The 71,233-nt window shown below is 51.5% G+C and overlaps 2 long non-coding RNA genes across 2 annotated transcripts; both read right to left on the bottom strand.

Moving 5' to 3' along the window:
* Positions 1-31,184: 31,184 nt before the first annotated feature.
* On the bottom strand, positions 31,185-37,227 carry LOC120887456 (uncharacterized). Its single transcript, XR_013426282.1, has 3 exons — positions 36,558-37,227; positions 32,274-32,365; positions 31,185-31,772 (listed from the first exon to the last, which is right to left on the bottom strand). It is a non-coding gene; the product is annotated as an uncharacterized LOC120887456 (long non-coding RNA).
* A 5,882-nt stretch (positions 37,228-43,109) lies between these two features.
* Positions 43,110-47,195, bottom strand: LOC144367075 (uncharacterized). Its single transcript, XR_013426281.1, has 3 exons — positions 47,106-47,195; positions 46,098-46,258; positions 43,110-45,639 (listed from the first exon to the last, which is right to left on the bottom strand). It is a non-coding gene; the product is annotated as an uncharacterized LOC144367075 (long non-coding RNA).
* Positions 47,196-71,233: the final 24,038 nt, after the last annotated feature.

Raw genomic sequence — 71,233 nt, 5'->3', positions numbered from 1 at the left:
ATTGTTTGGATGGTAGTTGTTAGGTTGGTTGGTTGTTTGGATGGTTGGGTGGATGGTGGTTGTTTGGTCGGTTGGTGGGTTGGTTATTTGGTTGGTTGGTTGGTTGGTGGTTGGTGGATGGGTGGTGGTTGGATGGTTGGTTGGTTGGTTAGTTGGTGGTTGTTTGGTTGGTTGGTAGGTTGGTTGTTAGGTTGGTTGGGTAGATGGTTGTTTGGATGATGGTTGTTTGGTTGGTAGGTTGGTTGTTTGGATGGTTGGGTAGATGGTTGTTTGGATGGTTGATTGTTTGCTTGGTTGGTTGGGTGGGTGGATGGGTGGTAGTTGGATGGTTGGTTCGTTGGGTGGGTGGATGGTGATTGGATGGTTGGTTCGTTGGTTAGTTGGTTTAGGCAGTTTTCTCCGGAAGTATTTGATTCTTCTACAAACATCCTGTGTCCCCCACTTTGACTCTGAGGGTTGGTGTCTTCCTGTCGATTGCTGGCCAGGGAACTTTGCCCTGGATCTGAGCAGGGGTCACCACTCTCAGGGACATACTACCTGGCCCAGGGCTCACACAGCTGGAGGTGGTGACTCCTGGTTTTATAGCCATCTTTTCTGACTCAGAAGTCCATGGACTCTCAGGCCCTTCGTGTCACTCTGGCTTGTCTGGGTCCTGGGCAGAGCCCTTTGTCCTCTCAGCCACAGGACTTGGTCCAGAGGGTCCCCCACCCCAGAGCAGCATTCAGGGTGTGTGTCCTCTCTATGAGCCAAGACACCCCCACAGAGCAAGCTTGGGCCTCTCGGCTTAGGCAGAGAAAATGAAAAGGGACAATAAAAAGTCCAAGTGAAACTCTGGGTCCCCGTGGCACATCATCAGACCACACAAAATCACCTGTAGAAAGGACATCCCTCCAAAACCTGCCCTCAACCCCCCAAAACATTGGCTCTGACCCCTACCACCCCTTCCGGCTCCTCCTTTCTATTGCTGTGCACACCTTCTTTTTGCAGCTTTTACAAGTTTTAAAATCTGCACAGTAAAATCCACTCTGGGAGGTGCAGTCCCCTGGGTCTGTACCAAATAGCAGAGGTGTGGAGCCGTCCACCAGCCACACCTATCCCCCCCTCCTGGATCCCACGTGTGGGAAGGAGACCCATTGCCCAGGGCAGAGGGAGGAGCTGTGGCTCCCTCCTGGAAACTGCATCTCAAGCAAGAGGTGAGAAGGCTGAGGGGGTCACATAATAAACACTCAATAAAACACAGATGGTTCTTATTGCTTCTCTCATGGCTCTTCATTAAATCCCTTTGTAAGTCAGCCAAAATAGGCTTCTGTCTGCTGGGAGCTTAAACACCTAAACACACCCCTGCCTTTCTCTTTTCAGCGGGGGGGGGGGGGGGGGGGGAGGGGGGGGGAATGTGTTTGGCCAAATGGGAATAAGATTCCCCGGGGAAGTAGCTTTCTTCCAACAGAGGAGGGTCCCACAGAATGTTAAAGGGAGCAGCCGCGAGGCCCCAGCAGGAAAGGAGGGAGCCCGCCCTCTCCTGGGGCAGGCAGTGCCCGGATCAGTGCCCTCTCCTGGGACCCAGCAGAGATTCAGAGCCCACAGGGACCTGGCTGGCTGTCTGCAGGAAGCAGGAAGGTGTCAGAGCAGCTGCTGCTGGAGTGTGGCTCCGTCCTGCCTCCACGGTCTGCAAGGACACTCAGGGCACAGCGATCCTGGAAAGCTCCCGCGGCGACTGTTCACTGGGATTTTATTTTGCATTTCTCCGATGATTAGAAATGTTGAGCATTGTTTTTATGTATGTTGGCGTTTTTACGGCTTCTTTTCAGAAATGTCTATTCAAATTTTCTGCCCATTCCTGAATTCTTTGTCTTCTTGTTACTGAGGAGTGTCGGCTCCTGGAGTGTTCTGGATGCTCACCCCTGATCCAATTGCCATGCCTCCCCAAAGGTCCGTGTGTTAAAAACACAGTCCCCCAAGGTGGTGACACCAGGATGTGGTGGAGCTTTTAAGAGATAAAACCTAGCACAAGGTCCTTGGGTAAGTGTGGGCCTTCTCTTAAAGGTTGATTGCAGAATCCTGGACTCTCAGTTTCCTTTGTTTCCTACTCATAATGGAAGCTGGTTTGCTCTACCTCGTGTTCCTGCCACCTTTACCAGAGGCTTCCAATGGCCCAGTCTTGAACTAGAACTCCAAAACCTTTTTGCTTTATATCTTCACCATCTCGGGTATTTTGTTATAGTCGTACAAACTGACTGATGCACCAGTGTGTGATTTGTAAATATTTTCTCCCCAAACTGTAGGTTGTCCCTCTATTGTTTCCTTTGTTGTGTGGAAGCTTTTTTAGTTTGATGCCACCCTTTGGGAGGTGATGGATATGCAAATCAACCTGATCTGTTCATTGTACATTGTGTGCGCCTACCTCACATATATTTAGAAGCATCACACTGTACCCAATAAATAAACACAAGTGTTATTTGTCAATTAAAAATGATTTTTTGCAAAAAGCTCTTCAGGTGATTCAAGGTGCTACCAAGGTGGAGAACCCCATCTAGAAGAAAAGAACCAAAAGACCCTCCTTCTCATATGGACCTTGTTGAACATTAATGTGCATGGAACTATGTTGTCAAAATGCCGATTCTCACCCAGGAGGTCTGGGTGGAGCCTGAGGCCCTGGGCTTCCCAGTGCCCCCAGGTGCAGCGCCTGCTGCTGGCCCAGGGTGCTTTTGGGGGAGCAGGTGTGGAAGGGCGGCTGTGGGAGCTCCTACCTCCAACCTCTGCTCCGGGCCCCTTGCCCGTCATCCACATGGCTGGACCCAGTGCAGACCCTCTGGGCCTTCCCTTGGTCACAGCTTACCCCACTTCTGCCCAACAGATGGCAGAAGGTGCCCCCAGGGCACAGGGGAAGTGACCTGTCTCTGCCCCCCACCCTTGGCTCCAAGTGGTGTCCCTTGGGGGCTCCTGAGTGAGCTGCTCCCGCTCAGCTCTTTCTTGCCCAGCGCCCAGCCCCCGTGCACTGAGCGTCCTCTCAAAATAAACTCGGGGAGCGTGCCCCCCATCCTCTGCACCTGAGGCGATTATCACTCATCAGAGACAAGGACTGCCAGCTGCAAGCGCGTTCAGTCCGCTCCCGTTGAAAGGCCTTGTCATCACTTCTGCCTGAGGAGGAATCTCTGGCCCACAGCGGTGAGCGCCAGCGCCCACCGCGCACCCCGGCCCACGTTCTGATAGGACAATCTCCCTGTCCGTGGGGGAGATCAGGGCTCTTCCTGCAGGGCAGAGAGGGAGGCGCAGGAGCGCACACTGCTCCCTCTCTGCCACGGGAGCTGACTGCCGGACGCCTCGGGAGCCTGCCCCTGGCCTGTCCCTGCAGGGGCCCTGACAAATGCCAGCAGACGGCACAGAACTCCTGCTTCGCCACCACCCGGGCCTCCCCTGCTCAGCAGCGCTCTTGTCCGCTTCTTGTTTTTATTTTTCTCTCCCTCTCTATTCAGAGAGAGAATGGGGATGTCTTTTTGGACTGAATTAAAGTTGAAGCCAAGAGGAAAAATTCAGAAGGCTTTTGGAGAAACAAGGAGGCCATCGGGGGTAGCCAGTCTTCAAGATGGCCCCAGTTAGCCACCCTTCCTGGGATGCATGTGATGTCCCCAGCCATGCCTGCTGAAGGAGGAGTCGGTGTGTGTGATGAACAGTTCTCTCTCTCTCTCTCTCTCTCTCTCTCTCCCTCCCTCCCTCCCTCCCTCCTCACTCACTCTGGGGGAAGTCAGCCGCCATGTTGTGAGGAAACTCAACCAGTTACCGTGGGAACTGACACGTACCAGCAGCCACGCGAGTGAGCTCAGAAGCAGAGCCTTCCCCAACGGAGCCTGGATATGACCACTGTCCCTATATGACAACGTCCCCATCAGCAGTTAGTTGCAAACAGACCGTAAGCTGGAACACGCCCCCCCCAGTTACACTGCTCCTGGATTCCTGACACACCCAAACTGTGAAAAACACAATTGGTATTACTTTAAACTACTAAATATTGGATAATTTGTTGTGTATCAATAGGTAACAAACACATCATCCATCTTGAATCAGTCCACAAATCTAGGGTCCCCATGAGTGTGGGGGTCCTCTGTGGTGAGATGTGGGGCCAGTAACTATGAGACCCAATCATAATAACATAACAGCTAGCATTTGTGTAAATCTTACGGAACTGAGCGTGCTCTGAGCCCTGAGTATGCATTCACTCATTTAACCCCCTAACCACCTGGTTTTGTGAGTCCTGTCTATGCCCGACACCCCACGGTTGAACAAAGATGGGTTCAGTAAATACATGACAAAATGCTCGACATCATCAGCAATTAGGGAAATGCAAATCAAAACCACACTGAGATCTCATCCCACACGGGTGGGAATGGCGGTCTTCAAGAATACAAATAATAGCAAATGTTGGAAAGGATGAGGAGAGAAAGGAACACTTTCACACTGTGGGTGGGTGTGTCAATGAGTACCACCACCGTGGGAATCAGCATGGCGTCTCCTCAGGAGACTGGGCGTGGAACTACCATTCGACCCAGCTCTGCCGCGCCTCTGTATTTATCCTAGAGAATGGACGAGCATCTTACCACCGTGACGCGGGCTCACCCAGGTTTACAGCAGCTTAATTCACAATAGAGAAAACTCTGGCACCAGCCTGGGTGTCGTTAACGGATGATGGATAAAGAAAATGTGGTGTATATACCAGTGGGGTTTTATTCAGCCCAGAAGAAAACTAAAATCATGTCATTTGCAGGAAAAACGGATGGGACTGGAGACCATCATGTTAAGCGAAATAAGCCCAACTCAGAAGGCCAAGGGTCCTGTGTCTCCTCTCGTATGTGGAGACTAGAGAGGAAAAGGGGAAACAAAGGGGGGGGGTCTCCTAAAATCACAGGAGACCAGTGGAGGAGAAGGACCTCAGGGGGGAGGGGGAGGGAGGGAGGACATTCGAGGGAAGGGTACCCCAAACTGTATTGCCACGCTGTGTGCAGGTACAAATATGGATCAGCAAACCCCACCCAAACACACAACTGTGACGCACCAATAAAAATGAGGGGAAGAGACAAAGCTGGGCTTAGTGGCTCACGGCAGAGAGGACCCCACAGCTTGGGGAGCTGGACAGGCCTTGTAGGAGGGCCCAGGAGGCCTGCACCAGGACCCTGGATCACAGGCTGTCCGAGGGGATCTTGCTGTGACTGGCGTCTGACCGTGTTTGTGTTGAAGGCAAGAGGATCTGAATGGGGTAAAGGAGCCATTGTTAAGGACGCTGCAGCGGCTCCTGCCTGGTGCTGGGAGAAGGTCGAGCTGGGAGAAGGTTGTGCAGTATCCTCTGTGCTCAGACCTGCCTCCTGCAGAGCACAGCCAGCCTGCCGTCCTCCCCTGTGGAGGTTCCCAGGAAGCTGCTTTAGTGGGGACGGTCACAGGCTAGCTGCTGGTACCCGCCAACAATGACCAGCTCCGGCTCTTCCCTTTCTCATCCCCATTTTATAGATGGAAAAGCTGAGGCCCAAATAAATGTGGTAGTGAAAATGCCAAGGCTGAACGTTAAAGGCTGGGTCCCCAGGACGGTGCTCTTGGGATATGATGGGAAGTTCAGGAGGGGGGCCTAGCAAGAGGCCTGTAGGTGATGGTGGGCGTTTCCTCAAAGGAGATTGTGGGACCGTGGGCTCTGCTTCCTCTCCATTTCCTAACTCACGATGCAAGCAGTTGCTCGACCCCTGGCTCCTCCATGATGTGCTGCCCTCACAGAGGCCCAAAGCCATGGGGCTACCTGACCTAGGACTGAACCCTCCAGAACCATGAACCAATATAATACTTTTCTCTTTATAAGCTAATTGCCTCGGGTATTCCATTATAGCAATGGAAAGCTGACGGGTACACCTTTGTAATGCTGTGCACTTTAGTTTTTACATGCAGTTATCATCCTTAGAAGGCAGTCCATAGACTCTGCCAGATGCCGAAGGGGTTTGTGGCACCCAAGAGAAGGTGACGATCCGCCATTGCATTGGCTCAGTTTCCCCAGTGTCACGGGCAACTGACTGAGCCTAAGGAAAAAAACACTTAACAAAGGTCAAGCCCATCGTTGCCACCCTTCAGGAGGCAGACACCAACTCACCATCCTAGAGAGTACTGACTCAGCTCCCTGGCCAACAGTGGTGGGCAGGAACCCCTGAAAACCACAAGAGTCGACCTTCCTAAAGTGTATGTCAGTTGCCAAGAGGAAGGTCTCGGAGAAACTCTGGAGCTTAGCAGAGACAATGAGAGTTCACACCTGTTGGCTTCAAAGCATAGACCCTGTGGCTGTGAACCCCATATGTATCCAGGCGCACCTGTTGGAATCCGTGTGATGTGGGGGAGTTAGTTCACCTGATGGTGTCTCGGTTTCCTCGTCTGTAAAACAGGCACCATGGAGCCTCACTGTGGTAGCTGGGATAACAGCCCTTCACAGATACCTAGGTCCTAAGTCCTGGAAGCGTGAACACGTTAGTTTCTAGGCGGCACGGCTGCAGGTGGAGAAAAGGCGGCTGACCTAAAGATAGGGAGGCTATCCTGGATTTTCCAGCTGGACCCAAGGTGACCACTGGGATCTTTAAATGTGGGAAAAGGGGGAAAAAGAAAGTCAGAGGAAGAATTGAAGATGCTGTGCCTCTGGCTCGGGAGATGGAGAAAGAGCCAAGGAATTCAGGAGGTCTCTAGAACTTGGAAGAGGCAAACATTCTCCTGCAGGGCCTTCAGAAAGAATGCAAGCCTGAAACACCCTGATTCCAGCCCTGAGAGGCACCGTGACAGAATTCCAGCCTCCAGAATTGTAAAAAAAATCAGTCTGTGGTTGTTTGCAGCCACTACATTTGTGGCATTTTGTTATAGCAGCAACAGGAAACTAATACCCTGTTTTAGAGAGTTTTTGAGAAGATTAATAAGTGAGTCCATTTATGCAGAGCCCTTAGAACCGTGCCTCGTACATAATTGGTGCTATACATTATTAATGCTCTACAAAGGGCAGAGGTATAGAATCAACCGCTTACAAATCAGATCTACTTAGGTCCACGCCTTGTTCTATTTTGTAATCCCTAATGAGTTCATGGATCCCGTCATTAATTATACAGCAGCTAATGTCACCAAATGAGAGCGAACCAAACATCAGGTACCTCCTGATAGGGAAAAAAAATCATATTTAAGTGAATGTAACTTCTAGTTCCAAGCACCAATGTACAGGAAATATAGAGGACGGAGGAATGGGTGGAAAATGGTACCACCGAGGTGCAATTAGCAGCACCCAGACTGTGGGAAACTCCACCACAAGGTTTCTCAAACTTGAAGGTTGACATCCAGAGACCTTGTTAAAAGGCTCTGCTAACCCCGAGGTCCTGGGCTGGGGCTTGAGAGTCTGCGTTTCTAACGAGCTCCCAGGTGACGCTGATTCTTCTGATTTCGTGAACCACGTTTTTGAGAATCAAAGCTCCACAAGATAAATAACCCATTTTTCCAAGAATTGAAAAAAAAAAAAAAAGAAAGAAAGAAAATCTGAGTCGGGCATGGGGGTGCCCACCTGTAATCCCAGCTACTCAGGAGGCTGAAGCAAGAGGATTATAAATGGGGGGGAGCTGGTGGGGGCAATTGAACATGATACTGTATCAAAAAAAAAAACTTTTTGATTCAAATAAAAAGGGCTGGGGAGGTAGCTCCGTGGTCGATCGCTTGCCTAGCGGGCACAAGGTCCCGGGTTCTGTCCCCTGTAAATACATGCACACCTACGTTAGCAAGCTGAAGGGGAAACTGATGGATTGAAGGATTCACAGACTAATCACAAGGTGTAAGACTTCAGTTGGGTCAAGATTTAAAGAAACTATTTTTAAAAATTAACTGTTTAGTAGTGAATAGTACTAATAGTGTTTAGTAGTAGGGCAGCAGCTGGGTATTTGATGTTTTAAGAAACTGTGGGTGTTACTAGTGGCATTGTGGCCATGTTTTTCACAGTCTCTCTCTCGGAGGCATGTGGTATGCATTTGTAGTGACATTTTAGTGTCTGGAATTCACTTCAGGACCACGACGAGGGTGGTGGAAAGAGGCAGAGGTCTAAAAACCTCTCGGACCCACCCCCACCACGTAAAATGGTCCCCACTCCCTCCGTTCTGTGACACAGCCCAGCTTTCCTCTGAGGCCCTCTCTGCCTGATTTCTATTATGGATTTAGTGACTCTCTTCCTTGCCAGAAGGTCATCTCCAAGAGAACAGGACTTTGCCCACTGAGTCTGAATCCCCAGCGGGGGAAGTTGTCCCCGGGGTGGGCCACTTGAAAAGATCCTGGGCAGGACTGAGATGGCTGCTCCTGGCCCGTGACCCCAGGAAACGGTGTCTGGCCAACCTCAAGGGCGGCCACTGAGGGCCACGGCCTGCTGCTTTCTGGGGTCTCGGAAGTAGAAAGTCAACGGGTTTGACGTGTGGCCCCGCTGACGGCACCTGAAACGGACATCCATGACCAGGTGGGCGCTGTCCACTCTCTGTCCACGTCTCAGCACAAGCCGTGGGCAAGGAGGAGGACCTCGTTTCCAGGAGTTAAAATGACCACATGACTCTTCGGCTCAAAACCTGGCCTGGCTTCAAACCTCTCTAGGATTCCGTTCTAAGCTCTTCCCGAGTATTTTCTTCGTTTTTTCCTCAGCACCATCCTACCTGGCACAGAACCAGCCGCGGGCTATCAGCAAATGGAGGAGCACAGCTGTGGCCATATGTCAAAAAAAAAAAAAAAGTTTACTTACAAAAATGGAAATTGGGTTTGGTGGCTCCTTAAAAGATAAAACAATGATCATAGGACCCAGCAATTTCATTCCTAAATGTATGCCCCAAAGAATTAAAAAGAAGAATCCCATCAAAAACTTGCACACAAACATTCATAGCAGCCCTGTTCATAGTAACTCAGATGTCCATCCATTGAAGAGGGGAAATACAAATTGTGGCATGTCCATACAAGGGAATAGTATTGAGCCATGAAAAGGAGTAAAGTATTGACACATGCCACAACACAGGTCAACCTCAAAAAGATCATGCTGAGCAGAAGAAGCCAGAAGCTAAGGGCCACATCATGCAGGACTCCATTTATATGAAGTGTTCAAAATAGGCAAATTCATAGTGAGGAGGGTTAAGGCCAGCTGGGGAGATAAGGGCTGTAATCTGAGAATATATGAAGAAATTTAGGCTTCACCCTGAGGGCAGAGCGAGCTCTATCAAGATTTCTCAGCAAAGAAGTTAGAAAAATAGATTTGCTTTGCGGGGGAACATGAGTCTCAGGAAATCCAGGTGACAAACTCAAGAGATTAAGACGCTAGAAGTCAGCAGAGGTTTTCCAAAAGACTTGGCTGGCTCGGTGCCCAAACAGAGCTTTAAGACAACCTCTCATGGAAAAGAAAAATGGGTCTGGTAGAGGTCAGCCTCCTCAGACAGACTCCTCTCTCCAATAAGGAGCAAACTTCTTCATTCTTCATAAAAAAAAGGCCACTAAGGACCATCCCAAGGGTCAAGCCACCAGGCTTAGGAGCTGAGCAAAGCAAAAATGGTGAAGAAAACCCAAGACGAGAACCTACTTTCCACCTGTCACGGAGGCCAGTAGATAGAAAAGTGCTGGCGGTTTTTCCCTGAATAACCACCCGAGGAGGAAACGGAGATAATTGATATCAGCAGTTATGTTAATAATGATATTAGATTGGACGGCTTAAAGCCTGCACGCCTTGGGGGACGGAGGCCGTCTAAGGAATTCCATTATCCAAATTTCATCTGTCTCCCACAGTCTCCTTGGCATCACTCATTAATATTCTCCCCATAAACAAACAAGCCACGGGGAGGTGGGAGACTCGCAGAAATGCCACTCGATGGCGGGAAACGGTGGAGGATAAACAGAGGGGCTGGGGCCACTCGGGGGGTGATTATCATCATCACACGCTCCGGAGGAACAGCCTGGCCCACCCACCCCCGCCATATGCCGGGGGATGAACAGCTTCGAGACGATTGCAAAATCAGAGCAAAATCTGTGGTGCAGACGCCGCCTGGGAAAGCCCTCGGAAAATGCGCAGTCGGCCCGGGTCGTGGGTCTGCAGCAGGTCTTGTCTGGGGTGCAGGTGAGGTCCGTGGCGGGGTGGGGTCCGCTTCGTGGGCCAGCCTTGGACTTGACAGCCTGGCCTTCGCGCTGTCTCACTCGCCCTCCACTTCAAATAGGCGCCCGAGGACACGGGGTTCCTGGTCATGCGCAGGTCACGGTGGCTCCCAAAAGCTCAGAGGGTGGACTTTGGAGTCTGACGGACGTGGGGGAAGACCCTGCTTCGGCCACTAACCAGCCACAGCCTGGAGCAAGTTAAAACCCTGGAGAGTGAAATTCTGGATCCCCTTAGGGGATCGGTAAATATTGCCCATTATTACAAAGAAGGACCATCAGAGGGGCCACCATGAATCCAAAGTTCACGAGATGCCAGACGCATGGCTTGGCCCCTTGGATATGTGATCTAATCCTCACGTCAGCACTCTCGGGTCTCAATCTCCACCGGTCTCCATTTCATTTTGAGGAAATCGGGAGTTTGGAGATGATGTCGCTTGCCCAGATCACCCAACTGAGAATCCCAGCTCCGGGTATCTGGTTCTAGAAAATTCCAGCCCCTGGTACCCACCGTGCTGCATCAGCTCCCAAGTAAACCCAGGCCGTTAAACGCATGTCACCGGCAAGTCTCCAGCTTGCATGTCCTAGGCTGCTGGAACCGAAGATCACAAAATGGGTGAGTTAAAGGACAGAAATTTATCGGCTCCCAGTTCTGGAGCCCCGAAGTCCAACACGAGAGTGTTACCAGGGCAGGTCCCTCTGAGAGCTGTTAGGGGACATCTGTTGTCTACCTGCCTCGTGGCGACTGGGGGGTCTCCGGGTTCTCTTTGGCACGTCTTGGCTTGCAGACTCCTGCCTGTGTCTTCCCCGTCACGTCCAAATTTCCCTGTGAATGACATGAGTAATGTCGGGTCAGGAGCCCACCCTGCTCCAGCGCGACCTCCTCTTGATGGATTCCGTCTGCAAGGCCCCTGTTTCCAGATGAGGTCCCGTCATGAGGAGCAGGGGGCGAGGAGTTCAACGTGTGGAACTCGCCCAGGCACAATCCAACCCATCACGTCATCCCGATCTGCGTGGTCTCGGCTGTTTCTCCCCCTTTTGACCCAGAGGCCCAGGATGCGGGGGGGGGGGGGGGGGGGGGGGGACAGGAGGGAGGACAGAGTCTGCACACATTCAAAAATCGGCTGCCAGATGGAACCTTCCCTTCCAAACCCCAAAGAGCCATTTATCCTACATGAGTGAGGAGAATGGAAAAGGGAGACCGCGCAGAAGATGTCAAACCGGATACAAATGTCCCCCCGGAGGCCACAGCTCCCAGAGATCTGGAGTCGTGAGGTTTTGAAAAATGGGCAGGTGAGGAGCAAAGGTGGAGTCTTTCGGAAATCATGGCTCACCCCCAAGACGACACCCGGCCCTCCCCCGCTCGATTATAAATGGGGGGACTGGAAAGGGAACTTCTGTTGTGTGGCTGGCAGAGCCACGGAGGCCCGGGGCAGTGAATCACTCCTAAGGTAAAGCCCTTCCTTCGAGCCCAGGGGAACGAGAAGTCGGCAGATCAAACAAATGGCCACGCAGGAGGGAGATTTATGGGCCACCTGAAACCCGAATATTGTTGTGGGTTTTTTCTTTTTTTTTTTTTTTTATTCCTTAAGATGGACCAGTCCTGGGCCCCCGTGGGAATCAGAGTCAAAGATGAAACACCAAAAATAAAATCCTTCTGCATTTTCCAAACTCATACAGGAAATGTCACACGGGCCCCTCCTCGGTGACGAATAGAGACCCTGCAAGATGCAGGCTCCTGCGTCTGGCCGTAGATGCTCAGAGGTGAGCGATTCTTCTTTCTTTGCACGATGACTTCCTGAGAGACTGTCCCTGTGGGGCGCTGTCCCTGGTGCTGAAAGGAGACTTCTCAGAAGGCCTACAGATTAGGTGGATCCCTAAATCCCAGGTCAGCAAGGGAATCCAAGTGGCCCCCTAGACTCGTGGCAGAGCAGTCAAGGAGACAGAGAAAGGCAGGGGTCCGAGTCCCTGTCACCTGTCACCAAAGGCATCCCGCAGGGCAGCGCTCCAGGAGGATGGCTTTCCTGTTCACGGGTGGGACAGATCTCCGTCTGGTTTTGTAAGACTCCAGAGTGTCTAAAGTCCCCTCGCGGCCTGGGGCTGGGGCTCAGGGACAGAGCGCTCGCTTGGCACGCGGGAGGCCCCGGGTTCGATCCTCAGCCCCACATAAAAATAAATCAATAAATTTCCTTTTATTTTGGTAGTTTGCATCTTTACCACAAGACATTGCCGTGGGCTTTTGGGCCCTGCCCATCCAGTTGACCCAGGAGGTGGTCAAGGAAGAGGAAGATATTGTCCCCTGCCTGGGGCTAAGGAATAATCTTGAAGTCACTGCCGACGCGGGGAAAGGTTATTTCCAATCTCAAATGACAGTTTATCAGAGGTTGAAAACCCAGCAGCCCTGTGTGTCGGCTCCTGACCCGACATCCCTGGGGGGGGGTCTAGGCTCCCCCCTCCCATCCTGGGCCCACACACCCCTCCACTTCTTTGTTTCAAAAACCATCAAATCTAAAGAAAAGCTCCAATTATCTTATAATTAACTCTGCAGGTATTACTCTCACGTGCAGGTGGGTGTTTTTCTTTAATTCTTTGAAAATGAGCTGCAGCTAAAAGAACACTCCCCCCGGGACACTTCAGTGGGACGTCCTAATAGGGACACTCTGTGGCTAGGGGCGTGGCTCCAGGGGCCTCACTCAGGCAGGGCCCCGGGTTCCATCCCCACCCCTGACACTGATGACGATGACCGTGACGGTCAACAATAAAGTCTCTAACGTGTCCACCAAGCAATGAGCTCACCTAAGAAAACGGACCATGCTCGACCACGTCCCTGTCCCTCTGCCCGGGCTGTTGGCCCGCTCATTTATAAAGTGTGGAGACTTCACAGACTCGGGACTTGGTTTCCCTGACGAATGGGAAGATCTCGACCACACGAGGACGGAATCCTCACCTGGAGAAGAATTTGCTAGAACTGGACCACCCGACGGCTCTTCCTCTGGCTCTTTCCACGGCTCCTGGACTAAAGGGTCTCCCTGAATTGCCACAGTCTGGCTGGGCACAATTCAGGAGCCACATGTCAAAAGAAACCAACTTTATTTTTAGAAACACACACACACACACACACCAAACAAAACAGCTCCTCAGGAAAAACCCTCAGAGCCCAACTGCCACCACTGGCTTCCACAAGCCTCTCGCCCCCACACCAGCCTCTCCCCCTCCCACAATCCTCCTGCTCTTGAGGCCGATTGGCTGGGTTGTGTGGGCGGAGCCAAAGAAGTCCCCCAATGAACATCACCGCAGAGGAGCCAATCAGCTAGATGTTGCTGGGCCGCTGTGAGCCAATCATCAGCTGGCAGTCTGAAGGGCAGGGAAACAGCCCAATGAACATCACTGCAGAGGAGCCAATCAGCTAGATGTTGCTGGGCCGCTGTGAGCCAATCATCAGCCAGCAGCTGGAAGTTTGCTGGCAGCTGGAAGTTTGTTGGGGCCCCTTTGGCTGTGGCTCTCAACACTGAATCACAGTGGAGCAAGCTGCCTCCTCTGCCTCGGGCGCCCACTGCTGAGTAACCCAGTCCTTGTCCCGACTGCCCCCCCAGTTGGCCCCCCAACCTCCTGGGTCAACAGGCCTCTGAGGATGAAGCGTCCCCAGACCCCATTCTGCCCGTGGCCTGCCCCACTGTGGGAGAAGCCCCTCCCGGCCGTCCAGGTTCTGACACCAGACTCCCGTCCCCACCCGATTCCTGAGGACACCCCGTTGGCTGTCTCTTCAGACGGGGCCCAGAATCCATCCGCTTGTCTCCGCTTTGATTCTGCAAGGACCTGCCCGCATCTTGCTCTCGGATGGTATAGCTGCCTCATTTTGAAAAGTTAATGTTGACAATCAAATCCCCCCACCCTGGGCTTCCAGTTCCACTCAGTTCCCAAGCAAAGCCCATAGGGTTCCTCGAGGTCTTCCACCTACTGCCTCCCGGACCCTCTCTTCCCCTCCCAGACCCCCTGCTCACTCTTCTCCAGACACACCAGCCTCCTCGTCCTGCCAGCTGCCTCGGGGCCTTTGCACGTCCTGTTCTCCCTGACTGCCACAGCCCACCCCAGATACCCACTTGGCTCACTCCCTGGCCTCCTTCTAGTCTTTGTCCCAGTCTCCCATTCTCAATGAGTCCTGTCACCACCTATTTAAAATGACAGTCCCCTGTCCACTCCCCCACAACCCTCCCAGTGACCTTACCCTGCTTCTCTTCTCTTCCCCAGCACGGACCACCTGCTCCGTCCTGTATAGTCATTTCTTTCTCACTTGAGGCTTCCACTGCTCACGTGCCCCAGCGGGTCCTGATGGATGGCGAATCCAAACAGATCCAGAGAGCTCAAAATGGGGCGAGCGCCTGGGTGGTTCCTACACAGAGAGTGACCAGGGGACCAGGAAGTCTCCTCCCGGGCACACACCCCGGGGAGACGCGAGGAGGTCCCTGTCTGCACACCACCTGAGGCTGGAGGGAGCCCAGCTGTGCCCCGGTGGGGGAGGGGGTAGTCTGTGCCATGACACCTGGTTCTTGAAGGCCATGTCACTCCTGGGGAATCTGTGGCCCTTCCCCAGGCTCCGTGGAGTCCCCCGGGTGGGGCCGGAGTCAGCCGTGCGGTGGGCGTTAGCCTGGGATCCGCGATGGCTCTTGGTGGCCTTGTGAGCTCTGTTGTTCTGTCCAGGGAGCAGGGGACAAGCCCGGGGTCCTCTCGGGAAGGAGAGGAGAACCCTCCCTGTTGGCTGACCCCGCTGTCCCCCTACGTAACGGGAGGCATTTCTGGGTGCCAGGAGGGAGAAGCCACAGGACCTGGTCCCATGGCCCGCAGAGAGGCAGGAGCACGTCTGTCCCGGTGCTTCTCGTCACCACGCCCAAAGCTGGGCCCTTCCCGCTGCCGGTGACCCCGCCTCAGGGCCACACCACGCAGCGGGGGCCAGGGAGGCGCAGACGGCCGCCAGGCTGGAACTAAATTAAAAATAAAGCTCCCCTTATTAAATTCATAATTCCTGGGAAGCTGTGAGATCTTATTGGAAAACTCCCGGCTCCTCTCTTTGGTCCAGGGTACCGACCGCCTGCTCCCAGATCCTTTTATATACATATGTATTTTTTTTTCATTTTTTTGCTTTATGGACGATTTCTTTTTAGCATTCTGAGCATTTAACCTTGAAAAAACAGTGTTGTTTCGCTGCCGTGTCTCCTGATTGTGAGTCTGCAGGCATCTCGGTGGCATCTTTATAAATCTGTAGGAGCTGGTAAATATTTCTTGCCGACTCGCCGCTGAAATCTGAAAATACCAGCTCACTTTTTGGCTGTCAGGCAATTAATGTAATTCAAAGGAAATGAAAGGCGCGGGCCACGGGGACTGCTTTTAATAACAGGAGGGTTCCTGGCCCCGGCCTAGAGAGGCAAGAGAGAAGAATCAATAAAGAGCAAACAGCAAGGGTAGGAGAGGCCACGGAGTTCTCCAGAAATATTTTGTCAGCATCCTGGCCACACGGCGGATCTGATAAATGCAGCTACGGATGGTCACTTCCTGGGTCAACCTTCAAGGCCCAGACCCTGGGGCCCCTCAGTTTCCTTTGTGTAAAATAGGAAAACGTGCCCCATCTAGGCAGATGAATTGGCGGAAATTTCCCCTTGAGGGTGGACACAGCCTCATGCCAGGGCATACAGCCTGGTGAACACACAGTCCTGGATTTCAGCCTTCTTCCCAACTCATTGTTCTGACCCAGGCCTTTGTGCAGTGCACGAACTGAACGACTAGCTATGACAACCCTAATCCAGTTCACTTCCTGTTTCTCATCCCTTTTATAACATTGGTTTCCCTTTCTTCCCTGATAAGTCGGGAATCAACTACATGAGCTTGGGACTCAAGAGATATGATAACTAGATATAAAGTGTAATATGAAAAGCTAGATTATGGGGAAGTAGGAGAGTAGGGCTCTCACATTTAGGGATGCTATCATTTTTTACTCCAACACAATGGGGTGGAGGAGGTGAAATCTGTCCTACCCATGAGGAATAGATGGGTCATTAAAGAGAAGCATTTTCCCATCCAGAGAAGGCTAATTCTGTGGACAGCGGCTACTTTTCACAGACTCCCACTATGGTGGTAAAGCTGTATGGGGCTCACGACCACTGTGTACAAATGGAGTCTTCTCTAACAGCATCAAATGAGATGTCATCAGTGCCCTGTGGCTTTAGCAGTGGACACACTGGACCTTCCGTGCCTGTACTTGGGAGGCCAGATGGCACCTGGGTTCATGCTTCAACCTCCCAAGAAAAAATCAGAATCAAGATAAATATAAAAGCCAGGTGCAGTGGCACAGGCCCGTCAGCCCAGCGGCTCAGGAGGCTGAGGCAGGAGGATCACGAGTTCCAAGCCAGCCTCCGAAAAAGCAGGCGCTAAGCAGCTCAATGAGACTCTAAATGAAATACAAAATAGGGCTGGGGATGGGGCTCAGGGGTCGAGTGCCCCGGAGTTCCAGCCTTGATGCCAAAAACAAAAAAAAAAAGATAACTATAGAACCATCGAGTGTGATTCTATCTCCTGGCAAGCATCTAGACAACAGGAAGTCCACCTGTGATACTATTAAAACTCAAACACCTAGGAATAAATCTAGCAAAATAGGTGTAAACCTGCTACATGAGAAAGCCTAAAGCAACAAAGATAAAAAAAAAAATTAAGCATCTAAATAAATGGAGGGTTAAGCCACGGTCATGGGTTGGGAAATTCCATACTCTAAAAAATCAACCTGCAGGTGGAACACAGCTCCAGTCAAAGCCCAGATTGTAGTTTTTGTTGTTGTTGTTTGTTTGTTTGTCTGTGAAATGGAGAAGCAGATTCTAAAATGTATACATGAATGTAAAGGGTCCAGAAACGAGGAGAGCATTCTACCCGGTAGAATTATAATATATTATATTCAGAAATATAATGGTAAACCCCAAGAGGGTGAGAGTGGCGTGGAAATAAATAGAAAAAAAAAACACAGTCTGGAAATGGACCCGTCCACTTATGAGCACTTGGTTTATTAGGAAATAGCAGAAAGGTGAGGAAATAAGACTTTTCAATAAACGGGGCTGAGCCAACTAAATTCCTACATGTAAAAAAAAAAAAAAAAAAACAGTGACCCCCTTACTGCACACACATACACACACAAAAATGAGCTCCAAAGAGTTTGCAGAGGGAGATGTTCAAAGGCAACACGGCGATCTTCCAGCAGGTAACGTGGGGGTGTGGAATCGCTGTTTCCAGGTAGGAAAAGGTCGGAGAGCCCCTTGCAAAGGAGACACTAATGATAAATCTGGACACTCATCCTATGTAAAAAATCGACTCAACAGGAGTCACCGACCTAAGTGGAAACGCTTTAAAGCTACAAAGATTCTAGGAAATGAAGCACCAAAGGAAATTTCTGTGATCAAGAGGTAGATAACGATTAGGCGTGACACCCAGAGCATCACCCGTGTGAGAAAGAATCCATACACTGCACTTCCTCGGCATCTTAAAACTTCTCATCTTCCAAAGACGCTGCTAAGATCATAAAAACGCAAGCCACCGAGTGGAATAGAGTGTTCGCATAATAAGTGAATATCTAGGAGAGACTGGCATCCGCGGTACACAAGGAATTTTCAAACCCAAGTAGGAAGAAGGCTTCTCTGACAGGATGTGATCTCTGGAGCTGTGTTCTTATACATGTTTCATGGTCTTCAAAATAGGCCCCATTATGTAGTTATCACTGTTGTTGCTTTTTACAAAACCTTGACCTTTGAGAATTCTGTCCAAGAATGGGGGTTGTCCTCAAAATAGTAAATATGGTCTGTGTGTGTGTGTGTGTGTGTGTATGTGTGTGTGTGTGTGTGTGTGTGTGTGATGCTGGGAATCAGTACCCAGGCCTCCCCTAGGCTAGGCAATTGCTCTGCCACCAAGCAATATCTCCAGCCCTAATATCAATTTTTTTAAATGAGCAAAATATTTGACAGACATTTCCCCCAAGGAAGGCCTAGAGATGAACACACGCAAACACGATCTGCATCATTACTTATTAGGAAAGTGCAAATTCGAGGCACCTTGGGGTACCACCCCACACCTCCGAGCACACCTACAAATCAGAAATAGATCCATAAAACTGACGTCACCAAGCTCTGACGAAGACGGGGAGCAGCTGGAACTTTCATTCGCTGCCAAAATAAGAATGCAAAAGGGTGGGCTGGGGTGGTGGCTCAGCGGTCCAGCGCTTGCCTAGCCCATGTGAGGCCCTGGGTTCGATCCTCAGCACCGCATAAAATAAAGATACTGTGTCCATCTGCAACTAAAAAAGACATTTTATAAATAAATAAATAAATAAGAAATGCAAAATGGTACCGCCATCTTGGAAAAACAACATGGCACTTGTAACGCTAAATATAGATTTACCGTGGAGCCAGCAATTCCACTGTTAGGTATTTATACCAGAGCGATGAAGACTTATATTCCCCTACAAAAAAAAAAAAAAATAGATGCACAAATGTTCATAGTGGTTTTATTTATGGTGGCTGAAAAGCAGTAACAAGCCAAATGTCTTTTCACTGGTTAACGGGCGAACAAAGTGTTATATATCTGTACAAGGCGCCAGAGCTGAGCGGGAAAGGCTTACGAACTCGTGCAAGGCCATGGGGGACTCTCAAAGGTATTGTTCTGAGGGTAAGAAGCTAGGCTCCAAAGGCTGCGCAGTGCCTGATTACATTGAACGACGTTTGGAAAAAGGCAGAGCTGCAGGTGTTTGAGAGACTGGCAGTTGTCAGATCTGAGGTTAACGAGGAGCTGGTGATAAATGGCCAAGAAGGAGTTGGGAGAATATGAAAATTTCTGTATCCGATTTACGGCGGAGGTTCTGTGACCAGGTGTGCATCAAAACTCACCGACCTGTGTACTAAAGGGGTAGAGGGTACCAGACAAAAACGAGACCTCAATGACCAAAAATACAAACAAGGAAATATGATACACGGCTTAAGCCCCGAGTCCAGCCACACCTGGAGTGAGAGATTTACACGGGGACTTTCCAGTTAGATAATCCAAGAGGTTCTCTTTTCATGAGCCACTTGTCCCCCGGCCAATGCTTCGCTGTCAAGTCCTTGGGTAGTCCCCTCTCTTCAGGGATGGGCAGGACCTGTGACAAAATTCTAATCAAGGGACCATGGCAGAGGTGATGGGTGTCATCTCTGCCACGAGGTCACACAAGATTGCGACTCACCCCTTGACGGCACACACCAGGGCCCATGAAGGCTGCGAGGCTGGCTTGATGGAGCAGGCCGCCATATTGGAAAGGATTTTCTGCCACCCCATACCCACCGTGATATCCCCACATCTGGGTTCTCTGTGGGTGAAGGGTCTCCTCACGGTTCAAACATCCCAGACCCCAAGCAGAGGTTTGAACTTGGGGTAGCACAGTGGTGGGATCCAGGCCCACAGCTCCTTCCTCTTCAGGCCACCTGTCCACACAGGGAAACAGGGCCTCTCCTAGGCTGTTGGTGGGTAGGTGAATTGGTCCAGCCAGCACCGGGAAGGCTGGGAGGTTGCTCAGGAGCCAGAAGCTTCTGGTGGAAGCATCTGGTCCAGCAGTTCCACCACTGGGTACGTACTCAAGGGAAGAGGAAATCCGCGTGTTGAAGAGGGACATCTGAACTTTGGTGTTCATTGCGGCACCAGTCACAATGGCCAAATATGGAGTCCAACTAGCTGCCCACTAATGGACAAATGGATCAAGGAAATGCAGAATATTTATAATGGAATATCCTTCCGCCATAAAGAAAAATGAAATCCTGTCATTGGTGGCAACCTGGATGAGACTCACATTTGAAGTCAGTCAGGCACAGGGAGAAAAATGCCACATGTTCTTGCTAGTGTGCGCAAGAGTTGCTGTCACTGAGTTAAAGAGTAGAACCCACAGTGGGGACTGAGGGAAGGGGGATGGAGAGATGATGGCTAATACCTGGGGGTGTGGTTGGCTGCGAGGGGAACTCCCGGCGTTCTGTAGCCCAGTGGGGTCACCATGGTTGACAACCATCACACATATATTCCAAAATTTCTAGCACTAACCAGGCACGGTGGTGCTCACCTGTCATCCCAGTGACTTGGGCAGCCCCTGAGGCAAAGGGGTCTCAAGTTGGAGGCCAGCCTCGTCCACTTAGAGAGGACCTGAGCAACTTAGCCAGACCCTGTTTCAAAATAGAAAATGGGAGAACCTGGGGACATAGCTCAATGTGAGACCCCCTTGGACGAGCAGGGAAGATGTTGCACATTCCCCACACAAAGAAATGGTAAATGTTTGAGATGACGGATGTGCCAGTTACCCCCATCTCATCGTTGTGTTGTAATACGTGCGTCGAAATATCACGCCGTGCCTCATAAGCATGCGTAATTCTCATGTGCCAATTAAAAATCTTTTAAAAATTAAATGAAAAAAAAAAATAACATCCACCCATCAGACCTCACACCGCAGGCTTATAACACTACCCAGCCTCCAAGATGGCCCCCGGCCAATGTTTTGCTGTCAAGTCCTTGGGTAGTCCCCTCCCTTCAGGTATGGGCAGGACCTGTGACATAATTCTAATCAAGGGACTATGGCAGAGGTGATGGGTGTCATCTCTGCCACTAGGTCACACAAGATTGCGACTCCCCCCCTTGATGGCACACACCAGGGTCCATGAAGGCTGCGAGGCTGGCTTGATGGTGCAGGCCGCCATATTGGAAAGGACCCGAAGGAACTGAGGGCGGCCTCCAGCCACCGCCAGCAAAGACCGGAGGCTCTCAAACCTGCAACCCCGAGAAACTGAGTCCTGCCAACATTCAGGAGAGCATGGAGGGAGCCCTTCCCCAGTTGAGCTATCGCATGAAACCCCAGCCCGACTGACACTGCGGCTGCAGCCTCATGAGAGACTCACAGCCTAGGTGGCGCCTGGGTTGAGCCAAGCCTGATCTCAGAAGCTGTGAGCTAACAAACGTGTTTTGTTTTAAACTGTGAAACGTGGGTGGAAATCCTATGCAGCAATAGATGATTAATACGCTCCCCCTTCACAAAGTATTTCAAAAGATGCACAGAGAGACCCCTGCACTGTGGGCTCATCACCAGACGCTCACCCATAACAACTGCCTACCTGCAGCCTCCAAGTTATTCCTAATTAACTGTGGCCTGATTTTCCTCCATCCAAAGTGAACATCTCCAAACACATTTTTTTTCCTCTTCTTTCTGCTTTTTTTTTTTTTTTTTTTTTTGATACCCTAATAAAGCATGCTAATCTCTGGGAGCTAAGTGGATAATTTTCATACTATAGATTAAAATTAATTGAGTCACATGGAGAGATTAAAGCTTGCCCTTTTATTTGGAGTTTCTGGGAAGCTGTGCTATGAATACCATGGTAACCAACCTCCCCTTACAGAATTCCTCCTTTAATCTCATTGTCAGGGTAGAAAATTTCCATCTCTATTTTCCCCTCTTTAAATAAATTAGAAATAAAAAGAAGCAGAGGTAGCCGGAAAGGCAAAGTAAAGCTAATTCCTTCCTAATCATTCTTATTAATTCACACACCACGGCACTTTCTTCTGCCGGATTCTTCATGTGGAACTCTCGCCTGACAGCTTCTGTTTTTTATAGAGAAGCCATTCATTGCTTCAGCTCTGAGGTCTCCAACTGGCGATGCCACTGGGCAAGGATCCGCCACCATGGCCAAATCTGGCCCGCTACCTTTTTTTTTTTTTATAAATAAAGTTTTATTGAAACACAGCCACATCCAAAATAAAGTTTTACTGAAACACGGCCACGGGCATTCATTTGCAAACTGGCTATGGCTGCTCTCACCTTGCGATGGCATAGCTGAGTGGTTGTCACCAAGGTACCTGGCCTGCAAAGCCTGCCACGGTGACTGTCCGGCCCTTCTCAGAAAACTCTTGCTGGCCCTATCAGAGAAGAAACCCCTATGGAGTAGATGCCCTTGTGACTTCCAGCTTGCAGAGAGGGAAATTGGCAGAGATGGTTCGTAACTCATCCAAGGTCACAAAGCTGGAGCCGGGATTTGAACCCCCAACAGACGGAGTCCAGAGACCTTTCTGTTAACTGTGTGGTTCTAAGAGAAAGGACACTCTGGCCTTGACAAAGCACCTTGAAAAAGAGAAAGAGGAGAAGAGCTCTTCCATCTACCCGTCCCCATCCAGGGCCCGAGGTTCTCCCCAGGGCCAGAGGACGAGAGCAGGAAGGGACGGCAGAGTCGGGAGTTCCACCTGGAAGTGGCAGACCCCTCAGACCCCCGCTCCCTGAGCTTGACCCCCACCTGTAGAAGGCTTTGAGCACCCCAGAGCAGTGTGGCCCGTTGATGGCCTCAGCCAAGGGAGTCCACCAGCCGCCCACCCTGCAGTGGCCCATCCATGCCCAAAACTGTGCCCGGTCTGCCCAACCCAAACGTGGACACACCCCTGGACAGGTGAAGGGTGGCGGTAGGAGAAGAAGCCTCTTCACTGTCTTTTAAGGGGATTCAATGGAGATAATCTGAGGACACTCCCAAGCTGGGACACTGGTCCATGCATCCCCTGGGGACTCGGGAAGAAAAATAAGTAGAGACGGAGGAATTAACAAAAAAAACCTCAGAGGAAAGGCGCGAACTCAATCCAGGGTTCAATGACCAGTTCCAGAGCTGTCAGCCACAGGACGACATTCTTACAACAAATATTCAGTGGGCGGCTACTGTGTGCTGAATGTGGCACTGCAGGAGTGTCTGAGACTCCCACACAGTCCCTCTCCCTGGAATTCTGTTCCTCCTCTGTCCCTTCGCCTGGGCACGTGCTCTCACATGCTGATGGCCTCCTCCAGAGACCCTCCTGCGTCACCCTGCCAGGGACGCAGCCACTTAGCAGCCCCAGGTTGCTCAGTGAGTTCTGCCTCCTCCTGGCTCGGACTTTTCAATAGGAAACCAGGAATCATGATAGATGCATCAGGGTCCTTTAGAAGACCCGACGAGGTGTTGCGCTCAGGGACGGGTTCTTTCATATTCTCGCCCTGTGTGGGGGGACCTCCCTTCCAGAACAGGGCGGTGTCTAGTTCATTTCCAAATCCACAGACCCAATCCCAGGGCCTGACATTTCACACATGCTCGGCAAAGGAAAGGAATCAGGGAGGGACCCTCTTCCCAACGTCAAGGTAGAGCACCGACGCGTGCACCAAGGACTAGAGCCCACTGTGGAAAATGCTACCAAGAAACGTTACCCACACTCCTGGAATCCAAGAGGAAAGGGCCCTCGACGCTGGTGATACTGGGAAAGGCTTCACCGGAGCACAGCAGCAGACAGAGGAGGGGGTGCCCGGCCAGGAGAAAAGCACACTGGATGGTCCCCAGGCACAAGGACCAAGTCCTTACAGAGAATGGTTCATTGAAAACAAGGGAGTGAAAGAGATAGCAATGTTCACGGCACACGCATCCATCACAGGAAAATGAGGCAGAGGGGTAAAGAGGAGGTGCACAAACATATCACTGTCTTTTTTTTTTTTTTTTTTTTTGGTACCAGGGAATGAACTCGTTGGCACTCAACCACTCAGCCACATCCACTCCCCAGCCCTTTATATTTTTTTTATTTTGAGACAGGGTCTCACTCAGTTGTGCAGGCTGACCTTGAACTTGAATCCTCCTGCTTCAGCCTCCCAAGCCGCTGGGGTTCACAGGCATGCGCCTCGGCATCTGGCTACTATTTTACCTTTTGTAAATAGCATAAAAAGTGGAGCCCCAGAAAGTGACTTTGACATGTCTTAAATTAGCAGCAATCAGTACCACACAAGTCGTTTTCTATTTACTGCCTCGAGACAGCAGGAAAATTTTTCAGGTTCTCCCTCCCCTTCATCTGCAATAAGAAGCTCACAAATTTGTTTTTCTTTGTTGCAAATAACATGTATGCAAAGAGGCACGTTTTTTTTTTCCTCTCTATAACTGTACATCCATCCACGTGGGTTCTTTTTTTGATTTTATGACTTGAATTTGTTTACATGCACCCCACCCCACGCACTCCACCCAGGATCTCACCATGCCCTGAGACACAGAGCTTGCGAGGTGCTATTCATCCATGTCCTTAATTGCCGGTGACATTGATTAAGTGCTTCATATGCGCCAGGCATGGTGCTGAGTATCCTAGAACTGCTACAGCACTGAAACCCTCCCAGGCTTCCTGGGGAAATTCCAGCAGCCCAGGGGCGACGGCATTGATGTCTCCATGACAGAGGAGGAAAGCAAGGATCGGAACTAGGAACCTGGGGCTGAAGAGCATTTGCCTAGCCCGTGTTCGTTCCCCAGCCAAGAGAGAGAGGGACAGATGGGGGTGGGGAGGAAGCAAAGGAGGGAGGGGAGGAAGGAGGGAGGAAGAAAAATAGAGGGAAAAAAAAGAAATATGAACGTGTCCGAGGTCAACCCATTAGCAGGTGGTAGTAGCAGGATCTGAACCCAGTACCGCTATCTCTAGAGAAAGAGATTTCAACCTGCCAGTTCCACCTGGCCCAGGTGAGCATCTCTCCATCCCCTCCTCAGCACCCGGATCCTGAGACCCTGGATGTGCAGAGATCACTTCAGGCCAGACGGTGGCCAGGGCACGTGGTACCTGTGACACAGTTCAGGGACCTCCTCCTAGAGGTTTGGGTGCAAAGCTCGGTTGCCTCTTCTCCAATGCCTCCAATGGGAGAGGGCTCAAGCGTGCTGACCTAGACCCAAGATTCCTCCTTTTCCAGAGAACGTCCAGTGTCATTGTCATTCATAACCTGGACACCCACTTCCACTTCAGCCCAAAGAAGCAAAGAAGGAAGCGTCTCGGGGGGGGGCTCCTGCGTGCGACCTTCTTAGGCTCCTCCCCTGAACTGCGCATGTGCTTCGGGGGCTCGTGGAACTCATCCAACTCTGACCTACGTGGTGCGTACCCCTAGACCCCGATTTACAGGTGGGGAAGAGGAGGAGGCATGAGCCCTTCCATCACGTGGCTACTGTGTTGCAGCAAGACACAGACAAGGAGCCAACGGTTGCAAAGTAACTGGGGAATAAAATAAAGCCACTTCCTTCTCCCGTCCCAGCCGACACGGAGCAGCAGAGTCTCTATCGAGCAGTTCCTCAAACCCCTCTCGGGGAAATTCGCAGTTTTACTCATTGATGGTGGATCACAAGTGGCTCCCAGCACGGTGGGGGACAATTTGGCAATACCCCTCAGAACTATCAGGGCGTGTACAATCTGACGTGTCGATTCCACTGCTAGGACATATCCCGAGTATCTATAAAAGGATGTGCCCGTTCACCACATAGGCACAGTTTTCCAGCCCTTCATTGCAGTGTGTTTAACCTGAAAACAAAAAAAAAAAATTGCTGGAGAGAATACAATGTCCATCCAGAGTCGCCTGGAAGAATTAAGTATGGTACAACCCATAACAGGTACTACGGGGCCGAAAGCCAAGTGCGAAGAAGCCCTCTGAGTACTGATGTGGAATGACCTCTAGGATCGCTCAATAAGTCAGAAAAACAAAATCTCAAGGTGCAAAACTAGGAAATGGGGGTGGAAATTAGTATTTGCTGAGAGATGCAAAGAAATCCTGGACAGACACCAAAAAAAAAATGTCAGTGATCACCCCGGGTTGAGGGGTGTACTGTAGGGAGAAGGAGAGATGGGTGGAAGAATTTTTTTCACTGTCATTTTTATTGACTTATTCATTTTTGAACCATGAGAATGTCTTATCTCTACACAAAATAATCAGTGAAAGAAAATGTGTGCGTGGAAAGAAGTCTTAAGTTTGGCCAACAAAGAAAGGTATTTGGATCCTGTATGAAGGGTCAGTTTGGTTTTGCCAGGCACAGGGGTGCACGCCTGTCATCCCAGCAGCTTGGGAGGCTGAGGCAGGGGGATCACGAGTTCAAAGCCAGCCTCAGCAAAAAGGGAGGTGCTAAGCAACTCAGTGAGACCCTGTCTCTAAATAAAATGCAAAATAGGGCTGGGGATGGGGCTCAGTGGCCGAGTGTCCCCAAATTCAATCCCTGGTACCCAAAAACAAAAAGCCCAAGTCTTCAAAGCAATGCCTTTGCTAGCATCTTGATGGGATATTTCTACATCAGATTTTACACCTCTCTCTCTCCATCACAACACCCACTCCCAAATGGAAAATTTAGAGATGGATCCTCCAAAAAATGTTAGCAAAGGCAACATGGTCCTCCTCCTATTTTGCACATGAGATGCTTTTAACTAGTTTTTACATTTCCTCCAAACGCTGGTGTGAGGGAAACATGAAGGATCTACATTAATAGCAACTACATTTTAATAATTGATGATCTGTTTGCTTAACGTTCAGTTATTGCTTGATGTAAGAAGTCTCCAGTGCAAAATATTCTCTGTTAATAGCCCAAATAAAATTGATCAAGTGAGGCGGGGATGGCGCGTTGCTGTCTTTTTTTATGCAAACACCACAGCATCTGCTAAGTTCTTTATCTGTAGATAAGGATATTTCAGAATCTGTGTCTGTGCTGAGGCTTTTGTCCCACAGATAGATGACAGCTGTCTCCGTTAGGAAAATAATACTTGCATCCTTAAACAGAGTGGAAAAGCGTTCCGTGACTTGACCCGCTGGAGACTCGGTGCTTAGGATTATTTACAGAGCTGTCAAATCCAAGGCGAGAAAACACCCCCAGGTAAGAAATAAGGAGAGCGGTCCCCAGGGGTGTCAGGAGAGAAGCTGTGAGCATCCCAAGGCGCTGTCCAGGTGTGGGGTCCCGATGCTCTCCTCCAAACCCCTCTCCACCCACGCACATCTGCAATACCACCTGAGACAGAGCGGCAGGGGCTGCTGGCCTGGATTCCTCTGTCACCTGGGATGCAGACCTGGCACTGTCGAAGCTCAGCTCCAGGCGGACTCCAAACAGCCAACTCTTGTGAGTGATACCAGCCAGGCCCAGAGAACCCCCCCCCAGATCTCAACCTCCAGCCTCAAACAGCAACTGTGTCCACACCTGGAGGGTCTGCAAGTGGGACCCCCCGATGCAGACAGGAGCACCACTATGGGATACCACACCAAGAAGACACAAAAGTGTGTGAGGGAGAGAAGAGACAAACTAAGTCAGTTGTCCAAATGGCCCCCCAGGGGCACTGAATGCAGCAGACTCTTGCAGACTTGGGGGTCCTTTCTCCTTGGTGTCGACGGCCTCCTTGGGCTTCACTTCCTGATCCTGTCTGGACCGGACCAGCAGGCAGGATGGCTTTTGCAACAGTCACATATCATGGTCAACTTCAACACCACCGTCCTAAACAGCTCATGTCACTCTTCACACTGCATAGACGTAGGTCTGGCCCCACTACTGACCCTTGACCTTGACGTTGAACAGACCTAGAAAAACTAGGATGACGAATTTTTTTAAATAAAAATATGTAATCAGATCTCATTAGAATTTTTGTTTGTTTTTTATTGGTGCATAATAGTTATACCTAACATTAGGATTCATTATGACCTAATAATGAATGCACAGAGAGGAGTCAGCTCCAATTAGTCCCGAGTGCTTACCCTTAACCTCCCCCGCCCCCGTTCCCTTTCCTCTGTATTGATCTTTCTACTTATTTACATTTTTAATCAGTGTCTTGTGGATATACAAGATGGTGCAAAAAATCATATTTTAACCATCTCGTTAGAATTTCAAAAATCATATTTCAATCTAAATATTTTTTTAATTTTTAATACTTTGATAGTTAGTATTCACTCACAATTCATACATAACCTTTCAATTTTAAGAATTTTGAAAACCTTAAGAAGAAATAACATTTTTTTTAAAACACGTGAAAAATAATCTTAATTTTTACCTTTGTCATAATATACTTTCTTGGTGAACTATATCCAAAAAAAAAATTTTTGTATTTACTTAGAAGCATTCAGAATTTCAAAAAAACAACTACAACTTTTTTTTTTATTTTGCAATGACAGAGTGGCATTCGGTTAATAAACAACAATTATTTCATATAAGCTGCTCAGAGACAACTGAAGTTGGAAAAACTACTATCCCCATACATAACTAATTTGGACAGTGCACCAACAGGAAACTTGTTTAAATTTCCATTCCAATTCACAACCCCCGTACGACACAGGCAAGGCTACTGGCTATTGAAAATGCCCTCAGGGCTGGGCACGGTGGCGCATGCCTGTAATCCCAGGGAGGCTGAGGAAGGAGGATTGCAAGTTCAAGGCCAGCCTCAGCAACTGAGCGAGACCGTGTCCTAAAACTTAAAACAATCATAAAAATAAAAGAGCTGGGGATGTGGCTCAGTGGTTAAGTGCCCCTGGGTTGAAGGAGGAGGAGGAGGGAGGGGGGAGGAAAGAGAGAGAAAGAAGGAAAATACCATCAGGAGAGGGCCATCGAAAGACACTCGGGAGTGTGTGAGCTAGATGAAAAAAGGCTTTTGCATTTCAAAACAAACCTTACGCAGACTTGCATTTCCATTTTTTTCCTTCAAAGGAGAGAGCTGTATGAGGGGATTAAAGTGCTTTATAGACAAGAAAAAAAAAAACCTGCATGAGAACCCATTCATCCATCACCATCTGCGTCTTCTCCCTCCTCCTCCTGTTTTGGACGACTCCCATCTTCACCCTGGGCTTCCCCTGCCTGGGAGGCAGCAGTGTCCTCTCCGTGTTTCTCTGGGGCTGCAGCTCGCGCTCTCCCAGGGTCCTGGCAACACCACCCATGGAGGGCCCCGGGGTGCTCCCTTTGCTTTGGGGGCGATGCTCAGTACAGAACAGGAAGCCCCCCTGGGTGCCTTGGGATCCTGGGCCTCCTTTTTTGTCGCCCCTTTAGGAGGAACACAGGTTTCCCGGGTGGTGTCCACCTTTACTGGTCTCCAATCTCCCTGTCCCGTTAGCGCGCACGGTCCTCCACGGGCTCTGAGCACTTGGAAAACTCTGAGAAGTTTGCAGAAGCATCCGGGGGCTTGTGGGGGCTCCTCCTGCGAGTCTGCATAAAGAATGCACAGATCCCCCCAAAAGTGCACAGATCTCGGGGTCGCCTTTGCCCGTGGTCACTTGTTTTTCCTCATGGACGCACAGCATCGCCATCACCCACGGTCCACGCGGCTCTCGGGGGCCCGGTACCGTGTCTGTGATCTCAACCTACAGCCAGGGCCGCGAGGGGGGACAGAGCCAGACACTGCCTCGCCCTCCACTCTGTCTCCAAATATTTTGAATATATTTCAAATTGATTTGCACTGCATATTGTGATGATATCCCATGACCTCTAAATGCATTATAGCTGTTGATTCTCTTTTGTAACCACTAAATTACTGTCGGTGGAAGCAAATTCATGCAAGTCTTGATGAGAAAACAATTATTACGAGTGGCTTTTTTCAAGACTAAGTCAAGAAAAAGAAATTTTACAGAATATATAATTCATGAATTTTGTGTATCGTCTTCTGCCCGTCCAAACATTGCCAGTCAGTCCACCACAGAGTATCCGGGGGGTGTCCAATAATAACGTCCACCGGGTGATCTTTGGTATTGGGACCATTTTCAGTTACGTTAAACCTTGGCTTTATTTGTCCTTTTTAAAATTTTGCCATCACAAAGGTTTATGTGCCGAGGACGGAGCATACAACATATGCCGACTTGTGTGGAATGCAAACGTGCAGCAGGTGAGCTGCCCCTTGTGCTGCTGAACCCAACCCCTGCAAATACTGGATGAGAATCCACCGAGCAGGACCTACAGCAGAGCCCGGGAGGCGAGTGGGAGTCCCATCCCGATGTATTTCCTTAAGGTTCAGATGGTCTGAGGATGGAATGGCCCTGGTGACAATGTTGCAAAGGTATGATAGCAAACAGCAGGGGAGACACTTGTCTGCTGCTTTTATTTAGCATCTGCTTATGGCTCCTTAACTATGCACCAGCTGCAGGTTTTAGAATCTGGGGATAGACCCGGGAAAGGAAAAAAAAACTCCCGCCCTCGGGGGAAGCATTTGATTTGGGAAGACAAAAGTCAAGATAAACAGGTAAAATACATGTTCCGTCCGGTAGTGAGACATGTTCAGGAAGAAAAAAATAAAACGGGGACCGGGGAGAGGAAGAGTTAGTGGGAGTGAATGCTAGATAAGATGCACAAGGGACATCACAGGGACAAGATGGCTTTGGAGCAAAGACCAGAAGGCAGGAAAGGAGGGGGAGCCACAGGGGTCTAGAGATGGAGAGACTCCAGGTCCCCGAGGGAGGAGCAGACCTGAGACACTCCAGGAAGGGCAGGTGGAACCCAGGGCGGCTGGAGCCGTGGGCACCAAAGGAGAGGAGACAAGCCAAATGTTCACTGTGACAGGCAAAGAATAGACTCCGTGGGGTCCCCAGGTCATGGGAAAGATCTGCATTCACCTGACAGGGAGGGGACTCCAGAGTCTCAGGAGGGAGGTGACCTGTCTCGCAGTCGTTCACATCTCTCTGGCTGATGTGTGCAGAGACTCCACAGCCAGGCAGGGAGGGGAGAAGGCGGACCGCGAAGGGGACTCTCAGTGGTCCAGGCTGTGGCTGATGGCTGCCGGAACCAGGGTGGTGGCGGGGGACCTGGTGGGAAGCATCCGATCCCCGTCTATTCTGAAGGCAGATCCTACAAGATTTGCTCACAGGTTGAACATGGAGCAGAAGAGAGAGGGATAACAACTGGACAGTGGAACTGCTAAGACTGAGACCAGGAAAAATGGGAGCATCACTCTCAGAAAATGCTAGACTAACCACAAGGCTGGCCCTGGGCTGGGGAGGGTCTCCTGCCCAGCCCAGGCCCCTGCGTGTTGACCGGGCCACGGGCTGGGATTTGCTGGAAGTGGCGGCTTAGAGGCATAAGCTCCTCACACAGGGTGAACAATCCCAGATAAAAACTACTTTCAAATATGATCAGGCTCCATCGGGGACCGCAGGGAACAGAGGGAGCAGCTCAGGAAGAGCTTAAGGACCAGAGGAGAAAGTACTCCACGGGCATCCTCGCCCCCTCCCCCTATCCCCAGGCCACCACCTCCCCCTCCCCTAAGCTTGGTGCTGCAGGTTCTGCGGGTTGTTATTTTCCTCTGGGAACAAGACAATGCTACCCACGGTGACACTTCAGCTCCGTAATCCAGGCTGCCTGTCACCAACACACACAGGAACCCCAGAGAGTTTTTGTTTGTCTTGTTTTTTTTTTTTTTCTGACTGACATCATTAACGCAGGTCTTTACTGATGGATGTGTCCTCTGCCTAGACCCCCGCCATATTCTAGCCCCACAACAAGAGCGAAAACCCAAGGGAAAATTATGCACCAGCCGCTTTCCATGCTTTACCCATAGCAGCTTAGGAAAGTCGGCCACAGAGAAGGTAAAGAACTGCCCGATGTCACACAGCTCAGAAGTAGCCAAGCTGGGATTCGAACCCAGGCCTCTTGGCTCCAGGATGCATTACCCTAACCACTAAGCAGCACCATCTCTCCATGACAGTGGTCAGCGAGGGTTTCTATGTTACCTACGTGCCAGGTCCTGGGCGAAGCCACATCTGCGCCTTGACACATTCAGTTCTGTCAGAAAGCTGAGGAGGTGGCTGTATCTCTTCTCCCCATTCTACAGAGGAGGACACTGAGGCTCCTGAGTGACCACTGCAAGCCAAAATGAGTTTTAAGTAGATAAAAAAAAATGAATATTAAAAGAAAATAAGGGAACTGAGTTCTCAAATTCTTTCTCAGGTGGCTTCAGGGTACCCAGGCTCCTGGTTCCCCAGCTAAGCCGCTGCCCCTTCTCTGCTCCCTCCCTTCTCAATCTCAGGCCTCTTTCCCTGTCTGAGGGGTCTTATCCCCTTGTGATTTAATTCCCTCTAGGCCACTGACTCTCCAGGCCTCCAGTCTGGCACCGCCTCCGCTGCCTACTCCGCTTCACAGAGCTGCCTGCCCGACGGGCACCGGCCACCGAGAACAGTCTGCGACGGCCTCATCTAGGAACTCCGTCACCGTCCATCCTTCTCCCGTGAGGTCACAAGCTCTAGGAAGCAGGGACCTCGACATGCTGCATGACATCACGTGACAGCCCCGTAGCCCTGCACCCGGGGTAACCGGTAAGTGCCGGATTGAGTGATGTATGTGTGACCCCCCCAGAATCTTTACCATCCAGCCAGAGAGAGAAATCTGCTTGTGGGTGGCGGAAGCAGCCTTGCTGATCTCCCCCGAATCGCAGCACGACTCATGCGACTTTGTTCCTGAAATGAAAGATAATCCTAATAAGTAAGCCCATCTCAAAATTTCTAGATAGAAGCTCAGGTCGATGGATGACATAATCTGACAGATGAGAACCGTGCGTGACATCCCCGGGTCAGGAAGGATTAGGAAATAAAGAACCATGCGGGCAGATGACATCCAGGCACGTTGCTATCGGAAACATCTCTGCGTGCCCCTGCCTTGCTCCCGGGGCAGCTGAGTTTCACGGGATGTGGGGGGGTTATAACCACAATTCTGCTGATTTTTTTAGTGTGGGAGGGTACCGAGGGATTGATCCCAGGGGCATTTAACCACTGAGCCCCATCCCCAGCCCTATTTTGTATTTTATTTAGAGACAGGGTCTCACTGAGTTGCTTAGCGCCTGGCTTTGGCTGAGGCTGGCTTTGAACTGGCGATCCCCCTGCCTCAGCCTCCCGAGCCACTGGGATGACGGGCGTGCGCCACTGTGCCCAGCTTCTGCTGCTGATTTTAAGGTCATCCTGCCAGTAAGTGGAGACTGCCCAGGAACAGGCCATGGGGTGGGTTTACTTTTCTTCTGGCCCTTGCCTTGGGCCCAGGGTAACCTTGGATGGCTCCCAATTTCAGTTCTTTTCCAATTTCGTTCCCCCTTCCTCCTTCTTTACGAATGCAAACTTTTGAAGAAGATATTGCTTTGGGGAAGTTAATAACAGCTGTAAAGATCTCTATTAACCATCCTTTATCGGTGAGATAAAGACCAGCTGTTTCACTAATTGCCCTTAACTGCTTGGGCTTGATTATTAATGAATGCCCTTGCCTTGGGTTCAAACAGCTTAATTAGCTAAAGTTAAGTGTTCCCAATAAATTTACCAACCTATGATAAGCTTTTCTTTAATAGGAGACTCGCAGTCCTTAATTAAATAGAATAATTTACAACTCCGCGTCTATTATAAGTAATGGTCGCCCAGTTACCCTGTTACCTAATTAGGTGATATTGAAATTCCTCCGAAGGGTACGGAGGGGAGCGTGGAACACGCACTTGAACAAACCAATCTGTGAGCAGCTGTCGGTGGTGGGGCTGTGGACACCACAGGGCAGAGGTGTCTGGGTTGGAATCTCCTCTCTGCCATTCAGAAGGAGCCTGTTGTCCCATCTGGAAGTCGGAGACCTAATGCCCCGAAGAGCCTCTAGGGAGTAGACTGGGGAGCAGTCGCAATCAAATAATAAAGAAAAGTCAATGTCCTCTTTGAACACCTCTCGGGTCACATCTTTTTTTTCTTTCAGGAATATTTTAGAGGGGAGGGGACTGGGAATGGAACTCAGGGGTGCCCTACCATAGAGCCACATCCCCAGCCTTTGTTTTTTTTTTTTATTTTGAGACAGGATCTCACTAAGCGGCTGAGGGTCTCACTAAGTTGCTGAGGCTAGCCTTGAACTTTTGATCCTCCTGCCTCAGCCTCCTGAGCTGCTGGGATGACAGGTGTGAGCCAGCATGCCCAGCTTTTTTCAGAAACGTGACTTTTTGTTGACATCAAACAATCTGTCGTACGTATTCACGGGGTACCGTGGGAGAATTCAATTCACGTATAGAATGGGTAATGATCAAATCAGTATTTTCCATCTTCTTAAATCGTTATCGTTGCTTTGTGTTGGGAAACGTGGAACTCCTCACTTCCAATTCCTTGTAAAATCTCTAGCAAGTCGGTGTGAACTGCCGTCACTGTTGACGGTCACACATCTTTAGAGGATCACGTCATCCTAAGTGGAGATAAGTGTGCTGCTCCCTTGTGATCCTGGGGAAGGCAACTGCCAGACCCGGATTGGGGACTTTCCTCAGGACAGGGCTCCTGAGACTGTCTGGGTCACGGGAAAAGCAGGGTGCCCGACTGTCACAGACCAGAGATGACTGAGGATTCACGACAACTTAATGCAGTGCCGTCCCCTGACCTGGATCACGGACCAGAAAGAGCGAAGGGGTGCACATCTGTAATCCCAGCGACTCCAGAGGTTGAGGCAGGAGGGCTGCAAGTTCAAGGTCATCCTGGGCAACTTAGGCTCTGTCTCTAGATAAACAATACAAGGGGTTGGGGGGCTGGAGCTGTGGCTCAGCAGTAGAGCACCCACCTAGCACAGGCGAGGCCCTGGGTTTGATCCTCATAAATAAAATAAAGGTATTGTGTCCAACCACAACTAAATGATAAATACTTTTTAAGTAAATAAATAAAAAGGGGGTGCTGGGGTGTAGCTGCCAGGTAGAGCACCCCCTGAGTTCAACCTCCAATAGCTGAGGATAGACTGGCGATTAGCAGAGGTCAGGAAGGATGGGAAGGAAGGAAGAGGGGAGGAAGGGGGATCTTGGGGTGCCAGCTATAGCCAGACAGGACTGGGGCGTTGTGGTGTTCTACAACAACGTGCTGTCTATTTCAAAAATGCTAAGAGATCCCAGCGGCTCAGGAGGCTGAGGCAAGAGGATCTCGAGTTCAAAGCCAGCCTCAGCAAAAGCGAGGCACTCAGCAACTCAGTGAGACCCTGTCTCTAAATAAAACGCAAAATAGGTCTGGGGCTGGGGCTCCGTGGTGGAGTGCCCCTGGGTTCAATCCTTAGCACCAAAAAAAGAAAAAAAAAATGCTAGGAAAAAGAGTTTTGAACACTTTCACCTTAAATGACTGACATTTGAGGAGACGTTTGCAAGTGTCACCGGGGTATGCACATGGAGATGTCACGTGGTCCCCATTACGTATGGATCATTTTTATGTCGACCAAGTTTAAAATTTAATTCACTGATTCATTTTAAAAGAAGACCACATGAAGGCACGGAGAGGATTCCACGGGACCACAGAGACAGAGACCAGAGTGACGCAGCCGTGCACCAAGGATGGCGGGAGCCACCAGAAGTCAAGCAGAGGGAAGGAGGACGCACCCACTCGGCCCTCAAGGGAGCCTAGCCCCGCTAGTCACGCCCTGATTCCAGGCCTGTGACCTCTGGAGCTGTGGAGCACGAGGGTTCCACTGTTTTTCACCACCCGACTTGTAAGTAGTAATTCCTGACCGCAGCCCTGGGGCACGGGCCTGGGGTCCTCGCCCCCTGTGGCCTGGCAACTTCTATCCGTCATGATCAAAAGAATCCAAGTGCACGGGGGACCCTGAGGGAGCGCACAGCCCCCATGGGACAGACCCTGTTTTCAAGAGGGCATGAGTGAAGTTCCAAAGACAGGAGCTACAAGGCCACCGGGACCAGCGGTCACCCTCTGAATTTCATCACAGCTAAAACTGGGCGTGGAATCCAGGCAGAGTGCCCTCGATCGCTCGTCGGGAAGAATCTCAGCTATTGATTCGGTTGGTTATTATCGTCCCACCAACGAGACCTCGTTAGACCTAGACCAGTCAAACTATCTGCTCAAAAAATCACACATCCCCGGAAATCCTGCCAGCGCCTATTTTGGCAGAGCCTCGGACCTTGTTATGGTTTAGATGTGAGGTGACCCCAAGAGCTCATGCGTGGGACAGGGCAGGAGAGTTGAGGGGTGAAGGGGTTGGGTTATGAGAGCCTTCATCCGATCAGTGGATTAGAGTAAGTGGATCCGTTTGAATGGATGACGTGGGCGGGACTGGAGGCAGGTGGGGTGTGGCTGGAGCGGCTCAGTTATGGGGCTGTGCCTTTGGGGTGGATATTTTGTCCCTGGTAAGTGCAGTTCGTTCTCTCTCTCTCTCTCTCTCTCTCTCTCTCTCTCTCTCTCTCTCTCTCTCTCCTGTCGTGAACTAAGCAGATTTCTTCCACCACGATGCTCAGCCTCACCTCAAGCCCAGAACAATGCATTGGGCCGCCTGTGGACTGAGACCTCAGAAACCACGAGCCCCAAGTGGACTGTCCCCCCTTCAGTGGAAAAGCCGATAAACGCCAGCATTTTCAGGAAAGCCTTCTCATCGTCTCATGAAATCCTCCCCCAAACCCTAGACAGAAATACAAGAGGGATTTGGAGCTCGTGTCTACGGTGAAGAAACGGAAGTGGGATGATTTTTCATTTCCTTCTGGGTTGCTCCCATCCCCGTCCTCTCTCCCGCCACTCACACCACCCGTTCCCCCCCTCTCCGGCCATCCCCGTGACAACCCACGATTCATTCTTCCCTTCTGTCTCTGGACCCCTAGAATCACATGCCAATGTATGCATTTACAGATTCTATACCCGACACGGGCCTTGATCGTTGTCCACGCACCTTCCTGGCTCCCGTCTCCTCGTTGTGCAGAAATCCCTCCCAGGCACCTGCAACGGCTCTGATTCATCGCTTTTTAATGGCTGCGGACGATTCCGTGGTGTGGACGTCCTGCAATTTATTCAGTCATTAACGAGCAGCCACTCATTGGCCCCCTTTGGCTGCTACAAACCATTCTGCAGTCAACATCCTAGCGACAAACGTCCTTGCATACACACTGTGGTTTTAATTTCTAGGAGACGGAGCCCCAGGCGTGGGATCACCGGGTCAAAGAGCGTGTGCATTACTTTTTTAAAAAACTCTGCTTAAAAGAAAAAAGCAGGAGAACAGGATTGTGTGATTGCCTCTCCAAGAGCAGAGGAGGAAGAGCAGACTCAGGAGGGACTTGCAGGTGACCACAAAGGTCTCCACCGGTTCATTTTGTCATCACTCTTTGTAATTTACATGTATGTTTTCATCTTTATCATTCGGCAGGTATCCAATATGGCACAATCCTTTTTAAGTAACCTGCATATTTTAATTTCAATTAACGTGGCCAGAACGACGGCAATGATTCTCATCCTCGCCAACAATACAGCAGGGTAACACTCTGTCGGCTTCTCCAAGTAAGAGGTGTGATTAGTGTTTTCCATTTTGTTCCCAGCCCGAGAGCTATGTCTCACTGTTACTTTAATTTACATTTCTCTAACGCTGGAGAATCTTTGCATCTTTTATATATTCATTTGAATGGATATAGATGGAATTTTAAATGATCTACAAACTCCTTTTCGGGGGGGGGGGAAGGGGGTACTAGAGAAAAAAATCTCAGGGATGCTTTAATCACTGAACTACACTCCCAGCCCTTTCTATTTTTTTAATCTTGAGACAGGGTCCCACTAAGTTGCCGAGGCTGGCCTCAAACTCGTGATCCTCCAGCCTCAGCCTCCTGAGTTGCAGGAATTACAGGTGTGCACCACGCACCTGGCTCCAGACTCTTTCTTAAAAGAAGGAAACAAGAGGAGACTGATACTCAGCCCTTTTCATCCCTCTCTGAAAGATAAAGCTCAGGGTTTTTTAAAATGCTACAAATAGCAAAAAGGAAATTCATCCACACGAGTTGGTTCTATCTATTTAATCTAAAGTTCAAGACGCCATGATGACATGAGCTACCCTCAGGGAAATCCCCAAATGGGACCCAGAGGTGTCCTTCTTGTGGGAATTCACGAGACCAACAGAACATGGACCCTGCCCCACGGTGAGCCTGTCCTTTTCTGGGTGAAGGGAGCTGCCTGGCCTGGTAGGAAATCGGGAACCTGCTCTGGGCAGCCGGGCAGGCCACCTCCCACCCCTCCCCCATGTCAGCATGGACTTAAGCTCGGGCTGGAGCATCAGCAAAACTGGACCCGATCTCTGCTCACCACAGACAGGTCTCCAGGAAAATATCTAGAGAGCGGATCTCTTTTTAACAGCTACGTGACATGGCATAGTGGAGATGGAACAAATTTTATCCAGGTATTTGCTATTGATGGACATTTGAGCTACTTCCAGCTGGTTTTGTATCATTACAAAGACTGTTGCAATAATTTTTTTGCACTTATAATTTTTTTTTTTTTTGGCAGTGCCAGGGATTGAACCCAGGGCCTTGTGCATGTGAGGCACGCACTCTACCAACTGAGCTATATCCCCAGCCCCTGCACTTATAATTTTTTGCACTTATAATTCTAGGGTAGATTTGTATCCACTCAGACTACACAGACTTGATCTTCTCGTCATATCCTCTTGCATAGCAGATGTTACTGACTGGTTTTGCCTTTCGGTTGGTTGGGTTGGGTTCGGTCTGGTTGCTTTTTGTGTGTGTTTGGGGATTTTTTTTTTTTTTTTTTTTTGAGAAAACCCAAGGGTTTAAGAATAAAACAAATGTCTTTTAGCGTTGGCTTCTCTAGCTACCTTCCACAACCTCTCCTAATTTTGTAGCTAAATTTTAATTTCATGGTTTTTCATTCCTCTGGTCAATTAATTTATTTGAGTTTTTTTTTTTTCTCCTGGAATTTGGCTATGATTACAACATCGGAATTTAATTTCTATAATTTCCAATTCCCTTTGAAGAATTAATTTCTTGTTGTTATTTATAGGCCAGAAGCTGAATCCGGTACACACCACCGCCTGGGATTAACATGCAGCGTTAGAGGAGAATTGTGACATATTATACATAAGTTTAATTAATAAAATGTGAATTCCATGAAGAAAGTGGAAAAGCATCTCTGGGACCCAGAGATGGGAGATCTCACCTCTAGCCGAGAGCTGGAAAGCCAGTTTGAAGAACTTGGTTTTGAGTGAAGCTTGAAGGCCCTGGTCCAATTTTGACATATGGAAATGGAGGGAGAGAGGACAAGGAGCAACAGTGTATCTTTCTATGACAATGTGATTTCTAATAAGAAATATTGTATCTTAGTCTTTGTCCCCAGTTCCTATCCGGGAGCTCCTAAGACCCTTGTGCAATAGTAGTGCAGGGAGAATCTTTTGTTCAAATATTGGCTCTTGGAGCCTGGCTCCTAACGCCTTGACTTTCAGGGTGGTTGACGCCCCTTTGGTTCTAGGGAGGTGACTCTTGGTGCACCCCTGTCTGGGGGGCCAGTCCTCAGAAAGACCAAACCATGATCAGAAACTTGGACCATTCAAACGTACCCCCACCCTGCAGGTAGGGAGAGGGTCCACAGGTTGAATTAATCATCAATCCGACATGATGGACCCTCCGTATAAATCCCTGAACTATGGGATCAATGGGGCTTCTGGGGACTGAACCTGTGGTAGGCAGCTCGCACAGGGACCAAGAAGTTCCACGCCCCTTCCCCACACCCTGCCCCGGGCACGTCTTCATTGGGGATCTGGCCATATCCTTTGTAATTAACAGGTAAATGTCGAGTACAGCCCTCTCCCGAGTTCTGGGGCCACTCTAGCAAGTGATTGGTTGAACCAAGGAAGGGGTCTTGGGAACCCTCACTGCATAGCCAGTGAGTCAGAAGTCCCAAAGGCCCGGACTTGTAACTGGCATCTGAATTGGGCTCTTCTTGTGGAACTAGGTCCTTCATTTGTGGGGTCTGACCCTCACTCCAGGTGGTGTGAGGCCAGAACTGAACTGCATTATAGGCTACCCAGTTGGAGTCTGGCAGAAAATGGATTGCTGTGGGGGGGAAATGCCACACATCCCGTCACAGGTGTGTTGTGTTTGTGTTGTAGGGGGGGAAAGTGGTCCTTTTGTTTAGGGTTTTTCCCCCTCTATTACACATTTTCCTTCTCAAATCCCTGGCGAGCAATAAAACAAGTAACCCAGCACTTCAAACCTTCACCCATCATGGATGCCTGCTGTTGAGATGCTGCCGGATGGTACATCAGTGTAATGAACACGTAAGGATGGCGTTACAAATGCCTTCATCGTAGGTATCAGTCAACTCATGGAAGCTAAAAAATACAGCGAGTCGTTTTCTGGATCTTACTATGTGACAGCACTATATAAAGCCAACTTCATGGCCATCTCAAGAGTATCTCAGAAAAAGCTAGAACAGGTCCCAATGAGCTTCATTCACTCAACGACTAATGGATAGTTGGGGTCCAAGAAATAACAAGATGGGAAAGGCAGCAGAGCCCACCCCCAACCTGGAGTTTGCAGGCTAATGGGGAACATGGGAAAGTTTGTGGAGCAATAAAAGTAAAGGTTGTGACCCACGCCCCAGGCTTCCTCAGTACCACTCTCCAGGACCTTGGAGAGCGGGCAGTGTCCAGGGCCCGGGCCAGGGACAAGATCACCTGGATCCTCTGGTATGGTAAAAGGTGAACAAGTGCTTAGGATGCAGGGGCGTGTCAAAGGGGGACGCAGGAGCTGATCTGGGAGAGCTTCAGTGGACAAATAAATACTGTGGTACTGAGCCGGGCATGGTGGCTCACGTCCATAATCCCAGCAGCTCGGGAGGCTGAGGCAGGAGGCTCACGAGTTCAAAGCCAGCCTCAGCAACGGCGAGGCCCTAAGCAACTCAGTGAGACCCTGTCTCTAAGTAAAATACACAATAGGGCTGGGGACGGGGCTCAGTGGTAGAGCGCCCCTGAGTTCAATCTCTGGTCCCAATAATAATAATAATAATGTAGTATTGGCTTATGCCTGAAAGTATAGAATAAATGATTGAATAAATATACAAATATATGGGAGAAGGACAAATATTCCTCCCAGATGAATTCTGAATAATATCTGTGCACCCCTCCACTGCCAGTCCTGCTCCCTTTCAGCCTGGGCTGGACTGAGCAGCTGGCCTCTCACGGGTGTGGAGGACAGCTGGCATGGACAGGGAGGACAATCTCCTTACAGCGGGGAGGCCTGGCCGCACTGCGTTGCCTCTGACCCGAGGCCAGCCCAGCTGTGATACGCACGCCCCTCGGTGCCACTCCTCCCAGAAGTCCGTCAGCCCTGCCGAAGTCCCGAGAGGAACACTTCCTCCAGACCCCCCAACCGGGGGACATTCCACAAGGCACCTGAGCCGTCCTCCTAGAGATTGTCAAAGTCCCAGAAACAAGGAAAGACGGAGCTACTGTCACAGACCAGAGGGGACCAAGAAGACTCCAGGACTAAATGCACTTGTTTTCCTGGTGGGATCCTGGCACAGACAATCTGTGAAAAAAACCTAGGAACTCCTATGAAAGCCTGGAGTTGGATTTTAAGAACATAGAGGGGCCGGGGTGCGGCTCGGTGGTAGAGGGCCTGCGAGGCCCTGGGTTCCACCAGCAACCCGAAAAGAAATGTTTAATAAAAAAAAAATAGAAATAAAGTTGGAGAAGCACTGTCGTAAGAGTTACAAGATTCAACAGGAGCACACACAATGAAGCAACGGATGTAAACATGAAGATTGCAAAGTGGAATAAACATCTGGGCATCATCTTTTTAATCACAAACCCTGAGGAGTCTGCATCTGGAACCAGAGTACCATTGTCAAGATTCACTGACTCCTGTTTTTTTTATCATCGTTATTATTATTATTATCATTATTATTTTCTCTTTATTATGCTTTTAATCAAAAAATGACCAGGCACAGTGGCACACACCTGTCATCCCAGGGGCTCAGGAGACTGAGGCAGGAGGATCAAGAGTCCAAAGCCAGCCTCAGCAACAGCAAGGTGCAAAGCAGCTCAGTGAGACCCTGTCTCTAAATAAAATACAAAATAGGGCTTGGGATGGGGCTCAGTGGTTTAGTGGCCCTGAGTTCAATCCCCAGTACCCCAAAGAAATTTAATCAAAAAAGACCTTTGTTCTATATTAGCTGAATACAAAGAAAAACCTACTCCTCTCCCCACCACCGTTCTCCGACTGATCCCTCTCCAGACGAATATTGTCTGTGCTTCTTTCTACAATCTACGGTGGGAGCATGAGGAGTGCTCATTGCCACTGGGCGTCATGCTTCAGAAGAACCCATGCACCTTTTACAAACAGGGTGTGAAAGTGGAGTCCACAGACTTGGGCAGCTGTGACGCCCACAGAAGCTGAGCTCAGTGTTGGAATCAAGTTCGATTCCCCAAGTTTCCTTCTACAGTCTGTTTATACAAGGAATACCGAAAACACAGAGAGGAATTTTTCCCCTTTTTCTCTGTTTGAACTACCGAGATGTTACCTTTACTCATTACTCTGCAACTTGCTTCTTTCATGCAAAAAATATATATCTCAATGCAATGTCATAAATATCGTCCCAGAATAACATATATAAATCTACCTTGTTCTTTCCTTAAATCAACTTCACTAGGATAAAACCTACGCAGAATAAAACGTGCTCATTTTAAGTGCATGCACAGGTGTGCATAGGTGTGTTACCCGGAGAGCCCCCGGCACGGAGCAACTGTTTGTTAAAGCGAGGTTGCCAGGCATCCATCCCACCAAATCCAGGGCCATGCCCGGGCTCTTCCCTGGGCCTGGGAGGAAGGGGAAGTGGAAAGGAGTAGACAAGCCAGGGAATCATCAGTACAGGTGGCTTCAATGAGGCTTGAGTTGTGCCCCAAGGGTCCATGAGCTGGGAGCTTGTTCCTGAGAGTGGCAACGTTGAAAGGTGGTGGAATCCTTAAAAAAATGGGACCTGATTACATCAGTGGAGGTATTACCCCTGGAAGGGATTATCGCTAGTTTCACTGAGTTAATTCCCATGGGAAAGGGTTGTAATTAAAAAAAGAAAAGAAAAAAAAAGCAAGGGACTTGGGGCATAGCTCAGCAGTAGAGTGTTTACCAAGCACAGCAAGCACCTGAGTTTGATCCCCAATATTAGGGGCTGGGTCAGGGGAGTCTAAGTCTCTCTGGCTTCCTATCTCATCCTGTGATCTCTTTGACATGTGCTCCCTAAAACACAATGCCACCCACCATGAGCCCCTCACCAGAGGCTAAATGATGCAGCCCACCTGATCTTGGATTTTCAGCCTCCAGGACTGGGATCAGTAAACCTCTCTTCTTCATGAAGTACCCAGCCTCAGGCATTTTGTTGTAACAACAGGCCCTGGGCTAACACAGCAAGACTTGCTCCTCACCTCTCAAGGGCACAACCCAAGGCAATGCTGACCTCCGAGATAAGTCTCCATGTTTGATGAGGTGCCACAGAGGGGTGTTGAAAGAACGATCAAGGTTTGCTGTCGGAGAAAATGCCCGTTTATTGAGGAACAGCTCTGCATATTTATAGAGCCAGGGCGGTTTGACAGTTATGACAGTTTTCATAGTAGAAGGGTTTGACAGTTGGCATGGGGTTCTTTTTGATTGGTGGGTAAGGATCACGTGAGCCACCAGGGCTAGTCTGATTGGTGGGTAAGGATCACGTGAACCAGCAGGGCTAGTCTGATTGGTGGGTAAGGATCACGTGAACCAGCAGGGCTAGTCTGATTGGTGGGTAAGGATCACGTGAGCCAGCAGGGCTAGTTTGATTGGTGGGTAAGGATCACGAGAGCCAGCAGGGCTAGTCTGATTGGTGGGTAAGGATCACGTGAGCCAGCAGGGCTAGTCTGATTGGTGGGTAAGGATCATGTGAGCCAGCAGGGCTAGTCTGATTGGTGGGTAAGGATCATGTGAGCCAGCAGGTCTCACCAATGGATGGCTCTTCTTAGGGGATGGGGAAGTTAGTCTTTGGAGCCTGGGGAACTCCCAACAAGTGTGGGTTTGTTTGTCACACTGTCCCTTGATTTGGATCTATTGGATTGCCTCCCCCAGGTTATATTTTTGTCAAGACACTGACCAGGTGTTGCTGTGATGTTCTCAGAGGAAACACACCAGGGTCGCTGCTCCATGAAGATGGTATCTGTTCCTCTCTCCACTCTGAAGTGCTTCACTGTGGGTCAATAAATGGTCTGCAGGGAAATATTTTGAACCTGGTTCCCTACTCTTCCCAACAATATCTTGTCTAATGGCTTTAGCCTGTGTAGATGATTTTTGCACGTGGTGACTATTTCCATGGTGGTTGGAAAAACGTGAGTTTGTAAGTTCACCATTCTTTCTGCTTTTGGCAGAGGGTGCTGGACATGGAAACCAGGTTCTTGTTATTATTACCCAGCAATCTTCAATTGTTACCTTCTCCTCCCTTCCTTCTTCCTTGATATCATTGGGGACTTGGAGATTCTGTGGGTTATAACCCTTTTCTGCCATTGTTCATTGTGATGACCAGAGTATCTCAGATTTGAGGAGCCACATTTAAAGATTTTAAACCCAGAATTTTTATTTTCTAGTACTGGGGATTGAACACAGAATCTCACGCAGACTAGGCAAGTCCTCTATCACTGAGCTACCTTCCCAGACTTTTAAAAACTTTGATTGCATTTTTATTTTTGAGACAGAGTCTTGCTAAGTTGCCCAGGCTGACCTCAAACTTGTGATCTTCCTGCCTCAGCCTCCTGAGTAGCTGAGATTCCAGGCATGTGCCACGGCGGCTGGCTAGAGCCATGTCTTAAAGTCAAGGGAACCCCTGTATCACTGTGACATACCCCTGTCTTGTGTGTGAGTGTGTGTGTATTTGCTTCCTACTCTGTGATGGAAAGAAAGATGCTTCCAATATACCTTGTAACTTTCCAGCTGGGGCCCTGGAATCCGCCATTTCTCGAAGAGCCCTGGTAACTTTTAGTAGTCAGTGGTACTTAGGAACCAAGATCTGAGTGTGAGGAGTGCTCAGTACCACGGGACGTCATGCTTCAGGAGAACACACGCACTTTTCACAAACAGAGTATGAAAGTCAAGTCCACGGACTTGGGCAGCTGTGACTTCAGCAGAAGCTGAGCTCAATGTTGAAATCAAGTCTCATTCTCCACGGGCAGAGGCACTTGTGGGTTGGTCTCGGTGGCTCAGCATCCCTGTCTCCTGTTGGAGAATTACCTCTGCCCCTTGGGAAGAGTCGTGGTGGGACCATCTGTCAAGGTGTCGTGAACCACCCCGCACCATACCCACGGGGTAGGCCCTAAATCCCTAAATCAGACAGGTGCCCCTGGACCCAGGAAGGGTGCTGAAGGGGAGCATCAAGACCGACAGGAAAACCAGAGGGCTGACCGCGCATCCAGACTTGACCAAGCCATGTGCCCTTCAAGGTGCCCTTGAACACCCCTTTCTAAGGTCTGTTGCTCTCTCATTTCGCAAAAAAAAAAAAAAAAAGGCTTTTTATCTCACAAAGCTAAAAGCTTCCCTGTCTTGGTGGGAAAATCCTGACACAATAGAGCCCATTTGAACTTCTTTCTCTGGGATCAGTTCTGCCCCTCATCCTTCCCGCTTCACAGGGTTCAGCTGTTTTGACAAATGTCGAGATGGCTAGCGATACGTTTTCATCTCCTTCAAAATCCTCACAACAGATCCCCTGCTTGTAAGCCAGCATGGGTTTCCTTTGTTCCTTGAAGAAGATCTTTGAAAACTTTTGCTCGTCTCCTATGAATCCCCGCAGGGGGTTGGTTCTTTATTTACCTGCTTGCTTGTGTTGTGGGGAGTTCAAGAAAGCTCAAAATCCTGCTACTCACACCTTCAAAAAATTAGAAGAACCTCTAAGCAGCTTTTGTGTTCCTTTCTGCAAATCCTCTTTCCCTTCGAGCCCTTGTTTTCTTTCTGATTTTCAGCACACGGGCTCTAGGCGAGACGATGATGTCGGTGAAAAGATGGAAGGAAGGAAGGAAGGAAGGAAAGAGAGAGAGCAGAATCATCCCAGGAAGGAAGATTTTTAGACTCCCCCATGCTTCATAATGCAAAAACTCATGAAGACATTTTTTCTTTCCGTGAATGGGATTTTCAGCCACCCAACACTCTGAAACTGGACTCGTGTATCAAAATGATTCGATGACCGTGGAATGCCACCACCCTGGGGTTGGGGAAAGCAGAGATGCAAGGATGATGGACCCATGAGGGCCACCCATCCCCTCTAAACACATACCAGGAGACTTGAGCTCGCTGGGAGTCTTGGGGACACTAGAGATAAATGGGGTGATGCCAGGTTCCTAGCAGATACCAACTGGCAGAGTCTGAGGGCTTCCTTTCCCTGCCTGCCCGTATAAATCTAGACCTATAGATGGGGAGAGGTTCAGTCTCACCTGGTGAATTCAGCTGTATGCCGATGGAACCCGGAGGGTGTGGGGGGAAGAAGTTAGGATCCGTTGTTCTGAAGTTAGGAGCGATCGACAGGGATCCACCTAGGGCATTGCTTAATTTCCTATTTTTTGCTTCTCAAACATTAACTGAGGGTCAGTGCTACCTGGGAAGGACAAGGGGAGACAGTGCTCAAGTTAGGGCTCATAAGCAAGAACGGAACATCATCGTCGACGCCCTCACCGTGGGAATAGTCGTATCTGCGTGGTACAATGTTTGCAGCCAGTGGTGGGCTACCCACCCTCCAGGGGTGCACTTCCAAGTGCCGGGTCCTTGTACAAAGGCTATTTTTTCCCCCGCAGCTGGGGTTATTTATGGTGGAGTTCTAAGTGAGTCCTGTTGAGCAAGTGGGATCCCTGAGACTGCAGAAGGTGGAGCCAGCCCGAGATGAGTAGAGGCGTAGCATCAGGAGAGCCTCAAGGACAGATGTCCCCAGTCCTCCCCTTCCTGCTCGGAATCGTCAGGCCAGCAGGATAGGTCTGACCTGGGAGATCCTGGGAAATGAAGCATCTCTGACCCAGACTCAGACTTACTGAGTGGGAGTCTGCGTTTTCACCATCTCTAGGATCCACGGGCACACAGAGGCCTGAGGAGCTGTGCTGAGAACATCTGAGACCTTTCCCACCAGAATGTCTTAAGAGTCTCATTCAGGGCATTAAACAACCAAGGGTGACCAGATGACTTGGCTGGGGTGATTATACAGCCTCTTCTAGTGGTGCACGAGAGGACAGGCACACATTGGGACAGCTAAGAGCTGCAATTGCCCAAAACTGACATCATGCCATCCCTCGAGACGCCCACCACCATGCTGTGAGGGAAATGGTTCTGACAACCCCAATTTCCCTACCAGGGGTGAATTGTACATAAGGTGCTGCCTCTGCTGGAGATACTGGAAACCACCATCCCATTGTAGAGTTGGAGAAGCTGACGTTCTCAGAAGTGAAGCGACTCACCCAATGGCTCTGATGAGGTCCCACCAGGATTGAACACTGACCGCCTGGCTCCAGGAAATGGATTTCGTCTTATCAGCTTTCTGTTGCTGTAACAAAATACCTGAGGCTGAGCACTTTATAAGTAAAGAGGTAGATTTCACTTACATTTCTGGTAGCTGGAGGGTCTGAAGAGGATGGGGCCAGCATCCTGGTGAGGGTGCCCTGGCTGTGTCACTACATGGCAAAGAAGCAGGAAGAGAACCTGCTTAAGGGACCGAGCAGTGGCGTGGCCTTGCTGTACAACAGCCTCTTTTTGCAAAAGCTAATGTAATTGTCAGACCTGATCCACTCGCTCAAGATAGCATTGACCCATTCATAAGAACGGAGGCCCCAGGATCACTAAGCTCCACCTCAGTGGGGCTCAAGCTCCTGGCCCATGAACTTTTGGGGGGCACACCACATTCACTTCAGCAGGGACTCTCCTGCCGCCGTTGCTAAACCAGTGCAATAATGATCTGACTTGTGACTTCATGGAACTAAAACAGGAGTTTCCCCGACTGGTGAGGAAGCAGGATTTCTCTGGTGGGAAGTTGGGAGAAGAAGATACGCTGCCGTATCAGCTCCTGGGTGCCCAGCTCCATGAAGAACCCATCGTCACATTCATCACCTTCCTGGGTACCGGGGGGTGAGCTGATGCCAACAGACCATCCCTCGGAGACCCAGAAACCATCCAGGACAATGTGCAGCCCTCAAATCTGGGACAGGTGCCCCCTCTGGGTGATAATGGCCTATTTTTCTCCTCAGCAGGGCGACTCAACTCTTTCTTTCATCTCCAAGTGAGGCTGAAAAAAAATCAGATTTAGGACATCTTGCCGATCTGAACGAACTGGGATGGGGAACCCATTGTTGAGCTCTGTTTCCCCAGCTGCCCGCTGACCTGATTGTAGGCACTTAGGGACGCGTTCCCCACAGAGAGTCTGAAGAGCTTTGCTTCAAGTCATCGACAGAGACCTCGGGGTTTCGCCAACCACCCGCGCCTGTTTCCTTCTCCTCCAGCCCCTCCAGCCCTCCTAACATCGCCCAGAAATCGCGGGTGCCTGATGGGCCTCGATAAAAGGGTCCACGTGCGTTCCTCATCTAGGGCAAGGCTGGAGAACCGAGGGCCGTGTGCAGGAGATCACCATTTTGTGGACAGTTTAGCTTGGTATCACCTGTGCCTGCTCCCCAGGGCCACAGGCTTCCTAAGGAAGGCCCAGGAGGAGGGAGCAAAGCAGAATTCCCGGATCCATGCCCAGGTAAGTTAACTTGGCACATCACTGGTTCATTTCAGCCCACCTTCCGGACAAATCAGAAAAGAGAAGTCCAAAGGGAAATCTTGACATGGATTCCCAGGCGTCCAAGCACTGGCTAGCTATGTTCATTGTGTTATTAAAAAAACATAATTTGAGGGTCTCAGGGTTCTATAGAAGTGAGGCTGGCCAATGTCTTCCTCCAGATAGTGCATCCTAAAAGGAAGCTGGCTGGCAGGAAATAGGGTTTACAAACTCCCAGCTCTAGCCATACATTATGGAAGAGCCCACGTTGGTAACCAGCACATCAACCAAGCTGTCCCAGGTTGACAGAGCCACCTTGTGGCCAGCATTGGAAACAACATGACCCACCATCTTTCTCTTCAGGGAAGAGAACCGCCAGCCATTCATTCTGTTATCTCCCTATCACATTTTTGTTGTCGTTGTTGTTGTTGTCACCAAGGATCGAACTCAGGAGCACTGGACCACTAAGCCACGTCCCCAGCCCTATTGTATATTTTATTTAGAGACAGGGTCTCACTGAATTGCTTAGGACCTCACTTTTTCTGAGGCTGGCTTTGAACTCTCCATCCTCCAACCTCAGCCTCCCGTGCCACTAATAAGGGTAATTATGGTGAACTCCCCAAGAGTTATTATGAAGTTTCCATGAGGTGATGTAGGAGAAGCGCTTGTCAAGGTGCCTTGCCCACAGCAAACATCCTACTATGGTAGCTCGTGGGAGCAGGACATTCACTTTCATTGCTAGATCCCATGACTTGGTCACCAGAGGACTGTGAGCTCCTAGAGTCAGGAGCCACACACCCTCAGCTGGTGTTCCCAGTACCTGACACAGTGTCTGGCGCCCAACAGAGGAATGAGCCACCGCTTTCTCTTAGCTCCTCTCTTTATGTTTCTCCACTTCGGCTGTAAGCCTCTATCTACTTGGAGTTACGAGCTTACACCCATAGCCTCTGCCTCCCTCCTTCTTCTCCACCTGCTTCCCACTCTTGAACGGAACAGTGGCACCCAGAAAGAAGGAGCACCAAAGGACCGACAGGTTGGGAAGCTGTTAGTTCCTAACAATTGTCAAACGGCCACTGAGCCACATGATATCACTGTTTCCTGTGCTGTAGGTCAGAAAACACAGGCACAGGCCTGGTGCCGTGGTGCACGCCTGTAATCTCAGCCATGTGGAGGCTGAGGCAGGAGAACCGAGAGTTCAAAGGCAGCCTCAGCAACTTAGCGAGGCCCTAAGCAACTCCGTGAGGCTCTGTCTCTAAATAAATACAAAATAGAGTGGGGATGTGGCTCAGGGGTCGAGTGCCCCTGGGTTCAATCCCTGGTACCCAAAAAGAAACTGAATTGGAATGATGGTCATGCAACTTTTTTTAATCTACTAAAGATCTTTGGAGTACATATTACAATTGGTGAGTTTTTTAAAAAAATTAAAGGAGGATTTAGATTCAAGTTCTGGCTCCACCACTTAATCCCCAGGTGATCGAGAGTCACGTCATATAGTGACATGAGGCTCGGTGAGGACCGTTCAGGGTGGACGAGATGATGTCCACTGTGGCCACGGCACAGGGCCGACGTGAGCTCTCCACACCCCGTGGCTTTAGGAAAATCATTTCCACCCACATCCATCCCAGGTCCAAGGTCCAAGTTCCATTTTTACTGAAGTTGCTGGCTCCCATAGGCCCTGGGGCATATGTCAACTCTGCCATGTCCCCAAATCCCTGGTGCAAGAATCACTCAGAATATTTCTAGAACAGAATAGGGTGAGTCAGCTTCCCCCAATCCGCAGCTCCAGAAACGGGGGCCTCCCGGGGGGCTGGGACCAGGACGTGCACCTCCTCGCCGCTTTGTATTTCAGTTTGTTTGTTTTTCCTAATGAAAGAAAAGAAAGATGGAAGCCCTTGGCTTGGCGAGGGTCCGGCTGTCCAGAGCCGACAGACTCCCTGAAAGTCACAGGAAGCGTCCCAGCCTTAGCAATGGGCCTCTGGGGACCAGCGGCCGGAGAGAAGGTGATCCACTCAGCTGAGCTTCCTAATGAGGGCCACAGCTCAGCCCCTTTACGACCTCACCAAAGACTCCATAAAAGTCCTATATGAAAGGGACATGGGTGTGAGCATGCGGGGCGCTGTCCCAGGCACCAGATGGCACGCAGCCTCGGGTTTATCACCAGTGCGGTGACAGGCACAGGCCCGTGTGCCGGGGAGTGATCCTCAGTGGAGAAAAAGACCCTAGCTTGGAAACTTTGGGGGGATTTGTGGCTGGACAAAAACATCCCAGAGAGCAGCCGGAGTCAATATCCTCATTGAATTCTACAGTCTCTAGAAAAGCCACATCTGTCTGGAACATCCTGGGGACCCCACTGCAGGCCCCCCCTTTCCCTGCTGCAGCTGGGTGAAGTTAGATGTGACGTGTGCTCCTCCCACTCTCCACTTGGGCAATGGGTCTGTCGTTGGCGAGGGGCCTACCCAGGGCACTGTGCACACACGCTAGGCAAGTGTTCTGCCACGGAGCTGCACCCCCAGCCCACGAATTTTTTTTTTTCCAAATTTAAACCCAATCCCTTAAAGGACATGTCCTGCAAAGCACAACCAAAAGGCCCAGAGAGGATGCTTCCTGAATGCATCCCATCAACTTAACCAGCACCAGCTCTGGCCTCGCCCAGGAGCTGGTTAGAAACACACTGAGCCCCCCACCCCTACCCCAGACCTCCTGCAGGAGAAAGTCTGGCCGGGACGGCCGGCACCCAGCACTGCGTGGCTGATCAGGTCCTCGTGTGACTCTCAAGTCGGGGAAAGTTTTGAGAACGGTGGCTTCAACAAAGGTCAGACAAAGCCTTCAAACACTGCCCTCCCTGGTGTGGAAGCCCAAAGAGTGACACAGAAGAAAGAGTCCTGGTTCCTCCAGGAAAGTTTGCACAGGGAGAGCCAGAAAGCCACCACGCAGCTCGCCGAGTCAACCAGAAAGGTCTACTGTGGTTCAAGAGCAGGGCTGGGTGTCGAGGGCAGCCAGGGGTGAGAGGAGCCGATCCCAGCCCTGCCTCTGCCACTGAACGCTGGGTGCTAATCAGGACCTGCGCTTCCCGGGGCCAGCTGCAGGGGTGAAGAGCCCGACAGAACCAAGCTCTGGAAAGCCAGAATTCTCACGCACAGCTGGAAAGAGGGTCCGATGGTACCATCGCTTTGTGGAACAACTGGATAAAATCAAGCGAAGCTGAAGGTGTGTAGACCCTCGAGTCCAGCAATTCTCCACCCGGGGTCCACCCCACACCTGCAGAAGCTCCCTCCGTTTGCACAAGGGGAAATGGGTCCTGTTTCAAGTGCTGAGGTCTGTGACACCTACTGGGGTGTCTCTTTAGAGCTTATAAACCACTCACCCTTCTAAAACATAGGGTACAAGGGGACATGTTGATAGTGGATGACACATATTTAATAAAAGTGTGTATATAGGCACAAAATTAAAAAGACACAACAGCAGAATAGAGGTATCCAGCAGGATGGAAGGGGCGTGGAATGAATGCAGGATTAAGAGGAGTCCACGGGGCCTTAAGTTGAATTTGTTGTTACTTTTTTTTTTTTTTTTTTGTACCAGGGGTTGAATCCAGGGGAACTTAACCACAGGGTCACATCCTCAGCCCTTTTTATATTTTATCTTGAGACAGGGTCTCGCTGAGTTGCTTAAAGCCTTGCTAAATTGCTGAGGCTGGCTTTGAACTTGTGATCCTCCTGCCTCGGCCTCCAGAGCTGCTGGGATTGCAGGCGTGTGCGACGGCGCCCAACAGATATGCTACATTTTTAAGCTGAGAAATGGCTAAATGGTTGTTCGCTATATTAGTCTTTATGAGTTTTCATATGTCTGAAATGGTTCATAATGAAAGTATTTTGAATAAGTCGTCTCAAATAATTGATAAGTACAATTGTGCAAAGCAGGGCAAATGCTACAGGGTATCCTAACAGGAGATCTGAGGTTTGGTTTGGTTTGGTTTGGTTTGGTTTGGTTTGGTACTGGGCATTGAACCCAGGTGTGCTCTACCACTGAGCTATAACTCCAGTCCTTTTTGTTTTCTATTTTGAGACAGGGTCTCGCTAAGCTGCTGAGGCTGGCCTCAAACTTTCAATCCTCCTGCCTTGGCCTCTCAAGTTGCTGGAATTATAGTCATGAGTACCATGCCCAGCCCTGAAGAATTATTCCTCCTTTATCTCAAAATCCCCTTAATCTTCCTTGCATGTGTGAGTTTGCCAGGATGAACCCAGCTACTATGAATAACTATAAAGCTCTAATTAAAAAAAAAAAAAACTGCCTTTGACAGTTAACCCCAGCCAGTTATCAATACTACTTTATTTTTTTAATGTTTATTTTTTAGTTGTAGTTGGACACAATACCTTTATTTCACTTATTTGTTTTATGTGGTGCTGAGGATCGAACCCAGGGTCTCCCACATGCGAGGCAAGTGCTCTACCGCTGAGCCACAATCCCAACCCAATGCTACTTTATTTTTGCTTGTCTAAATTCTTCAATTTTTTTTCCTACTAGGAAAATATACCACTTATATTTTGAAATCTCTGACACTTTTGAAGGAGACAGTCAAAATCTTCTTATAAAAGTTTGCAAAGAATTCCCCAATGTTCTGCTTAGCTAATGCATGTTTATAAGGATACACAAGGAGGAGGAGGATTCCGGAAGGATGTATGTAAGAAGCCCACAGTCACCACCTCTGGGTTATAGAAATGCTGGAAATGCATATTTGCTTCTCCCCTAGGGGCACCTGCTATCTTCATCCAATCTGTCCCTCTCTCTTTCTTCTGAAACAGACTCCCCTTCTACGCAAACCTGCTTCAAGTGGGACCTTCCTGGATTGTGTCTCCCCTGGTCATGAAAAACTGACCAATCAGAGCACCTCAGGGATTACAGGATTGGCCCAAGGAGACACATGTGATACACATCCACCAATCAAGCCCTTCCCTGAGATTTGTGTACCTGAATACTAAGAAAAGACTGTTTCCTTCCCGTAGGTTGTCCAGTTGATAGGGATTTGTCTGGAGGTTGACAGTGTCAACATCTTCCTCCATCTGGAGAAATGGACAGAGAGAATGAGCAAGATGCATTCAACCAATTTTCTTCAAGCCCTGGATGCAGCCATGCCTGATCCACCCCCTTGAACATCCCTTTTACAAGGGGCAATACCTTTTCATGAATTGCCTCAATCGGTTTGCAAATTTCCAACACGTTCAGCTGAATGAGTTCTAATTTTTACACGTCTTTTGTTCCCTTCTATTTTCTCCATTATCCACAATAAGCATATATCTTGTATAGAACATGTCTCAGATTTAAAAAAAAAAAAAAAACAGCAATAAAGAAAACTGCAGATGTGCACTGTCTGTAGAGAGCGGCCGTGGACACCCTTCCTCCAAGGCACAGGCTGAGTTCGCCCCATCTGGGGGAGGCCACCATTTGGCTGTGGATCTGCAGGTCCTCTGGCTCTTGGAAGGTCTCCAGACCTGACTCACTTCTTCCACACTAAAGCCTTAACCCCCGCAAACCCAGGGCCCTGACAAACCCACCTTTCCCAGCAAACCCCCCCATTGGGTCTCCGCTTTAAAGTGATAATTAATACAAAGTTGGGTGTCTTTTTTCCCTCTGGGAGAAAAATTCTTTAGCAGCATGAAGTGGAGCGGAGTGTGGGTGGATTTAACAAGGAGGTGGGAGCTTATGTAAGTGGCATTATTATATATGATTATATCACCAGGGTAAGAGAGACTGGCTCCTGTTTGGGTGTGACACCGATCATTAAGTTTGAGGCTTACATGAAATAAGATGAAGAGAAGCCAGAGGGGCCTTTGCAGCCCGAATCTGGCCTCTCTTCCTCATCAGAGTAATCCCAACCCTTATCCAGCCCTACTACGTCACAGGCATTAAGTGCTCATGGCAGTCCCATGAGGAGTATCCTTACTGTCCCCATTTTACAGACGGGGAAACAGCTACAGAGAGATGCCCCCACTTTGTGCAAGATCCCTGAGCTGCCAAGCACGAGAGCCAAGATGGCAGCCCGTGCTGTCCAGCTCCCAGGTCCACATCCTGAACCCCGAAGTCAAGCCATCAGCAAAGCCACACAAAACCAGAACTCCCAGGAGGACCCCTGAGGTCAACCCATCACACCATCCTTCAGTTGGCGAGGGAGTCGACCCAAATATCTTCACTGTGTTGTATTTTTGATTAAATCGACTCTCTGACTTCCTCCAACCCAGACCATCCGGAATATTCTCCACATTGTGCTTGTAAGGCAGACAGTTCACGCCGGAGGGCCGTCGACCAAATCCAGCCCACAGACGTGTCTGCTTGGCCGGATCAGGTTCTTATTTTTCCAAGTGTTTCATTTGGGGTGGGCGCTGTCTGGTTTAGAAGTCCCCACTCCTCCTGAATGTCTGACACCTGGCCCACGTCACTCAGCACAGGGAGTCTGAGTTGGCAGCTTGCAATATAAGGAACCCCTGGTCACGCAGGGAGGAAACTGTCATTGGCTCCAAGAGTATCGGGTGTCAGGACAGCTAGGCGGTGTGGAGCGCTTACTCAGTGCCACAGGCCCTAGCCTCGTCCCATTAGATCACAGTTCATCCTGTGGGAGGGCAGTGCTCTTGGCAGGTCTCCTACTGTGGAGAGTGTGACCCAGCAGGGGCTCCACTAGATTCAAAACCCAGTGCACCCCTCAATAATACAGTGCATCGAGGAGACGAAGGTCTCCTCCGGGGACACCCCGACTTCTCCAGACTGCATGGCCCAGAGCCCCTGACCCTGTCCTCTCCTGCCCTCCTCTGCCTGGTCCCACACCGCAGTTCCCTAATGACGCCGCCTGCACCCTGAGACCCCCCCCCCAGCCCTGTCTGTCTGTCAGAGGACCCAGACTGACACTCAGGGCTTTCCTGGGATGTTTTAGCCCATTTTTTCACTGCTGTGACTAAAAGAACCTACAGAACAATTGTAGAAGAGGAAAAGTTTATTTGAGGGCTCAAAGCATCAGAGGTCTCAGTCCATAGACAGCCAGCTCCATTCCCGAGTGAGGAAGGACATCACAGGTGAGGCAGGACATCATGGCAGAAGAGGGTGGCAGCCAAAAGCAGCTCACATAGTGACCAGAAAGCAGAGAGAGAGAGGTCTCCACTCCCCAGATACAAAATATGTACCCCCAAAGCCACGCCCACCTCCTCCAGCCACGCCCACCTCCTCCAGCCACGCCCACCACTGCAGCCATGCCCATCATTGCGGCCACGCCCACCTCCAGTCACGCCCATCACTGCAGCCACGCCCACCTCCAGTCACGCCCATCACTGCAGCCACGCCCACCACTGCAGTTACCACTCAGTTGATCCCCATCAGGGGATCGATTCACTGAGGCTCTCACAACCCATTCATTTCTCCTCTGGACCCTCTTGCATTCACACATGAGCTTTTGGGGGACACCTCACATCCAAACCGTAATATGAGATCCCACAACCAGGAAGCCACTCACCAGGACCTGAACAAACCAGGTCCCCAAGCTGAGCTCTGAACCCTTGTCTCCTGGGCAGTGTTTTTCCCCCGGGGCTGGGGGTTGCTGCTCTGGGGTGCTCTACCACCCAGCTGCCTCCCCAAAACTTTTATTTTTGTTTCGAGACAGGGCCTGGCTGCTGAGACTGGCCAGTCACTGTGACCCTCCTGCCTCGGCCTCCCCAGGAGGTGGGATTGCAGGCGCCCCTCGGGCTGGTCTTTCCTTTCTGCTTGAACACATCTGCATGTTCCAGTCACCCTCGCGAACCGCAGTGAGAGTTAATCCCCACTGAAGACATCCCTCCTGGACCCACAGGAGCCCCACAGACAGAAAGGAGAGCTCAGCGGTCTCAGCCGTGAAGGGATGCAAGCCAAAGGCACACCCAGATCTCCTCTCCCTCCAGTCAGGACGGCAGCCATGGAGGATGCAAATGATAATCAAGGCCCGAGAGGACGTGGAGACCAGGGGGACGGTGGATCAGTACCACCGCCTTGGAAATCAGTGTGGAGGCTCCTCAAAAGACCAGGCCCCAGCCACCAGGTGGCCCAGCGAGGCCGCCTCCATATTCATCCCAAAGAATTAAAGTCATCTTACGGTGGAGACAGGTGACAGGCGCCTACCCCTGTTTACAGCAGCGCAATTCACCACAGCCAAACTGTGGAGCCAGCTGGGCATCCTCAGTGGCTGAATGGACTCAGAGGGTCAAGGTCATGTGTCTTCTCTCATAGGTGAAGCTCATTCATAAGCAAAAAGCCATGGGGGGGGGGGGTCATGAAAGTCAAAGGGACCCCAGCAGGAGGAAAGGGACCAGGCAAGAGGAGAGCAGGGACACAGGACGTGCTGGGGAGGGACACTGGCCAGGGACAGTGGTATTGCTCTATCCAGTGTGTGCGAGTACGTGACCTTGAGTCCCACCATTCTGTGCAACGGTAATGCACCAATAAAAAATACGGGGTATAAAAGATACATAGGCCCCCAAAATGTATATTACAACCTGGCCCCCAAATAATCGCCCTCCCAGACTCTCCCTAGCCCCTCCTCAGAGCTGGGATTTATGGTCATCGTCTAAAATCTCCCAAAGGTGATCCACGGCCAGTTGTCTTTGTTTCCCCAGGAGAACCCACGGGACAGGTCCTGGTCACCTCAGCCACACCCGTGGACACACCAAGAGCAGGCAGGAGGGGAGCTGGAATTGCCAGCAGACTGTTCTCACCTCCTCCCTGACCCGGCAGGAAGCTCATTCATAAGCAAGGAGTCAGGGGAAGCATGTGGACATTCCTGTCTGGGTTTTTGTTATCTAAATGGTAAGGAAGCTTGTTTCCAGGATGGGCTGCAGACTGAGAAACTTTGACCCACAGCCTAGTAGGTGGTCAGGAAATGTGGGTTGAATAAATAAAGGTATGAAGATCAGAAGAGAGGAGGTGACAAGACGGAGTGAGCGACTGGATAGGGGCCCAGAGATGGTGGTTTATGGTTTTACGGGCTTAGGAAGGGCCAATGGTGTCCTGTGCCACCCTCTCAGACCCAAGGGAATCACAGCTCGGGACAGCTGCCATTCAAGATCCACCATCTCCAGGGGGGCTGGGGTCGTGGCTCAGCGGTGGAGCACTCACCTAGCAAGTGCGAGGCCCTGGGTTCAAATCTCAGCATCACATAGAAATAAATAAATAAAGGAATCATGTCCAACAACAACTAAAAAATAAAGATTAAAAAAAATTAAATGCATTTATTGACAAGGGAAGCTGGGTGACACCTCTGTAAGTGGAAAGCCAACATTCACGACATAAGCTGTAGGCGACCATAAAAAAACGAGGACAAAGAAGACCTCCTCAAAATCCACTTCCAGCTGGAGCCCTCTGCTGAACCCCGCCCGCCTTGAGGGCCTTTCTGTCTTTGCTAAGATAAAGGGGTGCAGGGAGAGGGGTTGGAGGCGCCCTGGTCTCCGACTGATATTCTCCTGGGTGGAGGGAGATGAAACCAGAAGCAGGATAGAACCATCTTGAGATCAGACCTGATTTTTCGTGGTGCTGGGTGGAGCTGGGGGCGGGGCCTGTTAGGTTAGTGCTCTGCGGCTGAGCCACGCCCCCGACCCCTGGCAGCCTGAACCTCTGCAGCCTCCGAGTGCAGGCCCCGCCCTCTCCCTCCCAGCTGCTCAGAGTGGGAGGGGCCGGCAGCCCCTGCAGCACCTGGAAGGTTGTTAGAGCCGCAGACTCCAGGGGCTGGGACTGGGACCTGGGACCGGACTTAGCAATCCCTGCAGGAGATTCTAATGCACTCTTGAATTGGAGACCACCCAGCCTCTGACCGGTCCACCTGCCCACTCCCCTACAGCCACCAGCCCAGCCCAGCGTGACTTTATTGATTTATTTAATATTTTGGTGCTGGGGGTGGAGCCCAGGGCCTTGTCCACACTAGGCAGGCTGCTCGCTCTGTCACTGAGCCGCCCACCAGGTCAGAGTGGTCTTTCCAAAAGCAGAAATTACATCACTTCATTTCCCTGTCTTGGAAACCCCTCCACAGGCTTTCTACTGGGTTTAAAATAAAATCTAGATTTCTTCCTTTTCCATCAAAAGTCAGAAGCTAGGCCCCTACCCCCACCTGAGAAAGCCCCTGATATTACTTCCCTTCCTGGTGGGTTCCAGACCCCTCCCCTTCTCTGGGTCCCTCAAATTACCCCAAGGACACTCCTGCCTCAGGGCCTTTGCATGTACCCCTGCCTGGAAGAAAACACTGCCTGCGTGCCTGTAGTTCTCTCCCTTGGGTCATTCAGTCCCTGGTCACCTGGCACGTACCCAGAGAGGCTATCCCTGGCCACCAACTAAAAGCTGCCCCTCCTACAGACCAACTCATCCCAGCCGAGCCAGGATGATCCCAGTACATGATCATTATCTGTCCTCACTCTGGCGTCACACCAAATTTTAAAAGTCCCCCCAGGGTCCCCCCACTGGCCCTGAACCCTCGGCTGCTCTTTTTCGGTGCTGATAACGCCAAGGTCGCGGGGTTCGATCCCCATACGGGCCACCAAATGCCCCAGTCTGGCTGGGCACCATTCAGGAGCCACTTGTCAAAAGAAACGAACTTTATTTTTAGAACCACACACGCCACACCACACAGCTCCTCAGGAAAACCCTCAGAGCCCAGCTGCCACCACCGGCTTCCCACGGCTTCCCCGCTGGTGGGTTCTCTCCTTCTTCCCCGAGGGCCTGGGTTCCCCCCCAGGACAGGAGCCAGGGGTGATCCCCCACAGCTGGATTCCTGGCCCCCAGCCCGACTGGCACCAATCCTGGGACGCCCCCTGCTGGGAGGTCAAAGCCCTGGACCTCCGTTCCCACCACCAGGGCCTCACAGCGCTGGGGACTGGACCAGGGCCTCCCCAGGCCAGGAAGGGCTCTCCCCGTGGGCCACACCCCAGCCCTGCAGGAGGCCTGGATGACCGGCCCCCGCCTGCTGCCCACTGCGGGATTCTGACCCCTGGAACCACAGGGGCTAATGGGGTGGAGTTAAGCCCTAAAACTAAAAACTAGGGACTCCCTCGTCCACCTTCTCTGCTTCCTTTGGCTTCCATGACTGTAAATTCCTAGAATTGTCCACATTTCTGCCCCACCCCACCCCACCCCCGCCCTTTGCCTCCTCCAAGAGAATAAAAGCCCCACAGGCCCCCGCCCTGGCCGGGCTCCGGCCTGTGTGGCTCAGGGGCCTAGAACGGGGCCTGAGGCAGGCAGACCCTCCACCGGCACAGGCTGCGGGAAGTGTGTCCTTCTGCCAGGTGGAAACTCTCAAGCCCCTGGGCAGGCTGCAGGGGGCCTTGGGGGTGCCAGGCCGCGGGAGAAACCCTGGCTCCATCTCCCCCCTGCCTACGGGGCACCAGACACCCTCAGTGTTCAGGGGGGCCATGGAGTGGAGGTCAGGGGCGGGATCCAGGCTCAGAGCTCCTGGGCTCGGATCCTGGCCGGGTGCTGTCCAACCACAGGACATCACCAGTTACTGAGGCTGGAATCCTCCGACAGCCTCACGTTTGAAGTCTTGTTAAAAGGTGAAAGACCCCCAGCAGCACCCCAGAACAGTGAGGTTAATTTTAATGATATCTTTTGTGGAAACCTAATCAACACCCGACACGGCCATCCTACAGGGGATCCATATAAAAGGGATCCGTGGGACATCTGCCTGCCCTTCAGGCACCCACTGCTCCTGAACTCCCGGGGGTGATCTTACCACGGTTCAGTTTGGACCTTAGATTCTCAGCTGTTAAAGGGAGACACAGCCCCACAGAAACCACCGCTTGGCTCCAGGTTTTAAACGAAATGTAAATTAGTGAAAGTTCAACAGAATTTAAAACCCGCTCCCTCCCACCAGGACCCATCTCAAGGGCTCCCCGGAGCACACGCCATGGCTGGGCCACCCTGCCACCACCCCTGGCTCAGTCTCCTTCCGTCATGCACACAATGGGCCGCTTTGTGTCACCACCTTTGTAGCAGGTGGAGTCAGGGTGACAAGTCACGGGCACATGGCGATGGCCTCATAGGAGGCTCAGCCTTCACTCTCCAACCTCGAATAGGCCACTTCATGGGGACTCAGCCTGGGCTGGCAGGGACACCCAGCAGGGAGCCCCCAGCCACCTCCAGGTGCTCTTAGGGAGGGTCTCCACCGAGTGTCTGAAGGTGGACCCCACTCACCTCCCGACCTGGGCAAGACCCCTCCTGGCTCCTGGTCTTCATCTGTAAATTGGACAGAAAGCATTGGCGCAAACCTGGGCTGTGCCTGGCACACAGTCAGTGCTCAATAAGTGGCTGACCTGCCAGCTCCCGGGGGCAAGGACCACAGCTGAGTCTCATTCCCAGCTCCACGCCCCGTAGCAGAGCTGAGTGGGTTGTGCACAAGCGTGGTCGTGTGTGTGTGTGTGTGTGTGTGTGTGTGTGTGTGTGTGTGATGAAAACTGGTGGTTTGCTTCCTCGGTGCCAGGGCCAGGGTGAGGGTGAGGCAGTGAGGTCTTCTTTTGGGGAAAAAAATTTTGACAGGGCAGTTGGGCACAGCGGTACACACCTGTCATCCCAGGGACTCGGGAGGCTGAGGCAGGAGGATTGCAAGTTCAAGGTCAGCCTCAGCCACTTGGACCCTGTCTCAAAATAAAAGTAATAAAAAGGGCTGGGGATGTGGCTCAGTGGTGAAGCGCCCCTGGGTTGACTCCCCAGTACCACGGGGACACCAAAAATCCCAGTCATCAAGATATTTTAGGGGGCTGGGGATGTGGCTCAAGCGGTAGCACGCTTGCCTGGCATGCGTGCGGCCCGGGTTCGATCCTCAGCACCACATACCGACAAAGATGTTGTGTCCGCCGAGAACTAAAAAATATTAAAAATTCTCTCTCTCTCTCTCTCTCTCTCTCTCTCTCTCAAAAAAAATAAAAATAAAAATAAATCCCGTGAGATTCAATAAGGATGGGGTGGAGGGTATAGCTCAGGGGTAGGGTGCTTGCTTAGCATTCCCCCAAGTACCCAGCAGCCCAGCGCCCGAGACAGACAAGGGCCCAGAGAGGACAGACTGCCGTGGGCGGTTTAAACACGGGTCGCAGTGTCTCCTGCTGATAGAACCTATGGTACCAAAGGACCCGGTGACTCCGTCCCTCAGGAGAAACAAACACCGAGAAATGGCCCCTGGGTACAGTGGGCGCTAGTTCTGTTGAGAAATTCAAGCAAAACTCAGAAACTCGCCACCTGCAAGTCAGCCCAGATGGCTGGTGGAAGTCACCTGCGTCCCCTCAGGGACTCCATGTCCACTGGGCTGCGGAGGCTCAGCAGCATCACCCCATAACATGCTCCCAGGTCCCCCTGAGAGCAGCCAGGGCAAGAACGGCCCAGGGAGTGGGAGGAAGGGGCCCCCAGGAGGACCAGGGCTGGTGGACACCTGGGGACAGAGGCCAGTGTCCACTTGAATAATTCTTCATTCACAGCACCCTCGTGTTTTCTGTATTCTATCCATGAATATTATATTTCATGGTTTTAATTTGGGGGGTTCTGGGGATTGAACAGGGGTGCTCTGCCACTGAGCCATGTCCCCAGCCCTTTGCTGGTTTTGATTTTGAAATGGTCTCTAAGTTGCTGAGGCTGGCCTCAGCAACTTGTGATCCTCCTGCCTCAGCCTCCAAAGTAGCTCGGCTTCCGTCTCAACTTTTTATTGTGAAGAATGGAAAGCATGCACTAAAGCATTCTGTGTCACGCAGGCCCACAACCCAGCTCCCCAAACCACGGACCCCCAGCCAGCCCTGCCCTGTCTCGCCCCAGGACCAGCTGTGACAACGTTTCATCCCTATGGCCATGTGTAGCTCTCAAAGACCAGGGCTCTTTTCTCACAAACCACCTACCACCTGAAGAGCGGATCGCTCCCGAATGCCCACAGACGCTCAGATTTCTAAACGTCTCACACAGACACCTGCCTTCACTTTGGTCGGGGGTTAAGTGAGCTCTGCTCGCTGGGAATTGCCCGCTCTGTCTCCTAAGTCTTGCCCGGAAGTTCTGCTTCAGGGCTCCCCACGAGTTCATGTGCCCGTGTGTGTGTCCCGGGGACCTTTGGAAAATGCAGGTTCTGACCGAGTGGGTCGAGTGTCACCATCAGAGGGTGTCAATGCCACGAGTCCGTGGGCCACACCTTAAGTGGCGACGACTTCAGAACAAGAGGAAGGACCGTTCTAAGCCACGCTGTCGTGTTGGGCAATGTCCCACGTCACAGCTGGAAGGGAGGGGGCCCCCGTCTTCCCTGGAGGGGCAGCTGCTGATCACCCCTGCCGCGGGCACCTGCCGTGGGCACCTGTCTCCCAGAGGCACACTGGAAGCTGCAGCACTGGTGCCTGACACCCTGACCACCCAGGCGCTGGTCCCCACCCCAAAGGCCACCTATTCGAGGCCGATGGATTGCTCTGCTGTCCCTGCAAGACACAAGACAGGGCAGGAGAGGACTTGCTCCTCCTCTGATGGCCCTGCTTTGCTGAGGCCCAACTCCCACAGGGCTGCCGAGCCCCCCAGTCGACGTCCAGCAAGCTGAGGCCTGCGCCCTCCAGAGCACGGCCGGTCTAATGGGACAGTGGCAGCATCCCGTCACCAAGGTCACCCTGGGCCAACACACACGTCCCCCCCCAAGGCATTCCCCCAACTTACGCATTAATATAACTTATTTATTTATGTGCTATTTCCTGATGACTCCATCATGGGTCCGTACCAGAGGTTTGGTCTCTTTCAAATTATTTTCTTCATGCCATTATTGTTTGGGGGCGGGTACTTGGGATTGAACCCAGGGGCACCCGGGCACTGAGCCACCTCCCCAGCGCTATTTTGTATTTTATTTAGACACAGGGTCTCACTGAGTTGCTCAGGGCCTCGCTGTTGCTGAGGCCGGCTTTGAACTCGCCATCCTCCTGCCTCAGCCTCCCGATCAGCTGGGATGACAGGCGTGCGCCACCACGCCCGGCTGGGAAGTTATCTCTTCATGCTCCTAACAGCTAACTGGAATGAAATGTCCCTTCCATCATGAGGACAGGCGACAAAATGTGGTCGCGTCAGCAGAACCTGCCACTTTGTTCTCCTGTCCTGTCACATTGTTTCTGCAGAGACCTTGGAGCGTCATTTACACTCATCGTGGCTTTGAAATTACAGTCGTAGTGCGCTGCCCACCCACCCACCCCACCAGGTCTCAGGGGGTTCACAAAGAGGCCCTCTGGCTCCATCACGGTTGGACAGTGACATTTGGACGGCTGTGTTTCCACATGGTCGTGGCCCCTGTAAACCTGGAGATTTCAGGTTTGGAAGCACCTCCCTGATCCCCCAGGAGCCACCGTGCAGAGGAGACGCAGAGCTGGGCTTGGGAGCCCACACCCTGGTCCCCCGCGGCGCAGGCTGGAGAGGGGCACAAACAGCAGCCCTGGGCAGGATCCTGCTGTCCTCCTTCCCAGGGCAGGGACCTGAGGTCCAGCAGGGGGACTTGAGCTGGCAGGACACACGGCAAGGTAGAACCTGGGACTGAAGAGGAAGCCCGGGTGTCCCACGGGCAGCACGGCACCTTTCAGCTGCACCATGCTGCCACCTAAGGACACAGGCTCTCACGCCTGTGGCCGAGCAAGGCCACGGGGGCTGTTTGTGCAGGAAGACAGACGCAGGTCCATCCTGAGTTCACACCGCACGGCCATCAGGGATGCCCCTCGGGTCAGCTGCTGGGACAGGCACCTGGGGGCACTGGGGGGAGATTACCCGGCCACGGGGTACACGATCCAATTCTTACCAGCCCCTGTGTTCCAAGGAGACCTGCACAGGACCCTCCCCGGACCCTCGCCATGAGCTACATACAGTAGGTACGTGAATACCCAGTGACAGCCAGGCACCGTGGCCCACGCCTGTCATCCAGCAGCTCCGGAGGCTGAGGCAGGAGGATCGCAAGTTCAAAGCCAGCCTCAGCCACTTATCACGACCCTAACCAACTCCGTGAGACCCCGCCTCAAAATAAAATATAAAAAAGGGCTGGGGATGCGGCTCAGTGGTTGAGTGCCTCCGACTTCAATCCCCGGGACCCTAGATAAATAAATAAACAAATACCCAGCAACACAGCAATAACTACCAAAAAAAAAAAAAAGACCAACATAATAAGATGCTGCACAGAAGTTAAGAGAAATTAGTTCTATGTGCACCAGCAAGAACTGGTCTCAGCGACACATTGTTGAATGAAAAAGGCCAATTTGAGAAACCTCCACACAGCAGGCTACCCCTTCAGGGAACAGTAGTAAAGATGGCCACAGGGGTCTGTGGATTTAAGTGTCTTAAGGTCTTCAGGATGCACAGCGTGCTCACAACCCTGAGGGTTAGAACTGGGGTACAGTGATTCAAAAGACTGGGTTTGCATTTTCAAAAAAAGAATAGATGCTCCCCTGTCAGCCGGGACTCGCAGCTGAGTGCCCCAGGACGGAACGAATTGGGATTAAGGACCCCAGCCCACCTGGGGGTGCTTCCAGACAGTAAGTGGAGGGTCCCTCCCGGGGTCCTGAGACCCACGAGGCCAGAGCCCCTCAGGACAGAGAATCCGAGCATCAGTCCCGTCTGACACACTGCCTGAGCCCCCATCCTTCACCCACGAGCACCAGTGAGCGCCTTCTGCATACTGGGCACTGCCCCCCACCCGCCCCACGGGGCCTGCAAGACTAAAACCCAGCAGCAAGATGACAAGACCTGGGGGGGGCGTTCCATGAGGAAGGCGCTGTCGCTGGGGAAGCGGGGTGGGACCCCAGGGCTCTGAGCGCCCCCAGGTGAATGCAGACCTCTCTCCTGGGGAGCGCCACACTTACCTGGTGACCTCCCGCCCTCCTTCGCACCTGCTCCTGGGTTTTCGGTTGAAAGAGGAATTGCCGGGACTCGGCAAGGTCTGGCCACATTCTGCGGCTTCCTGCACAGTCCAGGAGTCGGGTGCCCCTGACCAGGGTCCTCTCCCCCCACTGGCAGCCCTGGGCCTGGCCCCTGCCACCTCCTCCCTCAAAGCACCGTGGAACCCAGTGCCCTCGGGAGCTCCACCTCCTTCTCCCAGAACAGGTGTGCGGGCTGCACGGCCCTGTGCAGCAAAGAGCTCGGCACACCTGGGCTCCCATCTCCACGGCCACGCTGGGGCTTGTCCCCCACGGCCCTTCCCCCTGGCCCAGGTCACGCACCTGACCTCAGAGCCCCGTGCTGAGTTTCCAGGGGGCTGGCACCTGGCCCCCAGCTTCAAAGATCCGCCAGTCCCCCTGGAACAGGGACAGCTTAATGGAAGGAGAGGGACACAGTGTACCTGGGGCCACCCACCAGGGAGGGGCGGGGGAGCGGGCAGCAGTAAGCAGTGGCCGCAGGAGGACTTGGGGGTCTAAGGCAGACCCCTCGCGGACCCTCCCCAGAGCCTTTTTAGGGTGAGCAGACTCACACAGGCCTGCTATGGAGTCAGTGGATGATTTTTTCATGGTTGTAACTGCTGTTAAAAAAATTAATTAACCCCAGCGCCACACACACACAAAAAAAGTTAATTTAAATTAAAAAAAGAATGTGATATACTGTAGGGCGGAAGCAGCCCACCAGGAAAGAGCCCAGGAGGTGGAAAAAGCCCAGGGTCAGCCAAAATCGCAGAGAGGACTGGAGCCTCCCTCTGGAGGCGGGTAGAAGGTGAGGCCGAAGGAACCTTCTTACCTAGTCAGCAGGTTACTCAGAACCTGATGCTGTCTTCCAGATCTCAAAGCAACTCTTTTCCCTCGGAGAAACGTTACTGAGATTACAGGGGTTCAAAGGGCCCTCAGATGATTAACAGGTTGATACTAAAAATCGGAGAAGCAGCCAGGCGCAATGGTGCACGCCTATAATCCCAGCGGCTGGGGAGGCTGAGGCAGGAGGCTCGCCAGTTTGAGGCCAGCCTGAGCAACTTAGCAAGACCCAGTCTCAAAACATAAAAAAGGGCTGGGTAGAGCACCCCTGGGTTCAGTCCCCACTACCACAAAATAAATAAACAAATAATCATTTGTAGGCCAGTGTATATCAGCACAGGTGCCCCCAAATATTTGTGGGATGAATGGGTGGATAGGTGGGTGGACTGGGTCACCACCTGCTGCTGGCTTCCGGATCTCCAAGCAACTCTTTTCCCTCAAGACCAGCCTCCACCCCACTCTCCTTCCTCCTCCCTCCTGATTGCTCGTTTTGCACGAGGCTAGTAAAGCCAGCATCTGACCAGTCAGTCCTCTTTCAAAAGCCGAGCTCTTGGGAGCACTATTCCGGGACATTTGCGGTCCTGTGCTGCCACCTAGAGGGAGCTCTCTGGTACTGCACTGAGAGCCCCTATTGCCAAGACCTGGTCACAAAACTGCGGCGTTTGGAAGGTGCAAGGGAAGGTCTTGGCAAAGCCTGTGTGGAATTAAGAACTGGTCTGAAATCTTCCAAGAGATGGACCTGCTGGCAAGTTTAGGTGCACAGAGCCCAGAGACGAGCGCGCCCTGGGGAGGTAGCAGATGCATCAATGGGGGGGGGAGGGCGGGAGGGAGCCCCAGGGAGGTGAGAAAAGGCCCCCACGCCCTGACTCTGCCACCTGGAACCGTCTCATCCCCTCTCTGCTCCAGGCCTTATGTTGCTCAGCTGCGACACGGGACACAAGTTCCATCACAGGGGTGCGAGGTGTTTCTACAGCCCTGCGAGGTCTGGATCCGGTTGTGGATATTATTTAAACAAAAAAAACGAGGTCCATAGGAGTCAGATGAGGTGGCCCACGCCTGTCATCCCAGCAGCTCCGGAGGCTGAGGCAGGAGGATCTCGAGTTCAAAGCCAGCCTCAGCAACAGCGAGGCCCTAAGCAGCTCAGTGGGACCCTGTCTCTAAATAAATACAAAATAGGGCTGGGGATGGGGCTCAGCGGCCGAGTGCCCCTGAGTTCAATCCCTGGTACCCCTCCACCACCAGCACCACCCCAAACATAGTCCCGCGAGAATGCTCAGGAAGCTTCCAGAACACAGGCAGAGCCAAAGAAGCCAGCCTCGGGAAACCCAGGAGCGGGGGTGCTCGGAGGATCCCCGCAGAGGGACCCAGGGACTCTGGGTTTCCCACCTCCCCACCCAAAGGCGAATTCCTGCCCGGGAGGGTCCGAGGAGCCCGGCCTGGATGCTGCGGCCACCTCAGAGGTGGGGTCTCTGCCTCGTGGCCCTGACACCAGGCGTCCCCACGGCACAGACAAGGGACCGCCCCTGAGGAGTGGCCACAGGCCCCGGCACCTGTCCAGTTCTCTCAGGGGACATTCCGCGCCAGGTGGCCCAGCACCTGACAGCAGGGGGGACGCTGCAGGAACACGCTGGCCACCAGGACAGGGACAGGCTCCCACGGGCCACCCTGCTGACTCAGGCTCCTGCCACTCAGGTTTCTGCTGACCACGAGAGCTGTCAATTCCTGGCTGCCACTGCCCAGAGCCTCTGCTGACTCCAGCCTCCTCTCCTGACTTTCCTTCCACCCTCTCTCTGCTCTGCCGGTCCCACTGCTGATCTTCCTCCAACTCTCATGTTCCCCCCCTTCAGGAAAAAGGGTCTCAGTGGCCTCCAGGGTCCCCGGTGGCTGTGTTAGGGGACAGACAGGTGAGGGTGGTGGGAACGCGGGGTTCAGAGAATGGTTCTGTAAAAGGCCCACCTGCTGGCTTTTCCAAGAAGCAGTTCACCTGCAGCCCTGCCTGGCCTCAGGGGACAGGCTGTGTCCCATCCCCCAGCAAACGGCCTGTCACTGCAAGAGAGACTCGGGCCCCAGACAACGTTGAGGACAGGACCCGGGGGACTTTTGTGACCAGATCCTGAAATTCTGGGAGAGAAGGGCATTTCCTCCTAACCCTGAAGTCTCTAAGAATGTGCGGGGCTTAAGAATCTAATTAGAACCAGTCTAATTAGAAATCGTCTGATGTCACCTGCTGTCAGTCAAAAGTCAAGAAGTGGACGTGGGTAAGGCTCTCTGGAAACTTCTCTAGGATCCCCAATAAAACTAGAGTGCAGGAGGGGCCCAATGTCCCTCTCCTCTCTGAAAGGACCCACTTCCTCCCTCAAGAGTGTCCCCCTGCCCCTTTCCCCATTTCAATAAACTCATTCCTGAGTGACATGTCTGAGGTCCTTCTGTCATGATGGCAAGAACTGGGGTTGGAAGAGGGCTCTTCACAGTGCCTCGGTTTCTTGGAAGGTCCCCAGCTCCGTGACAGCTGGGTTTCTCACGCAGCTGCCTGGCTGCCCCCTGGCCAGCCCAGACGTTGTCTGCCTTTAGACAGGGTGTCCACGCCCGTCCACCCAGGGCGATGAGCCCCTCTGAAGGGGTGGCCAGGCACAGATGCCATGGCTCCTCTACAAACAAGCCAGCATGTGGCAGGACCAAGGTTCCAGTCCCGGTTCTCTGGCTCCAGGTCCTTCCCTCCTGAGCATCCAGGCTGCCCCTGCCTGTCATCCCAGCCACACAGGAGGCTGAGGCAGGAGGATCACAAGCTCAAGGCCAGCCTCAGCAACTTAGCGAGACTCTGTCTCAAAATAAAAAAAATAAAAGGGCTGGGGGTGCAGCTCAGGTTCAATCCCCAGTACCAAAAAAGAAGAAAAAGGAGGAGGAGGAGGAGGAGGAGGAGGAGGAGGAGGAGGAGGAGGAGGAGGAGGAGGGAAAGGAGGAGGAGGAGGGGAAGGAGGAGGAGGAGGAGGCTGTCTTGAAATCAAATAAATAAATAAAAAGGACTGGGGATGCAGCTTAGAGGCAGAGCACCCCTGAGTTCAATTCCAAGTACCAAAACAGGAAGAGAAGGAAGAGGAAGGAAGGGAGGGAGGGGGAGGGGAGGGAGGGGCTGGGGTGGGGAGAAACTGCGCACCACTGAGCGGGGTGCAGCGGGTGGACAACTCTCCAAAAGGAATCAAGGACACAGTCCCGCGTTAGTCGGTTTTCATTGCTGGGAACAAGGGGATGGAGGACAGGTCATCTATCCCGGCTCGTCTTCAGGGGTCTCCTCCATGGTCGCGTGGAAGAGGAAGACCTCTCAGCCCGGGCCATGTAGGCCCCTCCACCACATGCCCCAGCCACCCACGTCCTCCACCGTGTCCCGCGTCCCCATCATCCATCCAACTCCTTCTCCACCAAGGGAGTCCGTCCACCGACGCAGCCAGAGCCCCCCCTCTGGACCCTGCTGCAAGGGACCAAGTCCAAGCACAGGAGCGTTTGGGGACATTTCAGATCCAAACCTGAACAGTCCGGGAAAGAGAAGAGATGCTGGAATGAGAGGCGGAAAACGTCCCTGAACTCGAACCGAGTTAACACAGCTCCTCGGGGCGACGACTGGCCTCTTTCTCGCGTCCCCATGCCACGTGGGGACAGCTCAGGGAAGACCTTCCTGCTGCAGGATCCTGGGAAACGCCCGTGGAACCGCGGGGACATGGGGCCCGTTCACCAAAGCTGCCGATCCAGCTGCCCCCCTCCTCCTCATGCCCCTGCCTCGGGGCGCGCCCCAAACCCCGCAGCACCAAGCGACTCACCCCAAAGCAACGGCCCAGGCCACGGCTCAGAGGGAGGACAGAGAAAGCTGGATTCTCCCCTCTCCTGCCTCCCCAGGCTGCCCCGGGCTCCTGCCACCTGCCGGAGGACATGCCTGGCCTGCTCACCTCGGAGTCCCTGGGTCCCCGCCATACAGAGGCTCACCATGGGAGGAAGGAGGGAGGCAGGAGGCGTGGCCAATCTGCAACCTGTGGGTCAGTGCGTCCTGACCGCTTGGTGCCAGGGAGGTTTCTCAAGATCGGGAGGGGCGGGGACATCCCGTGAGGGACAGCCTGGGACAGGCTGCACCCAGAGCAGAGGTATGAACTCTGCAGCTTGAGCTCTGACCCACCCCACGCCATCTAGACCCTGAGTGTAGAAGGGAAAGCTGGTGTCCCAGGCCGATGGAGGCGCCACCCTCAGGGACGGGAAGAGGGTGCTGATGAGTTTCAAATCGCCGCTGGCTTCTGGTTGGTGCCCAGAGTGGCTCAGCCCAATTCTGTATGTGTTCTGCTTGAGGCCACCCAGGGGTAGGGGCGAGGCACCATCGGGAGGGGTCATTGGGGAAAAGGGAGGATCCGATTCACAGGGACAAATGGGCCAAGTGGGTGCTTAACAAATGTTGGATGGATGGACCTATTCATAGATCGAAGAGATGGATCAAGCAGATCAATCAGTCAATCGGTCAAAGGACAATGACAAACCTAAGGGGTGAAAGGAAGGGAAAAGGTGAGCCAGACGCAGTGGCACACACCTGTAATCCCAGTGACTCAGGAGGCTGAAGCAGGAGGATCACAAGTTGGAGGCCAGCCTCAGTCATTTCAGACCCTGCCTCAAAATTAAAAATAAGAAAGGGACCAAGGACAGAGTTCAGCAGTAGAGCACCCCGGGGTTCAATCCCCTTTGGGGATCAGGGAGAACTCACCTGTGGCTGGCGCGGTCCCCTCCCCAGGCCCACTTCGTCAGCTTGCGGTCAGAGAAGAGTCCCAGGAGTCAGGGAATCGCTGTTCTTTTCCATGACACAGAATTTGCCTTGGTGTGGGGAAGAATTCCAGTGAAATCATATATTTCTGTTTATTTGGCTCCCTCGCTGAATGGATTTGCATTACTTAATGTCTGTTTTTTTTTTCCTTATTCCCAAGGAAAAAAAAAACCAGACATTAAGTAATGCAAATTCCCATTCAGCGAGGAGCCAAATAAACAGAAAATATGATTCACTGGATTCTTCCCCACACCAAGGCCAAATTCTGTGTCATGGAAAAGAAACAAAACGCGATTCCCTGACATCTGGACTCTTCTCTGACCAGCAAGCTGACGAAGT

Source organism: Ictidomys tridecemlineatus, chromosome 10 (genome assembly GCF_052094955.1).
Source record: "Ictidomys tridecemlineatus isolate mIctTri1 chromosome 10, mIctTri1.hap1, whole genome shotgun sequence".
In the NCBI taxonomy this organism is placed as follows: Eukaryota; Metazoa; Chordata; class Mammalia; order Rodentia; family Sciuridae; genus Ictidomys; species Ictidomys tridecemlineatus.
The sequence above is the reverse complement of the archived record's forward strand: the minus strand, read 5'-3'. Positions and strand labels throughout refer to the sequence as shown.